We start from the raw sequence: 72089 nt of genomic DNA on the forward strand, positions 1-72089 counted from the left end.
TTCAGGACTTTGGACACAAATTTTTCCACACCTTCAAATCTTTTGTCTTTCTTCCTACTTACAAATCTTGTTGATTCTCGAATGAGGCTTTGAGAAGTCATGGAATGAGTTTAGGATGGATGATAAGAGGAGGCTGGGTGTCCCATGAGAATGAAATTCTGCATCTTCTCTAGTTAAAAAGAACCTGGGAACCAACAGATGGGCCAATCCTGTGTCTTCCTCTCTGTTCAGAAGCTGCAAGGAAATCAAGCAAAATGTCACTGGAGCCCAAGGTGAGTGATTAAGCATTTAAAGAGCATACTATAATCCTTACACTTGGAAGCCTAAGGAAGAGAATTGAAAGCTCCAAGACAGCCTGGGGAGACTCTGTCTCAAAAACACAAATAACCCACTTAGGAAATCAGGCTTTAGTTCTCCAGAACAGGTGTTCTTTTTTCATATTGAGAATGTGTTTAAATGTACACAATGCATAAAAAGTGCCACTTACCCTATCTGAAGTATTTTCAGAGTCAAGAAGGACTTACACATTGGTATGGATCACCACTATCTATCTCCAGAAAGTTTTCATTCCTTAAAGAGAAAGTTCGTAGCCACAAAGTAACAAATTTGTGTATTCCCTGTGAACTGTTATTCAGTTTCATACTTCTGTGAATCTGTCAATTCTTGTTACCACATATAAGTAATCTGTCTTATTTCATTAGGATACTGGAAGGCTCATATGTGTTATAGAACAGCTAATTTACTTTTTAAAATTATTATTATTATTATTATTATTACACAGATGTACATCTCTGTGTTTGGTAATGTGTACATGTATGTGCAGGCATGCAGGTAAATTAGAGTCCAGAAGATGCCATCTAGTCTTCTTGAGCTGGAGTGACAGGCACTTGTACACTAACAAGTGTGAGTGCTGGAACCTGACTCAAGTCCTCTGCTAGAGCAGTGCTTGCTCTTAACCACAGACCCATTTTTCCAGCTCACTTCATTCTTTTTGATCTATTGGAAAAATAGGAGTGTATATGATATATATTATACATACTAGACAGCACAGTGTATTGCTTATTCCTTATAGGGAAATACTTGTCTTGTTTCTGCCTTCCAGGTCTTGTGACCAGAGCTGTAATGAACATGAATGTACATATCTGAGTCCCTGTTTCCAGTTCTTTGGTTATCTAATGAGTGGAGCTGTTAAGTCCTTTGACAGTACTATGTTTAACTTTAGAAAAAAAATTATTGTCACTTTGGGTAATTCTGTGCTCAGCCTCAGTCACAGAAGGTTGGCTTTCTGAAATCAGGAAGATCCAAATATCCCCAGGGACACCTGTAATAGGACACTCAGGATATGAGGCATTAGCCATATTTGTAGTTCCTACAGTCATTCTGCTTCTGGAGCAGAGATGGACAATGAGCCTGCACACAGGACTGTGGACTGGTTCTCTCTACAGATGGCCTCTATTTCCTCTGCACGGAGAATGGTGTCATCTACCAGACCTTCTGTGACATGACCACCGCAGGTGGTGGCTGGACCCTGGTGGCCAGTGTGCATGAGAACAACATGGGTGGGAAGTGCACGGTGGGTGATCGCTGGTCCAGTCAGCAAGGCAACAGAATCGACTACCCAGAGGGGGATGGCAACTGGGCCAACTACAACACCTTTGGGTCTGCGGATGTGGCCACGAGTGATGACTACAAGGTTGGTACACTCTGTAGCCCCTTGGGAAAGGGTGAGAATGTGAGTGTAGCTCAAGCATGCCTGGGAGAAGGTTGGAATGATGCCTTTCAACATAGAGCTGAAGAATTAAAAAAAAAACACTTATCTTGAATCTTAACATCCTACCAAGTAGACTTTTAGATTAAGTAGGTGGTTGGACCATTGTCTTTGTAAATTAGAGTATCTGAGTATGGCTGGTCATCTGTCCACCTGGAGCCCAGAGATATCAGCTCTGCTAACAACTGTGAATGTAGGTCTTTGCTTGATGAAATCTTCTTGTTTGGTCAGGCTCAGTGTTGGTTGCTTTCCAGAACCCTGGCTACTTCGACATCCAGGCTGAGAACCTGGGTATCTGGCATGTGCCCAACAATAGCCCCCTGCAAAATTGGAGGACCAGCTCCCTGCTGAGGTACCATACATACTGTGGCTTCCTGCAGCGTATGGGCCATAATCTGTTTGGACTGTACCAGGTAATCAAGACTGCTGACTGAGGCTGGTTTTCATGGGTATGGAGAAAGGCAGGTGTTTGAGGTTGGGTGGGTTGTATTCCTTGTTTCCCTTATTCTAAAGTGTAGTGAGTCAAGGAAGGAAAAGGGTAGTAGTATGTGGAAAATAGAGGAGAGGAGAGAAGTAGAGAGGGGGAGAGAAAAAGGAGAAAAAGGAGGAAGTGTCTAGGGTTTCAGAGAGACACAGACAAAGGAAAGGATTCTCTCTTTTCTGACTCGTTTGGAAACAATCTCAGTTACAGGACACATGTTGTGCTTCTCCACTCAGGACAGTGTTCCTGTGAGTGCCAGTGCTGCCATCCTTACCCAGCGACTTCTTTTGCTTCTTGTAGAAGTACCCGGTGAAATATGGAGAAGGGAAGTGTTGGACTGACAATGGCCCAGCTTTCCCTGTAGTCTACGACTTCGGTGATGCTCAGAAGACAGCTTCTTATTACTCACCCCTTGGCCAGAGTGAGTTTTTAATGCTTCTCTGAACACTCTGCAGGACACTTGATAAATCAGTTATTGTAACTGTCATTTACCAAGCATTACAGCCTGCTTCTCGTCTATGAAAGTTTGTGTTTTGTTTCACTTCATTCACTTGCTTGCCCTTGGATTATCAACTATTCTTAGCCCATTTTACAGATTAGAAGACTGGAGCACTGAAGGTCCAGGAACTTGCCTGAGAGCACAAGGCATAAACAGGAAAGTTGACATGTGCACTGGGGATACAAGGTTCCAGAATCTACTCTTAACAACTCTTTTATAACTCAGATGTTTCTCAGGAACAGATATCATGTGCATGTGGCTGAACAAAAAGAAAAAAAATGGAGTTTTTTCTGTTGTGAGGGGTGACTGTTATGCTGTTTAATATAAATCTAAATGTAGCATCTACCTTTTATAAATGCTAAGCTTGTGCTGTATAATTCAAAGTTCTAATTTATAGTTGGTATGTAAGGCTTGAAAGAAAAGTTTCCAAGGTAAATGTAAACGGGAGCAGAATGGATGTACTTGCTAACTGCTGTGACAAGACCTTGGAGAGATTCAGTAGAGACCTTCCTATATCATAAATTTCTCCATTCAAGCTCTGGCAAATGAGGACGTTTTACAAGCACTGGTCCTTGGGGTCTGTGGATGGGAATAGGTGAGGCTCCCCCATTGGGTCTGATATTTTAGACTGTATATCCTGAACCTGGCACCACCAAACTCTGGGTTGACAACTATTTGTGGTATTTTCCTTGAATGCTGTTTTCTGTCTCTTGTTTTCAGGTGAATTCACTGCAGGATACATCCAATTCAGAGTGTTTAACAATGAGGGAGCAGCCAACGCCTTGTGTGCTGGGATGAAGGTCACTGGATGTAACACTGAGTTTGTGAGTCTGTGTAGTGACCAAAGATGCTCAGGACTAAGACTGAGGTTTCCAGTGTGTATCTGTGTATATTGAGTGTGGGAGACTGTCCTCTTAGTATGTGTACATGTATGAGAGTGTGACCTTTCCCTGTTCCTTGCTTGGTCGCAGGAATGAGAATTTCTGTCTAGATAAAGATATCCTGTCTTGTTGAAGACCATAGTCAACATGTCAAACATGTAATTGCACTGTTGGTGTTTGCTTAGACTTTAGAATGTAATACTTAGTTGCCTGGAATGAGGGTGACATTTGTATTCAGAGAGTCCTGTGAAAGCCTTTGGGGGCTGAGATTGTTAGAGAGTCACTCCCCACCCAGGATTTGGCTTTTAGAGTTAAACAGATACTGCCCATCATTTTCCAGGACTTGTATAGATTTTCGTTGTGTCAAGGGGTTCCTAGGAGAGTCTTGGACATCTGGTAGACCTCACCCAGACCATTCGCCTCCCTATCACAAGGAATTTCTCTTGTTGGATGTTGGCATCTCAATGAACTGCCAAGGCAGGTGTACTCAGCGCTATGCAGCAACCTGATGTCCCCCTGAGCATGGGATCATTAGACTCATACTGTTTTGTTTTGTTTTGCTTTTTAATAATTTGTGGCCAAAGGCAGGTTGAGTATGAAGCCCTTTTATTGCCACAGTGAAGGTTGTGTTAGCATGTTCTGGCCAAGCATGGTTGTTCACATCTTTAATCCCAGCACTTGCATGGCAGAGACAAGCAGATCTCTCTAAGTTTGAGGACATTCTGATCTACATAATGAGTTTCAGGTCAAGCAGAGCTACATAATAAGACCCTGTCTCAAAAGACAAAAGCAAGTTCCTTTGGAATTCAGCCCTCCCTAAAGTAACAGTCTAAAAAAAAAAGGTCATCAGCTCCTGGCAGATGATCCTGAAGATCTCAGTGTTCATTTATTCCTCAGTCATTAGCTTGCCCTTCACGTGGTCAAGATGAGATAGCTTTACTGTCAAGGAGGATCTTGGGACTGTGATGTGGAATGATGAAATGAGGAGAGCATGTAGTGTTGAGGGAGTAACAAGCTATTTTCAATTTTGGTATGTAAGGTGGATGTGGGATATAGAAAGGGTTCATTTTGGAAATGTTAACATGGACTAGATCAGGAAACAACTTCTATATCACACCAATGGTTGTTGGACTGTACATGTGATGAGCACCATTGCAATGTTTTAATGGGCATATAAGATTGATGTGAGCATTCTTTGTTTTTTTTCAAAGATGACACTGGTGGCCTAGAGGTTACAGATTCTAATGAAGGAAAGACTAAGCACAAGGAAATAAGTATTGAAATGGTTTCCATGATCCAAATGGGAGTGATGCAGTGTGATGAAAATTTTGGGATAGGATGAGCACTAATGAGTTTCAAAGACTTTAAATATATTAATAGTTGAATACAGAGAGAGGGAAGAGAAGACATTTTGAATAATTTCATAGTTTTCATTTGAGTAGGTGAATATCAAATAGTAAGCCAAGATGTCTGGATGCTGAATATGTTTGGGATCTCAGAGGGATATGCAGTCATAGGATGCTGGATTTAAAACATTTATTTGACTTCATTTGTATGTGTGCACATGTGAATTTAAGTAATCACAGAGGTCAAAAGGAGACATTGGATCCCTGGGAATTAGAGTTCAAGTCTTTTGATTGGGTGCTGGGATCCAGTATGGCTCCTGGAATCTGAACTTTGTTTCTATGATAATGTAGTAAGATATCTTAACCTTGGGGCCATCTCTCCAGCCCCCATGCTACTAGCTTGTTTGAATGGGATTTTAATTTGTCTTACTTCAGATTTATTTATTTAATTTTATATGTGTGAGTGTTTTGCCTGCACATATGTATGTGTATTGCTTGAATTTCTGGTGCCCTTTAGCTGGAAGAGGGCATTCTACGCCCTGGGACTGTAGTTGCAACAGTTGTGAGGCCCATATGGGTTCTAGGACCCAAACCTGGTCCTCTGCAAGAACAACAAGTGCTCTTAACCACAGAGATATCTCTCCATCCCCAATGTTACATGCTTTAATCTATGTTGGACTTGGTATATAATGGTGGTCCCAGATGATTTGTATAACTTACTAACATCATAGTCATTCTAGCTTATATAAGTACAATCTATGTTGTTCACAGTGAAAAAATTTTCACTGAATTTCCCCAAATAAATCTCCACTTTTAAGTTATATGTGACTGTAAGTAACTGTGTTTTTATTTTGTTTGTTTGTTTGTTGTTATGTGGAGTGTAAAGTCTCTGAGTAGTGATTTTAAGTGGCAGTCCAATCTTTAAGTCTTAAACTTAAGAAATATCTGGATTTGAGATATATATTTTAAGCCATCAGTGAATTGTTCATAATTAAAGCTAAAGGGGTAACACAAAGTATAAGAAAGTTGTAAGTGTATCTCTTCTGGGAAGCAGCACTTAAGAAATTTATTGAGGAAAAGTCTAGCCAAGGAACCTGAGAATGAAGGTTGAGAGAAGTTGAAGGAAAGGAAGGAAGAGACAGTGATGCCACTAAAGCCAATGGAGGGGGTTTTATGGAACAAACAGAATGATACCTCCAATAGAGAGACTGATGAGGGATGAAGAGTCCACTGAACTTGGCTATTGAGGTGTCTCTGGGTTCATCAGCTGTATATAGTCAGTATTTTGCCTCTGTGATAAATACCTTCAAGAAACAATATATGGAAAGAAGGATGTGCTGGCTAGTTTTATGACAACTTGACACAAGCTACAGTCATCTGAGATGAGGGACCCTTATTTGAGAAAATTCTTTATAAGATCAGGCTATAGTCAAGCCTGTAGAGCATTCCCTTAACTCCTTGTTGATGAACGAGGTCCCAGCCCATTGTGGGTTGTGCCACCACTGGACTGGTCATCTTGAGTTCTGAAAGAAAACAGACTGAGTAAACCATGAGAAACATGCCTTCTCCGTGGCTTCTGCATCAGTTCCTGCCTCCAGGTTCCTGCCTCTAGATTCCTGTTCTGATATGACAACATAAACTAAATAAACCCTTTTCTCCCCAAAGTGCTTGGGTCATGATGTTTCATCACAGCAATAGTAACCCTGACTAAGACAAAGGGCTTTGTTAGTTTGATGGTTTCCAAGATTTTTACCCCTGGTTACTTGGCTTTATTGCTTTTAAATCCATAGTGGAGTATGATAAATATCATGCAGGAAAGTCATACCAGAGCAGTTTGGCTTGTTATATAGTGGCAAGGAGGAAAGAAAGACCAGGAAAGGTCAGGGAAAGATAACCTTCAAAACACGCCACTCACACCTTCAGTGATATATTTTCTATAAGTAACCCCACCACCACCACTTCATAGCTCCACCACCTCCCAACAGTCAGTTCAAAATGGTGACACATGACAACATTAGTGATTAACTAACTGATGAAGGCAGGGTCCTCAAATTTAATCCCTTTACCAAATCTCTGCCTCAGAATATTACTCATACTGGAGATCAGGTCTTCAGTACACAACACCTTTTGAGAGGGAACTTCCTATCCAAACCATAACACCTCTCATTGCTACATGCTCCCCTTGTTTTTCAGCACTGCATCGGTGGAGGAGGATACTTCCCAAAATCTGACCCCCTGCAGTGTGGCGACTTCTCTGCATTTGATTGGAATGGATATGGAACTCACAATGGGTACAGCAGTAGCCAGAATATAACTGAAGCAGCTGTCCTTCTGTTCTATCGTTGAGAACCTTGTGGTGTGGGACCCAGATTTCTGCTCCAGTTGTGGACTCACATGCATGGAGAAAAACTTACCTAGTAACTAGAATGCTAATGACATAGGAAAGGAGAATAAACCATGTTCACCGCAGGCTTGGTGTCTTTATGAATCCTTTTTGTGCAAGGATGGGAGATTTCAAAAGAGTTTCTGCTGGCGTGTTTGCTAATCTTGTGATATCAGTACTGGAGAATCCTGATATAGCAATATACTTTTTTTAATTTATTCTTCTCTCATATATTACATCCTGACAGCAGCCTCCCCTCCTTCTCTCTTCCCAATCCCTACTGCATTGTCCTCTCCTCCAGATCCACTCCTCCTCCATTTCCCTTCAGAAAAGAGCAGGCTTCCCAGGGCTATCAACCAAACATGGTATAACAAGTTACAATGAGACCAGGAATATCTCCTCCTATTAAGGATGGACAAGGCAACCCAGTAGCAGGAAAATGTTCTGGAATATTCCTTTACACTGTGTGAATTTATGTTACTGTGATTGGCTTAATAAAAATCCAAATGGCCAATAGCTAGGCAGGAAATATAGCAGGAACTTCTGGACAGAGAGAGCTCTGGGAAGATGAAAGGCAGAATCACCATCCATACGCAGAGGAAGACAGACATGAAGGAGAAGAGGTAAAAGTCATAAGCCATGCAACAGCACATAGATTAATAGAAATGGGTTAATTTAAGTTATAAAAACTAGTTAGGAACAAGCCTAAGCTAAGGCTGAGCTTTTATTATTAATAATAAGTCTCTGTATCACATTTTGTGAGCTGGCAGCACAAAGAAAAATCCCTTTAAATAATGGTGTCCATAGGTGAGTCATGTATTTCCATATAAGACCTGAATAAAACTCGTAAACAGTGTTTCTCTGTTCCACCCTGTCCTGAAGCCAATTCCAAATAATCACTCAGAGGCTTATATTAATCATAAATGTTTGGCTGGTAGCACAGGCTTATTGCTAACTAGCTCTTACACTTAAATTAACCCATAATTCTTATCTATGTTTAGCCACACAGCCTGGTACTTTTTTTCAGTCCAACATTCTCATCTTGCTGCCTCTGCATCTGGCTGGCAACTCTTGACTCCACCCTTCCTCTTTCCAGTATTCTTAGTTTGGTTGCCCTACCTATACTTCCTGACTAGCTACTGGCCAATTAGTGTTTTACTGAACCAATCTGAGTGACAAATATTTACAGTGTACAAGAGGATTGTTCCACAGCATTTCCCCACTTTTATCTAATTAAAAAGGACAGTTTTAACTTTAATATAATAAGATTATATACAAAAAAATAATTTCTCAGTAAGAATTACAGTAACACTATCTAATCCATTTGCATTTGGTGAAATCACAGGAAACACTTAATTATCTGTCTTATCTTGGTGAGTCTAAAGTTTTGCATCTAATTTACTTCCTATTTAACTAAGGAAAACTATCATTATAACTATTTAGTCTTCAACTCCATCAAAGACCCCACAAGGGTGAAATGTTACCTAATAACAGGGACATCAGGATGTCTGGACAGTCACCAAGAGTTCCCCTGTAACACTGGGGCATCCAACTCTGGCCTACAGGCCTATCATACCTGACAGACTTTTTAGTGAATCAGAAAGTTTGAAGGACTGTCTGCCTATATTGGCAAATTCTGTCAGTCACTTTCCTCTGGGTCCTTCAGAATATCTGGCAGTTTCTTCTGTGAAGTAGGATTTTTGAAGGACTGTCCTGCCTTGTCTTGGCAAGATTCAGTAGTCACTTTCTTTTGTGTCCTGCTTGTCCAGTTTAGACAGCATAGTGTCAGTGGTCGAGGCAAGGGTACTTTCTTGCCCAATGACTAACTTTTGCCACAAAGAAAACAAACTCCATATAGAGTTTCTCCAATGGCCATCATCTTTGCTGAAGTAATTAGTGCTTGCAGGAGCAGATGTATCTCATTGTCATAAAAAAAGAATCTTATGTTATTTAAAACATCTTAAATGCCACATTCTTTAGGTCTCTAAAGTGTTTGTAGACTACCTGTCTATCTAAAATATATCTCTGTTTGACCTTGAAAACATACCTAACATGACTACAAGTTTGATTGTAACAGGACACTCACTACTAATCTGCATTTTTTATTATCCTAAATAATTTATAATAACAACTTTCAAAGACTATAAATTTACATTAAATTGTTAAATGAGCTGTATAGGTACAGTCCCTTCAACAAGAGTAGTAGAAATGGATGTACAGTATGTTTTAACAAAAATAACCTTAAATTTGTATCAATATAATAAAATCAGTATCAATGTAAAATATTTAAAACTAGTAGCTACTTTTTTTGGTCTAAACATAGATTTAAAAATCTACCTTTTATCCTATCACTTCCATAACATATATGCAGTATAACAAAAATAACCTCAAATTTGTATCAATATACAAAAAATCCAAGCCAATGTGAAATATTTAAAACTAACAGTTCCTCTTTTGGTCTAAAAGTAGATTTAATAATCTACTTTTTATCCATTGTCCCCTTTTTTCTTTTTTGAACAAGATCCCTGAATCTAATCTCCTTTGTTCATCTTTTTTCTATCCATTACCAATAACAACTTGTAACCAACCCCAAAATGATGAGAAATATTCATAACACATTGAACAACAAAAAATCACCCACCCTACCTCTTGGGAATGTGGGCATAATGTTCCCTTTTTTTCATTTATTAAGAGATTTTTCTATTTGTTTTACATATCAACCACAGATTCTCCTGTCCTCCCTCCTCCCCCCAGCCTCCCCCTCCAAACCCCCCATTCCCACGTCTTCCAAGGCAAGGTCTCCTCTGGGAAGTCAGCAGAGCCTGGTACATTTAGTTGAGGCAGGTCCAATCCGCTCCTCCCTGCATCAAGGCTGAGTAAAGTATCTCAGCATAGGCATTAAGTTCCAAAAAGCTCAGGCTCAGGGCACCATGTTCTTAATATTACTTCCTGCTGTCTAGGGGTGACAGCATTTCTAGGAGACCCTGAAAAAAACTGTAATAATTGTCAAGTCCTGGAAGAGCCAGATGTATCATTTGTTGTCCAGTCTCTATGTAATGGGAAAGTGCAGAGCTTGTCTCAAGTCCTGGGTAGGGTAGTCTATGAGGCTGGATCATCTCAGCCAGACACCTTGAAATTGTCCTGAGCAATTTTAGTCCAAAGCCAATCTTTAGGCGGTGTTTGTCAGTTTAATGACATTATCATAGTTCAGGTGGAATCATCATTGTAGAGGCCCATCCTCTTTTTGGGGACTTCAGAGATTAATTTTCAGAAAATTTATCATTCACTGTAGAAAGTTTAATATCATTAATATGAAAATAGAAAGTTTAAATTTTAAGATAGTACTATAACTAAAGAAATTTAAAGAGTTAAAATAAATTTAAAAGGTAAGAGATTTATGACATAATAGTCCTTCGATTTCAGTTTTCTTCTGTCCCATACCAGGTGGTTCTTCTGATATGAAAGAGAGACTCTGAATTTTCTGTTAACAACATTTTTGGGTTTAGAGAAGGAAAGAGCCATGCTGCAACTCCAAAGCAAGCTTTAATTTTTAGTTGAACTGGGACTACAAAAAGACCATTTGCATTACGTGTCTGTAGAGAACAGAGGAAGCAAACATTTAGGATGATTTATGAAATTGTATACTGTTGTAAATGTGATATATCAATATGCCAATTAACTCTTTTTCTTGGAACATTTTCTCGGGATAATTTTTTCTTTTTCTTCAGATGCCTCATTTGTCCAGTGGTCTTCAGATTCCTTAGCTGGATGCCTTCATTTTCCTGAAAGACAAAAACAAAACACTGCACCAACCCTAACTTTGGGAAGTTTCCCTTTTGGCAAGTTATACCTGATCAAATGAAAAGTATTTTTTAGTCTTTATAAGTTAGTTTAGATTGAATGGTCATGCTGGTTGATAAACTTTCACCTCTTCTAATAGTGAGGTCTGTCTTATTCAAATCTAATCTTTACCAATTTTGATGCTATCCATAGCTTTTCTTCTCCTGTGGAAACAAAAGATAAACTTCTTCCCCAAAGTAACACATATCCTAATTTCCATTTTTGAGGTCAACACATCTTTAAAGTATTTAAATTCAGTAGTTTTTTCTATTATCCAATGTCTCTCTGTAGCTGTCATTCCTTTCTTGTCAGAATTTAGAAAATTTAAAGAGAATAAAAAATTATGGAATTTATCTCTGGGGGCCTTTATTACCCCCTTTCTGTTTATTAGAGTTCTGTTGTTAACTGTTTTTTATTATCTACAGTGGCTGTTCTTTAAGGGATTCTGTTTGCTCAGGCACCAAATCTTTCAAAGCTACTAGCAGAAACTTAATCTAAATCTAAAGCACTCATGATTCAAGGTTTGAGGTGAAATTCTGCTCAATCAGAGAGGCTGAATATCAAGTAGATAACCTTTCCCTTTGCTGGCAACTTCCAAAATACCCAGCATCCTTCTCTCAGCCCCCACTTAAAAAAGCCCTTGCTACACACGTTTCCTCCCTATCATTTCCTGCCAGCTACTTGCTGACTCAGCCTCCTGCTCACAGGTTAATTTTATTTAATTAAACAATCTTTGAATTGTTAACAAAAGCAGTATAAAAATGCAACACACTTTAAAATAATATTCCACAGTAGAGTTTCATTAGATCTTTCTATAACTGCTTGTCCCATAGGATTGTGTGGTATATGTAAAGTGTTTATGTTGCAAGATGCAAAAAACTGTTTCATTTTACTAGAGACATATGTTGGAGCATTGTCAGTCTTTATTTGTATGGATATTCCCATGATGGCAATGACTTCTAATAGATGTAGCATAATCAGCCTTTGCAGAACTCAAAGCAGTTGCCCATTGAAATCCTGAATATGTATCTATGATATGGTGTACATATTTTAATTTTCCATATTCTGCAAAATGAAACATATCCATTTGCTAAATTTCATTTATTTGTGTATCCTTTGGGTTACTTCCTGCAGGTAGTGGAACTTGGTTATACAAGGAAGAAGTAGGACATTTTCTTATAATTTCCTTGGCTTGTTGCCAAGTGATGGAAAAATCGTTTTTCAGACTTTTGCTATTGACATGGTGTTTTTTATGGTATTCTGTAGTGGGTAGCTATTCCAGCTTTAGTCTGGAAGTTCCAACCCCCATTGAGGCTTCAGTAACTATCACGCCTACAAGGCAGGGCCAAGAGTGGGCCCTGAAGACCCGAGATCCAGATGCGCCATCCTCTCTTGTTTCCTGGACCCTGGATGCTTGAGGTAGACCGAGCAGAGTTCTCCAGAGAACACTTCCGGACTGTGCTGCGTCTTTCCCAGACCCTGTGACCTACTTATCCCTTCATTTGTAAGTTACGCCACTAAATAAATCTTCCTTTTAACTACGTGGAGTGGCCTTAATAATTTCACCAATAGTATTTTAAGACATATAGCACATTTTCTATTAATAAATGATCAATTTCATAATTACCTTGTGTTAGAAGGCCTGGCTGACCCATATGGGATCTGATATGTGTTATGTATATAGGATGATTCCTATTCCTGACTAGTTCCTGTAATCATATAACTAATAAAGTTAATTCTGATTCATCATGAGTAAGTTCAGTGGTTTCAACGTATAAAACAATCCTTTCTACATATTGAGAGTCAGTAACTATATTAAGAGTTTCTGTAAAATCCATTAATACCATAATAATAGCATATAATTCTGACTTTTGGACAGAATTATAAGGGCTTTAAGGAACTTTAGTTAAATTTCCTGATTTATAACCTGCCTTTCCTGATTTATTTGCAACAGTATAGAATGTAGGGGTTCCAGAAATTGGTGTTCCTTGTACAATATGAGGAAGGATCCAGTTAGTTCCCTTTATAAACTGAATTCTCTTGTTTTTAGTATATTTGTTGTTAATATCTCCCAAAAAAATTATTTCAAGCTCTTTGCCAATTTTCATTTTCTGCCCATAAAGAGGAAATTTCAGCATTACTAAAAGGAACTACAATTTCTGTTGGGTTCATTCCCATCAATTGACAAAGTCTTAATTTTCCTTTTAGAATCAACTCAGAAACCTTTTCCACATATGTCTTTAATTTTTCACTCTGTTTTTGCAGTAAAAATATCCATTCTAAGATAATATCTTCCCTCTGCATTAAAATTCCTGTAGGAGAATGCATAGAAGGTAAAATAACCAGGATGCAATCAAGCTCCAGATTTAAACAATCCACATGTACATCCTGTAATTTCTTTTCCACCAAATCCAGTTCTCTCTCAGCTTCCACTAATAATTCTCTGGGACTACTTAAGTCTTTGTCACCTTTTAAGGTTTGAAACAAATTTCTCAGTTTTTGGATTGTTATTCCAATAGTGAGCCCACAAATGGGCAATGCCTCCCAGCAATTTTTGAAAACCATTAAAAGTCTGCAACTGATCTCTCCTGATTTGTACCTTTTGAAGTTGAACTTTTTTTAAGCCTATTTTATATCCTAAGTAATTAATAGAATCCTCACTTTGTATTTTTTAGGGGTAATTTGTAATCCCCAACAATGCAAATTTTTCTTTACTTCTTCAAACATTTTCTCTAAAATATCTACATTTGAACCAGCTAGTAAGATGTCATCCATATAATGGTAAATAATAGATTGAGGAAACTGAACAACAATCATTTCAAAAGGCTATTGTAGAAAATATTGGCATGGGGTGTGGCTGTTTAATATCCCTTGTGGGAGAACCTTTCATTAATATCACTTAACAGGCTAAGAATTATTATAAGTAGGCACCATGAAGGCAAATTTATCTCTATCCTTTTCTTGTGAAGCTATAGTGAAGAAACAGTCTTTTAAATCAATAACTATAATAGACAACCCTTTAGGTAATACAGAAGACAGGAGAATTCCAGGCTGTAAAGAGTCCATTGGCTGAATCATCTTATTAACACCTCTTGGATCTGTTACCATTCTCCATTATCCAGATTTCTTTTTAATAACAAATATAGGAGAATTTCAAGGACTGATTGATTCAATATGTTGAGCATTTAGCTGCTCCTGTATCAGCTATACTAAGGTCTGTAATTTTTCAGATGTCAAAGGCCATTGTGCCACCCAGACAGGTTTGTCAGTCAACCATTTTTAAAGTAGAGCTGTTGATACCTTTGAAAGATCAACAGCTATTGTGCCTTATTTTTGTACAAATTAAATGGTCGGTGACTGTTCTTTATAATATTTTTAATATTTTCCCCAGAAATGTATGTTAGTTTATGGTTTATTTCTGAGACTAGAGGAATGTTAATCAGTATTCCATTGCTGTAACAAATCACGTCCCCATAAATTCACCGTTATATTAGCCACATATGGCTTTAATTTTTCTCTCTGTTCTTCTGATCCTATTTATTTGACCCACTTCATGCTTTGTTTTACCTGAGATAAAGTTCAATCATTAAAAACTTAACACTTACCTCCTGAAGAAGCCAACTTGGATACCATGACTCAGGTGCAATTATTGTTACATCTGCCTCTGTGTCTACAAGATCTTCAATTACAATGTCATTTATTCATACCTTTAGCTTTGATCTTTGATTATTTATAGAGGTCTGCCAAAATATTTGCTTTATGGTTTCTCCTGAAATTGTTGTTTTGTCTTCTAAAGCTGTTCTATCATCCAGAACAGTGTAGTATTTTTACAATAGGCATTAGGTCCTTTAATTGCTCTGGGGAGGAGTTTCCTCCATGGTGACAGGGAATGATTGAACCAAATTTGATATGAGGGCCTGTGAGAGGCCCCCCCAAGGCATTTCCTGATGGCAAAGGGTTATCTTGTCTTTCCCTTGTTGATCTACATTCATTGGTCCAATGTTGGCCTTTGCCACACCTTCTACATACTTCAGAAGGAAGGGACCTTCTATTTTGATTATTCCTAGAAAAAAAACATTGTTTTTAAGAATGCTCTGTTTACAATTCCTTTTTAGGTGACCTTTTATGCCACAATTAAAACACCTGACGTTTTGATTTTTCTTCAAGCCTCTGGAAATCACCTCTCCAATCCAAACATCATCATGATTATGAGATTCAATGTTGATTGTATCTCAGATCCATTCTTCTATGGGTGCTGATCTTGCCTTTAAAGTCCTAATTACCCTTTTGCTTTGTGAATTAGCATCTTCAAAAGCCAAACATTCAATTATTGTTTGTCTAGCTTTTGATTTTGTTATTATTCTATTCACTGATGAAGTCAATCTTAGGAAAAATCAGTGAAGATTTCTTTTGGGCCCTGTATAACTTTAGTAAATTACTCAGCTCTCCTTCTGAATTCTTCAGTTCTGTCCTAAGCATTCAAAGCTGCTGCATGGCATAAAGAGAGTGTGTGGTCATTATATATAGACTGTCTTTGTATATCAGCATAATTAACCTCTCCAAGAAGTTGCTCTTGGGAGATTTCAATACCTCTGACTCTACTTCATTATTCAATGGTCCTAGCTTCATCTTCCTACCAGGTTCTCCACTGTAATTGAGAACCAGGTTCCAATACTGCCGTTGCCAAGTCTCTCCAGTCTTGTGGGATATTTTTGTTACTACTTAACATAAATTTAACATCTGCTTTACAAAAGGTGAATGCATACCATATGAGACTATTGCTTCCTTAAATCTCCTCACATCTAGCATTTCCACAAGAATCCAGTCAGCTCTTACACAATCTTGGGGATATCTATCATTGGCAGTTGTTCCTATAAGGTGACTGTATAAATTAATGTTAGTTGTGTGAAAACCTTCAACTGTTACTCTCTAATTTTAATAATGTAATGGTGAAGTTGATTCTCCTTTAAATTCCTCTATCTGGGTCTGAATATCTCTATGATCTGTTTTAATAAGTATTTCCAAGGTCTATATATTGGCACTCACATGAACCAACTTTTTTAAAGATTAACCAATCTTTAAATTGTCAAACTGATAAGAATTATCAAAATGAATATTAACATTATGTCAATCCCAGTTAAGTGGATTATCTCTTCATTTGATTGTTTCAGCTTTAAACCATCCATTTCTAGATGAATTTCTAAATTGTCTTATTAAATAAAAAACATGGATCCAAACATAGGGGTGAAAGCCTTAGAGAGATCAGGGAAATAGGGAAAGCCACCAGTCAACCTTACCTCACCAACTCTGCAGCTTCCAAATACGAGCTACTTCCTGTCTTACCCACGCCTTTATTGTCTTGCTGTTCTGCCCTCTCATTTGCTATCTTAGCCCAGCTACTTCACTTCCTTGTCACTATCTGTCTGTACAGACCTCCAGGTCTCTATGGTTGATACTTGGATTAAAGGAATGTGTCACCTTGCTTGGCTCTGTTCCCTAGTATGGCCTTGAACATACAGAGACCCTGCCTGATAAATGATCGGACTAAGGGTGTGTGCTACCTGACTTTTTGTTTACTTAAAATGGCTGGCCTTTCCTTCCTGATCTCCAGGCAAGATTTATTAGAGCACAAATAAAATATCACATCTATTGTGTAATTAGACAGAGACCAAACTCTCATTGTAATAGTGTTTCCCATTTTTTAAGGTGGGAAAAATCTCTCTCTCCTTTTTTTAAATTATTTTCCCCCTTTAAGAATTCCCAATTGTCTCACCAAATCTGATGATAATGACAGTGAAGATGACTGAAGTGTGAGACTAACTGCTGCTGTATAGAACAGTAGAAGCCCAAGTGGGTGTCAAGGAAGCTGCCTAATGTTGCAGCAGCCCAAGGTGGGGGTCCAGGGAAAGCCCACAACCCACTAGGAGAAAAGAAGCCAAAGAGCCAGCTGTCTGCAAGGGGAAAAGTGTGAAAGGGGCTAACTCCAGCAGTATTTGGAGCCCAAGAACCTGTGGCCTTTGCTGTAAAGAGGCTGAATCCTAAACTTGCTCAGAGGCCTTGGGGGAAAAAAAAAGAAAAACCTAGAGGGAGAGGTGGTGACTCTGGCAGAAGCTCCCATGTGCAGCTCCAATGTGTTCCAGTGGCTACAAAACCACAGGCAAGTGGCTTTTTCATAAATTCCTGCCCCAAAAGTTGGACACCAGCTATTTCTGTCATTTCTTATTTTTGGAAGTTGTTTGCTCTACACTTCCTGTTTACTCGGGTAATACTATATCCTTCTCAGATCTCTGATGGAGTTGAAGACTAGATAGTTATAGTTATACTTTACTTGTTACCAGATTCAGAAAAGAAACTCACTAAAGAGGTATAAAGTGTATATGGTTGAGAGACATAAAAAGATAGTTTGGGGTTGGTAATGCAAGTTAGGATAGAAAATGAATTAGGTAGAACACTTTGGACTCACCAAGATAGGATAGATAATGGAGTATTTTCTCTGAATTTGTCAAATGCTAATGGACTAGACATTATTATTATAATTATTGTCTGTATATATTTGTATATAGTAATTGTATTTATTTTATATAATTTTTCTATGTTAGTTAAAACCTCTTTTTATTTAGACAAAAAAGAGGGAAATGTATGATATTTTGTTTGTATTGTGACAAATAAAGCTTGCTTGGAGATCAAAGGGCAGAGCTAGCCACTAGTTAACCATAAAGGCCAGGCACTGGTGGAACACACCTTTAATCCCAGTACTTGGGAGGAGGAAGCAGGAATATCAGGAGCTCAAGGTCAACCTGGGGTTAAGATTGAACCAGTCTAAAAGAGAAACAGAGCTGAGTGGTGGTGGTGCATGCCTCTAATCCCAGCACAAGGGAGGTGAATACAGAATCTTGCCCCATTCAGTCTGAGGATTCATAGAGTTAAGAAGTCTCTAGTGGCTGCTGCTCTGCTTTCAGCTTTCACCCTCATAGCTAACTTCAGGTTTTTATTAATAAGACTAGTTAGGATCACACTTCAAAAGCTTTTTTTAAAAAAAGTTTCCAGGGCTGGAGAGATGGCTCAGAGGTTAAGAGCACCGACTGCTCTTCCAGAGGTCCTGAGTTCAGTTCCCAGCAACCACATGATGGCTCACCGCTATCTGTAATGGGATCTGGTGCCCTCTTCTGGTGTGTAGGCATACATGCAGGCAGAACAGTGCATACATAATAAATAAATCTTTAAAAAAAAATAAAAATAAAAAAGATTTAAAAAAAAATAAAATAAAATAAAAAAATAAAAAAATAAAAATAAAAAAAGTTTCCAAACACACAAAAACAGAGCCAAACACAGCTTCCTAATACCACAGTCTCTCATTTGGGCTGTATTACAGAGATGTGTCTCCTAGCAGCTGTCTGAGGGCCTGAACCACCAGCACACTATGAGATAAACTACTCAGTGGTACTAAGGTTTGACTCATGTGGTCAGAGAATGATGTGTGTGCCTAGTAAAGCAAAATCTAGACAGAAAAAGAAAGTATAGACAGTCATAGGAAAAAATAGTTTTAAAATAATAAAGTCTTTAAAGAGAAAAGTGAAGTATTAAAAAATGTAAAAATGGGAAATATTATAACACAAGGAGTTTGGACTTTATATGGTGGTCCTCTGTTAATTTTGAATTTTTTGAATACTAATGAACAGACAACAATTGCTGAGAGACATTGAATTGTGGAAGATACTGCTGAATTAAACCAACCTATATACTTTATAAATTCCTTAACTTTAAAATGGAAATGAAAAATGCGTTATGTTGGAGAAGAAGTTTTTTTATGCTTTTGTTTCCACAGAAAATGAAAGGCTGTAGATTCCTTCCAGGTTAATAAAGATCAGATTTGACCAAGGGAGAATTTCCAAGCATCTGTTCTTTAGACATGAGCGAGGAAGCCAAGAAAGACTACAGGACAGATGACATGTAAGCTGATCCCTCTACATGAGAATATCTTGGAGACAAGATGAGACATGATAACTCTTGTTGGCTACAAATTCCTCATGACTTATTATTACATTCCATCATTTCATGTGGCATGGATAGACATTTATAATACAGTTTGGTTATGCAGTCTAAACAGACTTATGAAGTTGACAGATGCCTTTTACCTACTCAAACATAGAACAAAAAATCATGTTTAACTCACTTATGCACATCACACATTCCATACTTGTGTTAATACAAATATGTATGTTATCTTTAAAAGTTTGTGTGATTTCAGAATAAGGGGACCAGACACCAATGAAAATGAGTGGCCCAGGTGATCCAGCCTCTCAGAGTGACTATGTTGCAGTTTCCTCAGAGTTCTACATCTAGAACAGCTTCAAAGCTGCTGGCTGAGCCTCACAGACTGTTCCAGCCAGACTTCAGATAAGCCCTACATTTTCCCATCACACAAAGACTAGATAACAGCTAGCTGTCCCAGGACTTGACCATTATCCCAATTTTCTAAGGGTCCCCTAGAGATACTTTTGCCCCCCCCCAGACAACTGAAAGCAGTCTAGAGAACACAACATCCACATTCTCAAGAGGTGTGGTGGGTTGTATTTGGTCATTCTATGGGATATGTATATTTATCATCATTTAGAGGGGTTGGTTACAAGTTATTAATGGTAATGGTCAGGAAAACACCTGAACAAAGGAGATTAGATTCAGGAATCTCATTCTGAAAAGAAAAAGGGGGACTATAGAAATGATAGGATAAAGTGATAGATTATTGAATCTACTTTTAAACTGAAAAAAACAACTACTAGTCTCAAATATTTCACATTGGCATATGTTTTTGTATATTGATACAAATTTAAGGTTGCTTTTGTTATACTTTATATAAGTTCCTGTTCTTGCTTAAGGTATTGTACCTATGCAGCTCATTTTAAAATGTAATATAAAGTTTTAGTTCTTGAAAGCTATTTAGGATAATAAAGAAATACAGGTTAATACTTAGTCATCTATAACAATCAAACTAATCTGAACCAAGAGTGTGGGAGGGTTCCAAGGGCAAGTGGACCTCTTACCTGTTCTTCTGATTGGATTGGACTACAGCAATACTTCTTTAAATAGAGCCTCCCAAACCTCCTGAGATTTACAGGACATGGAGGAGGCACTTTACCCCACTATTTCCTTGTTTTGTTTTTAAAGATGAAAATTTAAAAAATTATGTGTAAAAAATTATGTATGTATGGGTCTCTGTGTGGTAATGTGCATCACATTATGTGAAGGTGCCTTCTGAGTCCAGAAGGTCATTGGATTCCCTAGAACTAGAATTATAGGAGGTTGTGAGTCACCTGAAGAGAGTGTTGGTGACTGCACTTGGGTCCTCTGAAAAAAGCAATGTCCTTATAACTGCTGAACTGTCTCTCTATTCCCCTTCCATCTTCCTCCTCTTACTCCTCACCCCTTCCTTAATTTTTTCTGACTGAGTCTTATGTGTCCTAAATTGACCTCTCAGAGGATAAATTTTTTTAAAAAATTTATTAGAAAAAAGAAATATATTTTATTAAACACTCAAGAATACAATATAAAGTGACTCACTACCATGCAACAAGTTGTTACTTTAAGCCAGGTAACTTCTTAAGGCTATACATGTTATTTAATTTAATTTTTGTGAAAAACACATGGGAACTTTACTGTTATCAGTATTTTATGAATAAGGAAACTGAGATTTGGATAGATGAAAAACTTATCAAGGGTCAAGGAAAGTCAAGGAATGAGAGAGATACCATGAAGACAATGGCATATGACAGTTGTTCTTCTAGTGTATTTGAGGAGTTAAGCCAAATCACCTTCACAGTGATGTCCTCCAGGCAGCCTTCTCTGGATTAGAGGACACCTTTTAGTTTTGTAAAGATAGGATGTACCTGGCCTGATATAAGCTAGCCAAATGATAAGTGTTGGTTTGGGTTTAAAGATGTTTTGATGTAAAAATTGGGAAAAACACATTTAATATATTTATTTTTGCTGGAAGTTAACATTGGAGGATGGGAAGAACTTGTTTGGGAAAACATGCTTGTTTTTTATGTATAAATAAAGATGGCTGGAGCTATCCAGAGCTGGCCACTTGTGTGAAATTCATCTAGTAGATAGACAGTTCATTTCTTTGTGCCAATATCCCTTTCCCATTACAGGGCCTGAACCTAGGCTGTAGCAGGACTGTGGCAATACCCACACTAACAGCTACTTACATATATACTTACATACATTATAGGCTAGGACCCACATATGGGGGAGATTGGATGACCATATTTAACAGTATATTTTCTATGTCAACGTATTTTCTTGCAAATTTTGTAGTTTCATTTTCCTTTCTGATTAAAAAAATTGGCACTTATATAAAGTAAATATGATTCATCACCAAAGAAAAATTTTTTATTATACCTCTTTATTCATGTTGCACCCTCAAGTGTGCATGTGTTTATGTATTTGTGTGCTGGTATCATGACACATGAGCAGAGGCCAGAGGACAAGTCTCAGAAGTTGACTCTGTCTCTCAATCATATTGATTATGGGAACTGAACTCAGGCCATCAGGTTTGTTGGTAAGCACCTTTACCCCAGAGCCAATTCCCTGGCCCTTTAAGTAAAATTTTTTTTGAGGGGGCGGTTTCGAGGCAGGGTTTCTATGTGTAGGTTTGGTGCCTGTCCTGGATCTTGCTCTGTAGACCAGGCTGGCCTCAAATTCATAGAGATCCACTTGGCTCTGCCTCCTGAGTGTTGGGATTAAAGGCATGCGCCAACACTGCTGAGCTTAAATAAATTATTAAACACTATGAATTTGTTTTGTTTTTGTTCACCCAGGGCATTTGTTACATTTGGAGTTTGTGGCCACCAGAGAATACACTAGGCACATCTGGAAAAAAAAAACTAGCCAGGAACCCAAATAAAACAAGGAAGTAGTGGAGTAGTGTGCCTTCTCTCTGTCCTGTATCTCTTGGGATGTTTGAGGGGCTACCTGAAAGAGTATTGTTGTATCAGAATTCCCAGCCCTCATATCCCAAGAGAATCAAACAGGGCAGCAGAAACTCTTGAAATCTCTCACACCTGCACAAAAAGGATTCATGGAGACACCCAAGCCTGCAATGAATATAATTTATTCTCCTTTCTTGTGCCATTAGCATTCTAGTTACTAGGTAAGTTTTTCTTCATGCATGTGAGTCCACAGGCTGGAGCAGAAGTCTGGGTCCCACAACACAAAGTTCTCAACACGGCTGCTTCAGTTATCTCCCAGCTATTGTTGCTCCCTGTATGAGTTCCGTATCTATTCCAATCAAATGCAGAGAAGTCACTACACTGCACAGGCTTACCTTCTGGGAAGAATCCTCCTCCACCAATGCAGTGCTGGTAAACAAGGAGACAATATCAATGAAAGGTCAGTTGATGATATGGTTTGGATATGAAGTATCCTCCCCAAAGGTGATATTTACTGAAGACCCGATTCCCCTTGTAAGTAACATTCAGAATCAGGACTTTGGGGAGGAGATTGAACAGGAGGACCCTACCTTCATCAGTTAGTTAATCACTAAGGGAGTCACTATTTTGAACTGACTTTCGGGAGGTGGTAGAGCTATAGATGGGGGGGGGGTCTGGTTAGAGAAAATAGATCACTGGGAAGCAAAGTGTGGTGGGGGTGCATGTGTCTACGTGACAAAAATGTACCTATGTTATTGCTGCCCGCGGGTGGGGAGGACAGCCTCCAAGGCAGCACAGGGTTTGAAAAAAATCCACAGTGTTAGTGTAAACTAAGACTTTATTATCTGAGGGTTTTAGGGAAGGAAGAAACTCACTTTCCTGATGGATTCCTTCTTTATTCTCCCCTCATATTGTTCTCCTCATGTTGTTCTCTTTTTTTCCCTTTCCCTCCACCACTTAAATACCCCAACAGAATCTTTCAGGCAAGACAGGAATCGTAACAATCTTACATTCCATTTCTTAAGTAAATGATTATAGGTAAAGACATGATTGAAAAGAGTCATCCCGACAGTTCACATGCAATATATCTAAGTAGCCTGTCATGACCAAGCAAGGAGCATATTTTCTCAGCCAACCCTTTTGTTGACAGGCTGCAAATTGTAGTTATAAATAAAGGATCAATTATTTTATAGTCTACCTTAAGAGGAAATCTTATAAGGATTCTTTTTAAGAAATTATCAAACTAAACTGCTAAAGGGACCCAGAGAATAAGAAAATTGTGTATTTATAACCTATACTTTCTAGCATAATAGCCACTTTGACCTTATGCCCTAAATTCTCCCAGGCAGCGGAGAGGGACTTCAAACTAACTCGTGACTATGTAAACATTTTGAACTAACACCCCATAATCAGGAGTCATAAGTTTTGGGTTCTCTTTGGGTCCCATAGGTGCCCAGAGAGTTCCATGTCTCTGACAAAGAGACACTCTGAATATTGTAAATATTCTAGTTTAGGCTCAAGTCAACATTCCTGAGCTACTGTAAATTTTTTAGTATCAGCTCAGTTGTCACTTTCTAAGACTGTGTGGCACCATAACACTTAAATCATAAAATGTACTTTCTGCCCTTTGTGTGACTCTGGACACTCAATACAATCCTGCCAGTCAGAATTCCTTTCCGATGGTGCCCCTGAACTTAAGTTGTTTCTGTCTCTAGACTTACTTAAAAGAAAAACAGTCAGCTGAGATATGAATCTTCAAGGTGCATACCCATATCAGTAATTTGAGGTCTGAAATGGGTGCAAGGAATTAATCAACTTTCAACTAACAATAATTGGACTGTTTTGTATTTATGACCCTAGATGTATTCTTGAACAATATTTGAGCTGTTTTGTATTTATGATCCTAGTTATGTGTCCTTCTGAAGTATGGATTGCTTTCCAGGGAATGTTTATTTTAAAAACCATTAGCAAGGCATATGGTCTAGTTTAAAGCTATTTTGACACTTTGTTTCAGCTAATGGTTGACAAGAAACCTGTGACTGCATTTCTCAGTATTAAGATGAAAAGAATTTGAGCCAGTCTGTTTCTTGGACTCAAATGTTTTCCTAACTCATAAATCTGAGCTGTGATCTAAAGGAGCTCCTAAGTGTAACTCACAGGCCACATGGAACTCATGGGACTTAGTTATGAAACATATCTTTGTATTTGTTTTTATTCATAAATTCTGTATAGGCTATCATCATTATTAATATCAATTAGACAATACAGCTAAAGAAAGAATCATCTTCCTGACAATCCACAGATATAAATGCCCAGGAGATAGGGAGGTTTTCATGAGATAAACACACTACAAGACAGGCAGTGTGGGACTCCCCACATCCACTCACACCATGCCAGATACCAGGGAAAGATGGTAGCAGAAACCATGTAGTGGAACAACACAAGCAAAAGGCATTCTGTAGTTTATAGCCTCGTGGCCTTGTTTAACAAGGTTATACCCATCAGAGACTTTCTCTTCTGGTGTGCTGACACCTAGAACTTCAATTGTCATCTGCTGCTTGGACTTGGCTAACAGCACTATGTGAAAGCAGAAGTTAGAGGATAATCTCCACGTGTTGTTGGTCCTTGCCTTTATACCTTGTTTGAGACAGATTCTCTTCACTACTGTGTTAGCCATGTTAACTGAACTAAGAGCTTTGGGAGGGTCCCGTGTCTCCCATCCCTCTCTATGGAACATTGGAATTACATAAACCTCCACGACTATGTGCAGCTGTTGGATGGGTTCTAGAAATATGAACTCAGGTCACTAGACTTGCACTCCAAGTACTTTCACCTACTACATAATAGTCTCACCAACAAAGAAGCATGTTTTTGAAGGTGACTTGCCCTGGCTTTTCATCATGCTGTTTCTCAGCTTCCTGGCCACCATTCAGTAAGCCACGCTGCTCTGATATGCACTTCCTGTAGAATGTTTCTGTCTCACCATAGATCTAACAACAATGGAGTCAACTGACCACAGGTTAAAATCTCTGAAAGCACAAAACTAAGAAAGTCTTCCCCCTTTTAACCTGTTTCTCAATAGTCAATTTCAGTGGACTCTTCATCCCTCAACAGACTCTCTGTTGGTGGTATCACTCCATTTGATCCATAAAACCCCTTCCATTGCCTTAGTGGCATCACTGTCTCTTCATGACTTTCCTTCAACTTCTCTGAATCTTTGTTCTCAGGTTCCCCGGCTAGAATTTTCCTTCTTTAATTCCTTAAGCACCACTTCCCAGAGGGGACACATGTTCCAGTTCCTTGTAGCTTGTGTCATGCCTCTGCCTTCAGTTAACCAACTATTCACTGATGACTCAAACTGTCTATCTTCAGTCCAGATGTGTCTTTAGCTAAAGATCTTAAATCCATCTGCCACCCAAATTATTATTCAGGCATTTCAAGCTCCACATAGAAAATCAGAGTTAGTTAGAGGTGTGTGCCACTTAGTGATGGGGATTTATTATGATAAATACATTGGTTGTTCTGCCTACAGTGTGAATATCACATGGTGTCCTCAAACAATCTAGAATCACTATGATGTTTCTAGGCAGTACTACCACATGAAACCACTGTCATCTAAGCAATCTATCACTGACCAAAGCATGTAACAGCATATGAGTGTAAATCCATCCTTGGCTCCAGATCTGGTCTTCATTCAGAAGAAATTCAACTCATTGGCTTTGAACTTGGAATGTCTATGCCTTAACCTCCCAAGTAGCAGAATATGTTCTATGTTGTGGAATGTCATTCTGTATGCTGTGAATGTGTGTTGCTCTGATTGGTTGATAAATAAAATGTTGATTGGACACTAACCTGGAAGGATGTATTGGCAGGATAAGCAGACAAGGAGAAGTCTGGGAAGAAAAAGGCTGAGTCAAGAGTTGCCAGAGTTTCTAGACACAGAGGAAGCAAGATGACAAGGTAAAACTGAGAAAAGGTACCAAACCACATGGCTAAACATAAATAAGAATTATAGGTTAATTTAACTGTAAGAGCTAGTCAGTAATAAGCCTGAGCTAATTGATAAGCAGTTATAAATAATATTAAGCCTCTGTACATTTATTTTGGTCTAAGCAGCTACAGGACTAGGCGGGAGAGATTTGTCCAACCACAGGGACCAGACAGGACATAGGAAAACTTCCAACTACAGCCACACCATCTTAAAAATCAGAGAAGTAAAAGAATTGGATGGGCACTAAATTACAGTTAAATAGGAACAAGAAATACTAGTGTGCTATTACAGAGAAGATGATTATAGGCAATGATAGTATGTTGCAGAGGTCAAAAGCTACAGGAAAGCAATTGGAATGTTTCCCACACAAGGAAATGCATGTTTGAGGAGTCAGACAGGCTTAACCTGATGTAAACATTGTATAATCTATTTGTGTATTGACCCATCCTATTAATATATAATTTTATGGTATCATTAAGTAAACTTTTTACTAAGATTTTAAAAATGGTATTCACTCACCCAAGTGAAAACCATAATGTTATCCTAGACATTTCTTCCCATTCTCTGTATTTGTCTGGTCTTAAATCTTAAGTCATCAGTGTTCATTGGCCCCATACACAGGTACTGTCCTACTTCACACTTTCATTTGGCCCATGAAAAACACCTTTCTTTGTGCTTAGTCTTTCCCCCACTCAAATTTGGCATTATGTTATCAGTGTCATCTTAACACAAATATGATAAAGTTAGTCTTCCTCTTTAAAATGTGTTCATGGCTCCCATCATTTATATATAATTCAAACTCACTAGGGTAATGTAAAAGTTTCTTTCTCATCTAGTTCCTATTAACACTTCCTAAATCAGCTCTTGCCTCTACCCTACATCCATCCCTATACAAAACTAAAACACAGCTTGTTCTCCTTCAATACCACACACTATTGAAACACTGGAAAACTGGAATACACTATTCACCCAACCTAAATTGGTATGCACCATAAAATTTTACCCATCTCCCAAGACTCAACTCAAAACTACCTTTCCTATAAATTGGATGTGGTGTCACATGCCTGTCATCCTAGCACCAGGAAACTAAAGGCAAGAGGTCATTCTCACTGGATAGTGAATTTGGAACCAACCAAAGATATATGAGACCTGTCTCAAAAATATAAAACCTTTCCTACAGTCAGAGCTCAAATGTAGCCCCTAGTTAATTTTTGTTTGTTTGTTTTATGTTTTGCTTTCTTTGTTTTATGGCACTAGGAACCAAAACCTAGGGCTTTCTTATGTTAGGCAAATGTTTTACCACTAAGCCATACCCAAGCTCCTTAGTTTATATTTCTATTATACTTCAAACATATCAGATAACAATTACACATTCGTGTGAATGTCTAACCTACTAAGTGCTAGCAAGGTACATGGCATGGCATGTCTCCTGTACCATTACAGTGTAGGTGTTCAAACAAGCTACGCTAAACAATAAGAAAATAACACACTGGCACCTGTGCACACTGCATTTCATATTCTTCAGACGTGACTGAAAGGTGAATAGGAACCAGATTTTCACAAGGAGACCTTCCCTTTCATTAGCTCCATTACTCTCCACCACAATCTCCATCACAATCAAGGAGCCTCGTTGTCAGCAAAGCTTCCTGATCCTATCAGGAGAATGGACATTCTGATGACCAAGGAATGAAATATGAAAAAGGGCCACCTGTCAGGGGCTGAGGACCCTTTTCTGAGAGTGTTACTTTGAGGAGGTCTAGCTTCCAAGAGAATCTGTTATTCTTGGCAGTTCCCACCTCATTCTGCCTTTTGCCACAAACTAGAAAAATAAATAAACAGAAAAGTCTAATGATCCCAGGCTTAAGGGAGTATAGGGTTGCTGCTGTGAAAGTGAAAATACCTTACCTCACAGTTAGTCTACATGATGACCTCTAACCTGAGAAACTGCATGTAATAGGGAGGAGAACGGTCTGGGTGAGGTCTACCAGATGTCCAAAACTCTTCTAGTAATCCTTCCACATAATTAGCTCCCATACAAACCCTGGAAAGGATACATTTCACTCTGAAAGCTAAACCCTGGGTGGAGAATGACAATACCTGGGGACTCTCTGACAGTCTCAGCCTCCAAAGGCTTCCACAGACTTCCTGAATATAAGTGTCACCCTGACTCCAAGTAACTGAATGCTTTATCCTAAAAGCTAAGCAAACAGCCACAGTGCATTAGAAGTTGTAACAGTGAATTTGGTCTTCAACCAGACAAGATATTTGTATCTAGACAGAAGTTCTAATCCCAAACCAAGTACAAGGAAAGATCACACTCTCACGCGCGTGCTCACACTACCATGAGAGTCTCATATGCTCAACACACACTGAAAAACTCAGTCTTATCACAGGCCCTCTTGGTCCCTAATAAGACTCATGAGTTTGGAGTTAGAGAAATGGCTCAGCAGTTCAGAGCACTTGCTGCTTGTGCAGAATCCAAGTTCAATTCCCAAGCACCCATGTTATGCATATCAAAACCACATGTAATTCCATTTCCAGGAAATCTAACATCCTCTTCTAGCTTCCAAGGGTGCCTCCACTCACATTCATATACCTACACACAAGCACACAGGTATATACATAATTTAAATTTTAAAATATATATATTTTTTAAAAGTCTCACAGTTTCAGAATTACATCCAATGACCTTCATACCAGCACACAAAGCACTGGCTGCTCTCTCATTATTAAACACTCTGAACTGAACAAATCCTGCAGTGAATTCCTCTGAAAAGATAAGGTAGAAAATAGCATTCAAGGAAGATTCTAGAAATCCTTGTCTTGAGGTCAATGCAGAGATTGTCAACACTAGGCACAGATTCTAGGTCAATACATGAGAAACACTGAGTGGAGTCTGACACTACTGTGACCAATGGCTGAAACATCCCAACCACAAACATAGCTTACAGGAGGCTTTTACAAATCTCAGAGTCCAAGTGTGGATCTTCAAAAAGACCCCAGTCTATGGAAGGCTTGTATGAAGAAATTTAGTAACCCGGGAAGATCACACTGACAACCTCCAACAGACCATGACAGCTAGCAAGTGTATTGACTTTGATTGGTCCTATCACACTTTCCTTGTACCCTTTTATTTTAAAATTTTATGTGCCAAGAATAAAGAACAAGAGCTTTAAGTTACACAGCACAGGCTCAACCTCTACGGAGGTTATATGCCACCTTTGGAGTTATATTAAACAACAAAATAGTCACCCCTCACAACAGAAATAAAACTGATTTTTTTTCTGTTGTTCTACCCCATTTTTTTCTGTTCTATCCTTTGCACATGAACCTGGTCTGTTCCTGAGAAACCACTGGATGATATTAGGGTTGCTAGGATTTAATTCTTTATTCAAGTTTCCCCACTGCAAATACAGACTCTCCTACTGATGTCCTGTGCTCTCAGGCAAATTCCTGGCCCTTGAGTGCTCCAGCTTCCTATCTGTAAAATGGATTAGTGATAGTTCAGAGCTCAAGGGTTATCATGCAAATGAAGTGAAACAAAATGAAACCATTCATAGAAGAAAAGCAGGCTGTAGTGGATAGTAAATGACTGTTACTTATCATAGACTTCCTGAATACAAGTGTTCCCCTTATTCCAGGTAACTGAGTGTTTTATCTTAAATTCAAAACAAACAGCAATAGTGCAATTAGAAGTCTGCAATGTTGACTATGGTATTCAACAAGACAGGATTTCTGTATCTAGACAGAAGTTCTGATCCCTGTGACCAAGCAAGGTACAGGGAAAGGTCACACTCTCACACATGTACACATACTAATACAGCATTTCCCCATACTCAATATACACAGACACACTCAGTCTTATTCATGAGCCTCTCTGGTCATTACACAGACTCAAAAACTCAGTGTTACATCCAGTGACCTTCATCCCAGCACACAAGGCGTTGGCTGCTCCCTCATTGTTAACACTCTGAATTGGATGTAGCCTGCAGTGAATTCACCTGAAAACAAGAGATAGAAAACAGCATTCAATGACAATGCCACAAATAGCTGTCAATCCAGAGTTTGGTAGTGACAGTTTCAGGATATACAGTCTAAAATATCAGACCTATTGGGGGAGCCTCACCTATTGCCATCCACAGACACCAAGAGCCAGTCCTTGAGAAAAGGTCCTCATCTGCCGGAGTTTGAATGGACAAATATATGACACAGCAAGGTGTCTCTACTGAATATCTCCAAGGGCTTGTCACATCAGTTACCAAGTGCATCCATTCTGATCCTGTTCACATTTACTTTGCTAACTTTTCTTTAAAGCCTTACATCCTAAGAATAAATAAGAATAGCTTTGTATTATACAGCACAAACTTAGCATTTATAAAGGGTAGATGCCACATTTGGATTCCTATTAAAGAATACGGCAGTCACCCCTCACAACAGAAATAAAACCCCATTGTTTTTCTGTTCTTCAGCTCCATGCACATGGACCAGATCTCTTCCTAAGAAACCTCTGACTGATAACGGAGTTGCTAAGAGTAGATTCTGGAACTGTGTATCCCCAGTGCAAATGCCAACTTTGAAGAAATCTCTCCTGTGCTTCCTAGTCTTGGAGGGAGGCAGAGACCCAGATGCTGGTAAACTAAAGGGATAATCCTTCCTCATACCCTTCTGGCAAACCATAATACTGGCAGATAGCCTGGATTTGAACAATTGGATGCTCTAGCCCAGAATTCTGACTCTTGAAGTGGAGAAACGTTATGCTTTGAATATGAATATCTACTACAAGCCTGTGTGTTGAATGTTTGGTCCTCAGATGGTGTCACAGAGGCTAGAGGCATTGGATTCCCTGGAACTAGAATTTCAGGCCACAGTGAGTCATCTGACAAGAGTGCTGGGAATCAAACTTGAGTCCTCTGGAAGAGCAGTACATGCTCTTAAACACTAAGTCGTGTCTACAGTCCTCATCCTGTATCTTAAATTGCATCTATGTTTTCCATTGTTCTACAGATATTTTCTCTGAATTGAAACAATGTTTTCTGGAGGGAGGAGGGAGGCTGATAAGACTCAAAAAGTAAACATAACTTACAAGACTCAGGATGTTCATGAAATTGACTAGATTCATAAAGGCCCTCCCCCAGTGTCCTAACTCCATTTATTTTGCTGTAAGAAGATACTCTAACAAAAAGCAACTTAAGGGAGAAAAGGTTTATTTTAGCTTGCAATTCCAGGTTACAGTCCATCATTGTAAGAAGTCAAGGCAGGAAATTGAAGCAGCTAGTCACATGACATGTACAGTTGAAAGAAGAGAGAAATGAATCAATGTATGCATGCTCAGTGCTCAGCTAGCTTTCTCCCTTTTTATTCAGCCCAGGACCAAGTTCTGGGGAACAATGCTACCCACATCCAATCATGCAATCAAGGAAATTTCCATCACTGTGTTAATCACCCCACTGTTGTAATAGTGGCATGAGCATCATAAGAGTCACCAATAACTTCTGATTGCATTTAAGGCCTGCTCTACAAGATGAAAGTCATACTTGTCATCATTACTGCGGCTAATAACCTGTGGTTAGAGGAGGTCCTAAATCCTAGGGGAGATCCTACTACTATTATTCTGCTAAATAGACATAGTTTTTTCAATATCATTATTTTTAAATTTATTATTATTATTTTAAGATTACAACGGCATCATTTACCCCCCTCTCATGCTTCTCCCCTTCCTCTCAAATGCATGACTGCTTTTTTTTGTATATATATATATATATATATATATATATATATATATATATATATATATATAAATACAACCTGCTCAGTGTGTATAATGTTACTTGTACATACATTTCTTCAGGACTTTCCATTTGGTGTTGGATAACCAGTTGGAAGGCTTTTCTCTGGGAAAGACTATTTCTTCCACTCTCAGCATTCCTTAGTTGCCTGTAGTTCTTTGGGTATGGCTGAGGCCTTGTGAGCTTCTCCATTCCACATTTGCCTGAATCTCACTCTGTAGACCAGGCTGGCCTTGAACTCACAGAGATCCTCCTGGCTCTGCCTCCCAGTGCTGGGATTAAAGGTGTGTGCAACTGCTGCCCAACTTAACACTGAATTCTAATGACACAGAACAGAAAAATAAATCATATTCATTACATACTTAACTGTCTTTGTGAGTTCTTTTTGTGCAGGGGTAAGAGATTTCAAAAGAGTTTCTTCTGCCCTATTTCATTATCTTGGGATATTATGGCTAAGAATCCTGATACAGCAATACTCTTTTTTTGTTTATCCTTCGCTCATATATTACACCCTGACAGCAGCCTCCCTTTCCTCTTCTCCTTACAGTCCCTCCTTTATCCCCTCTTCTCCAGATCCACTCCTCCTCTATTTCCCTTCAAAAAGGGTAGGCTTCCCAGGGCAATCAAGTAAACATGGCATAAGAAGTTACATAAGACTAGGTACATTAGCTTATATTAAGTCTGGAGGAAGGAACTCAGTTGCAGGAAAATGTTGTGAAATATTCCTGTATACTGTGTGAAGATATGTTTCTGTGTTTGGTTTAATAAAAAGCTAAATAAGCAATAGTTAGGCAAGAAGTATAGCAGGGACTTCTGGACAGACAGAGCTCTGGGAAAAAGAAAGACAGAGTTGCCAGCCAAACACAGAGGAAGCCAGACATGAAGGAGGGGAGAGAAAAGCCATGAGCCATGCAACAGCACATAAATTAATAAAAATGGTTTTTTTAAGTTATAAAAATTAGATAGGAACAAGCCTAAGTGAAGGTCAAGCTTTTATAATCAATAATAAGTCCCTGTGTCTTTTTTATAAGTGGTGGCCCAAAGAAAAATTCATTCACATAGTGGTATCCAATTTGGGGACACATAATCCCATTAGACCTGAGAAAGCAGAAATAAAAAGTTTCCAAACACACAAAAATAGAGCCAAACACAGCTTCCTAGTCCCACAGTCTCTCATTTGGGCTGCATCACAGAAATGTGTCTCCTGGCAGCTGCCTGTGAGCTGGAGCCACCAGCATACCATGAGCTAAGCTGCGTGGAGGGTTCAAAGTTTGACTCATGTGATCAGAGAATGATGCAGGTGCCTAGTAAAGCAAAGTCCAGACAGAAAATGAAAGCATAGACACTCATATAAAAAAATAGTTTAAAATTAAGAAAGGAAAGTCTTTAAAGAGAAAAGTAAAGTAATAAAAAAGTAAGTCATGCAAGAATGGGAAATATTATAACATAGGAAGACTGGACCTTACATGACACTTGGTTAATTTTGAATTTTTTGAATGCTAATAAACAGGTAACAGCTGCTGAGAGACATTGGATCATAGAAAGTATTACTGAATTAAACCAACTTGCATACTTTAAAATGCCTTAACTTTAAAATGGGAAGTCAAAAAATATATTATGTTGGGGAAGAGGTTATGCTTTTGTTTCCACAGTAAACAAAAGACAGTGGATTCCTTCCAGGTTAATAGAGATCAGATTTGACCAGGGGAGACCTCCTGAGTATCTTGGCTACAGACATGAGAGAGGAAACCAAGAAAGACTACAGACAAGTGATGTGTACACTGATCTCTCTGCATGGGAGCATCTTGGAGATGAAATGAGACATGGTAAGTCTTGTTGGCTACAGGGTCCTCTAACTTATTATTACATGTCATCCTTTCATATGGCATGGATAGAGATTTGTATTATAGTTTGGTTATGAAGTGCAAAAAGACTTATAAAGTTGACAGACCCAATGTACTTATAAAGCTGACAGATGCCTTCTACCTGCTCAAACATAGAAGAAAAAAATCATCTTCAACTGACTTGTGCACACTATACATTCCATACTTGAGTTAATATAGATATGTATGTTACCTTTAAAAGTTTGTATGCTTTCAGAACAAGGGGACCAGACACCAATGAAAATGGCTGGCACAAGTGATCCAGCCTCTCAGAGTGCCTCCAGCAAGAAGAGAAGATTAACTAGTTGCTACTCAACCTCTCTGAGATAACTGGTTTCACCTCAGCCTTTGAATCTATCTTATTTGTGACTAGAACAATCGAGATTTAGTTAAAGCTACCTTTAGCAGCAGTAACAGAGCCTGTGCCTGTAGAAACAGAATTCCCACAAAGCTGCAGCCTGAGCAGCTGGGCCTCGGCCAGAAAAGCAGGCCAGCAACTGCAGAGTCACAGTTGCTGGCCAAAATAGCAGTAGATTAAGGCACAGCCACTGTGCCAAAGATAAAATCAACAGTCCCCTATGTGTGACCAAGGCCCGTGGTGCCAGACACTGTTGACTGGAAATGTGCAGACCAGTTACAGAACACTTTTGTCCTTCACATGTCCCCAGCACTTAGTCCAGGAACTAGATCAATAAGGACTGTGGAGCTGTGAAAAAGCAGACAGATAAGCCACCTGCTAAAGCTTCAGGTGTTTCCAGTGCAAAAGTGACAAGTTCTAGGAAAGCCTGTCTCATGGGGCTAGGGAAGCACAGATGAGACCCTCTAATCCAGAGAAGACTGCCAGGAGGACCTCACTGAGAAAGTGATTTGGTTTAACTCCTCCCCTCCCTGGAGAAACAACTGGCATATGCCATTATTTTCAGTGTGTCCCATGGGGAATTTACTTGGTGTTTAAGAGCATGTACCTCTCTTCCAGAGGACTCAAGTTTGATTCCCAGCACTCTTGTCAGGTGACTCACTGCGGCCTGTAAATCTAGTTCCAGGGAATCCAACGCCTCTAGCCTCTGTGACACCAGCTGTGGACCAAGAAATCAACACAAAGGCATGTAGTAGATATTCATATTTAAAGAATAACGTTTTGTTCCTCCACTTCAAGAGTCAGAATTCTGGTCTACAGCATCCAAGTGATCATATCCAGGCCATCTGCCAGTGTTATAGATTGCCAGAGGGTATGAGGAAGGATCATTCCTTCAGTTTCCCAGCATCTGGTTCTCTGCCTCCATTCAAGCACAGGAGAGATTTCTTCAAAGGAAGGAAGGTGTAATACTTTCCACGTGTTTGCACACATTCTCTTTTTCATCTTTTCCTTACACTCCTCACAGCACCCACTTGAGGTAGAGTTTGTTATAAATGTTTGGTGTAAATATTGAGGTTCAGAGAGATGAAACTATAGGAAAAATAAGCTATTTCCTCCAGGTGATAGAATGGTTAGACAGAAAATCTAAACTACAGCTGCAGATCAATTATCAGAATGAATGGAAGGAACGTTTTATTGGATACAAATCTAATATGAAAATCAGTTGTAACTAATTAGTACCAGACCCTGGATTTAAGCTAAGTCTCCAGGTTGGCAGAAGTTTTTTGTCCATTATAGCAACTCTCTGCTGATGTCAGAAGGAACATTTTTTATGGAATCTAAGGCAGGTTGATGTACTATGCAGGATGAATTACAAACAACAATATGCCATGAAATGAACATGAACCATCATTAGAGACAGTAAAGTGCTAACTCTAGTGTTACAGGAAGTATGCATGTTAGTTGAACAGTGGTCTTAGACCCAGATGTAGTCCTATTCCCTTTTGTCAGAGCTTAGGGAGCTGTGTAAATTTACCAAGAAAATACTGGCTTCACCCATACAGTCTGATAATAGTTTCATAGGAACTGCCGAAGGAGCCATGTAAACAAGGCAACAGCCTTGCTACTGCACTAAGATAACCCTGTGTACAGGATGAAGCAACACCTAGAAGGAAGGGCTCCAGTCCACTGAGGGAAAGTGCAAATAGCAGTGATACTCAGAGAATGGAGGGATGACATTGGGCAGGAGAGATGGAGCAGGTAACGGAGCACCAGAGGAAGTGTGTACTGATCATGTGTTGAACATGGGGTCTGGGGACCACTGGAACAGGTTCTCAGAACTTAGCACAACAGACACCATGTTAGATGTACCAATGCACCATCCTCACTTTAGAGACCATCACATAGACACCTACACCTGCCAGAATGAGAACAAAGACCTAAATCAATATCGTTCATAATTCTGGGAAAGTCCCTAAATGTGTGAACCTTGCCTTTTCGCTTTTGTAGCTCTGCTTATTGCTACTGTTTTTGATAACCGAAGTGTGTGTCGACCAGGGCATGGTTTGGTGCATAAAAAGCCAAGAACAGTAAGGCTTTTGGCTGCACAATTTGGGCTACATTATTCCCCTTGCAGTCTGCCAGCCAGTAAATAATTTCTGATTGCTTTAAGAGTCTGTGTGTTCTCTGAAGGAGTTAACTCGAAACACCACTGTCATTTGAGGATAAGTTAGTTAAACCACTCTGACTTTTTATTCACTTGTGGTGCTTCTCTTCCCAAACAGTGCCTCTCTCTCTTAGGGCTCCACTGAGCTCACTGTCTTTCTCTGTTAGAAGAACAAACAAGCACCATATTTCTTTGGGGGCATTGCTTGTCTCCTCTCCATGTGGAAGAAGATGGAGAGGGGCATTGCCCACAAACACTCAGGATTCTATGATGTCTCTTGCTGTGGTTGTGGGATAGTAGAGGCTGACAGATTTTCCAGTCTCTGCAGCCAGAGGCCTAGGCATCAGGTGTCCTGTGTAGCATGAGAGAAGTAATTCTGAGGAAGGGATTGTGACTGGTAACAGAGTATGAAGGGAAGCCTTGGGGTGAGTCTGCAGTAGGATTGATCTTTGTGTATGCTCAGTGGATTGACAGGGTCTGCTTCAATAGAAATTTTTTGTGCAAGGATTCCTTGTTATCCAGGCCCAAGGTGGTCTATAGGTCATCTGTGGATCCTCACTGGGGATTCTTGCTCCAGGAACTGCTATAGGGGTTTGAGGTCTGGGCATAAATAGGTGGGATTTAAGATAAGCTTATGATAAAATTAAGACAAACATGATAAGATCATATTGATAGATGTAGAAAGGGTGGTGTGTACAAACTAGCATTCATCCACAACAAAACATCCATTCACAGGGGCAGGAAATTAACTCATTTGGTAAAGGGCTCATTAGGTATATTGGTCCGGGATTTCTAAAGGAACAGAACTGACAGTGTGTGTGTGTGTGTGTGTGTGTGTGTGTGTGTGTGTGTGTGCATCTGTGCTAAACGGGGATTCATTATAGTAGCTTACAGGCTGTGGTCCTAGTAGTCCAACAATGGATGTCTCCTGAGTCTGCAAAGGAAAGGCCTAGGATCTAATGGTCGTTGAGTGCATGAAACTGCATTTTCAGCGGTCCCAGTCTGGTACTGGAGTCCCAGGGAAAGCCTAGAGAGCTGCCAGTCTTCAGTCTGTGTGGGAATCTCAAAGAAGTATGTTATAATACCAGCAAAGGAATGCTTCAGGAACAGGATGTATAAACTCATCAACAAGAGTGAAGACAAGCAGACAAAAAGCAAAAGCTTTCTTCTTTCATATACTTTTATATGTGCTGCCACCAGAGGTGTGGTCTAGATTTAGGGTGTATCTTCTCACTTCAAATGATCCAATCAAGAAAATCCATCACAAGCATGCCCAGCTTCTTCAGTTTTAGCTGATTCCTGATGTAATTAAGTTGACAGACAAGATTACCCATTACAGTGCTCAAGCATAAGTTTGGATCCCCAGCACACACATAAAAATTGGGTACAGCAACATGCACCTGGCTCACATCTCTGAGGAAGCAGAGACAGGTGGATTCCTGGGCTTTGCTGGACATCCAGTCTAGCTGCATGGGCAAGGTTCAGGTTCTGGGAGAGTTCCTGTCTCAAAAATTAAGTTGGACAGAGCCAATAAGATGACTCATTGGGTAAAGACACTCACCACCAAACCTGAGTTTAATGCCAAGAACCCATATGGAAGGAGGAAACTGACTTGTAGGCAGAGTTTTCCTGTCCTGCAGCTGCTCTCAAATAAACACACTGACACTTATTTTAAGGACTAAGAGATCAGCTCCCAGACCCTAACCAGGGTTCCAGAAGAGAAATGCTTCCCTAGAGCAAGAGAAATGAAAGATTTCTATACTAGTTTCATACACGTGGGCAAATGCTCTTCATTCTATGTGCTCTTTATTGTTCTATGTTCTTTTTTCTTCTATTTTTTATTCTATCCATGTTCTTTATTCTTCTACCTGTTACAAACTTCCAAGCATATATATATATATATATTCATTATCAACTTGTTAGTAATAAAAGACAGAGCAAACTCACAGGGACAAGCATTCTTTGTAGATACTTTAAGAGTCACACCTGGCAAAGATTGGTCAGTTTGACTGGAGACTGGCAACAGCTGTGGGTTGTAAAAGTTCTGGCTTATCTCTTAAAGGGATAGCTACTTGGTATACAAAGGGAAAAAAGCTAAACCAATGAGAGATTGATGGAAGAGGGAAAGAATATGTGTACTCTTATATTTCTTAAGTGTGATTAATAATATCCAGACATAGTTAATGAGTTAACAGTCTTTTTTCTGTTAATCACCCGAATCTCAGGACCTAAACATAGTCTACTGAGTCTAAATTCTTGCATTAAAAACTGGTGTAGAAATAAATACAAAATGTTAATTGCATTTTCAATCAGACCAGTGAGGTGTTGATTAGGCAGGGCCAGTAGAGGAAACTTGGGGGAACATAGGTCACTACTAATCTCTTAAAGGACTATGATATAACAAGGCTGGATATCTGCAATATTACCCTAATTCATCATATGTCTTTGAAGGACTTAGATCTAACAAGGTCACACTTCTGCAATTCCACTCTGTGAAAATTCCTCCTGTGATCTCTCCACAAGGACATTCCATCTGGCCAATGTGCCCTATCAGTCAGGCTATTGACAATGAATAGGCTTCAAAGTTCCTCACTGTAAAATGGGACAAAGATTGGACTATGAGAGCATGGTTTTTTTAAGTTTATAGTTTTTTCTTTTTAAAAATCTCTTTCCTTTTATTGAAAAATAGATTCTTTTCCACATAATATATCCTGATTATGCATCTTATATCATGAGGATGTTTTTTTCTTTATTAGGAAATTTTCTACTCACTCCCCATACCATCTACAGATCCCCCCTCCTCCCTCCCCCTCCCCCAGCCCTCTTTCCCAAGCCACCCTGCATCCCCACATCCCTCAAATCGAGGTCTCCCATGGGGAGTCAGCAGAGCCCAGCTCACTGAGCCTATTTAAGAAAATAAAGAAATGTAGGTTAGTAGTTAGTAATTTATTACAATCAAACTTGTAGTCCTGTCAGGTTGCTTTCAAAGTCAAACAGATATAGTTTAGAGAGACAAGTGGTCTTCAAACACTTTAGTGATCTACAGAATATGGCATTTAAGATGTTTTAATAACATAAGATTTTCTATGAAAATGAGACATGTCTGCTCCTGGCAGCACCAATCTGCTTCACAGAAGATGATGGGCATCAAAAAACTCCTTATAGAGTTTACTTTCTTTGCAGCTAAAATTAGCCACTGGGCAAGAAAATGCTCTTGCCTCAACTGCTGACATTATGCTGTCCAAAATGAACAAGTAGGACACAAAAGAAAGTAACTGCTGAACTTTGCCAAAACAAACTAGGACAATCCTTCAAAATTCCTGCTTCACAGAAGAGTATTTCAGATATTCTATATCTGTAGGCTGAAGATGGAGGCCCCAACATTGCAAAGGAACCTTGGGTGACTGTCAAGGCAACCAGCTGTTTCTGTCACTTCTTAGTTTGAAAAGTTGTTTGGTCTGCCCTTCCTGTTTACACAGGTAATATTGTATCCTTCTCAGGTCACTGGTGGAGTTGAAGATGAGATAGTTAGAGTTATGGTTTTCCTTATTACCAAATTCAGAAAAGAAACTCACAAAAGAGGTGTAAAGTGTGTGAGGTTGGGAGACATCAAAAAGATAATTTGGGGATGGTAATACAAGTTAGGAAAAAAAGTGAATTGGGTACAACATTTTGGATTCACCAAAACAGGATAGATAATGGAGTATTTTCTCTAAATTTGTCAAATGCAAATGGACTGGACATTGTTAATGTAATTCTTACCTGTATATATTTGTATATACTTATTGTTCTTATTGTACATAGTTTTACTATGTTAGTTAAAAATCCTCCTTTTTTTAAGACAGAAAGTAGGAAATGTGTGATATTTTGATCCTGTTCTGGCAAATAAAGCATGCTTGGAGTCAGAGGGTGGAGCTATCCACTAGCCAACCAAAATTAACCACAGAGGTTTTGGAAGACTGTAGACAGATAGAATAGGAAGTAGTAAGGCAGGGCAGAGAGGGATCTTGGCCTTTTTGGAGGGAGGAACTGAGCAGGTAGGAGAGGACTGGTGGCTTCTCTGCTTCTCTGATCCTTCATGTTCTTACCCCGATATGGGACTCCTGAATTTTTATTGACAAAGAATAATTAGAATAACACTTCATGCAGCCACTATGCTAAAGACAAAACAACAGTGTGAAGAGAGATTGGAGTCAGCCAATACTAGAAACAAGAGTTAGGATACTCAAAGTGGAAGACAAAGTCTTGCTGTATAAGTCACCAGCATCTGACTCATGGCCAGGTCATTGTCTTAAGGCAGATGTTTCACTCCCTGGCCAGTAATTACTTCAGGAATAGCTATGTATTGGGGTGAATTGTGGTAATTTCATGTGAAAGTCCTTGTCCAGTCCCTCAGATTGGGCTTATAGTTGGAGATAGGGGTTTTAATATGGTGACTAAGTGAAAACTAGATAATTAGAACAGCTCTTAATTCAATTTAAAGATGAAGAAATTTGAGCCCAGAGGGAGACATCAGGAATACATACAAATAAGAGACTATGCTAAGAAAACACAGTGAGAAAGTGGCTGCCTACAAGGTTAGTAAAGATGTCTTGGAAGAAGAGTCCTGCTGATACACTCATGGTGGATTCCTAGTCTCAAGAACTATAGGAAAATAAATGGACAATGTTTAGACCACTTAATCTTAGGGTTCCCCAAAGAAGCATTGTTGCACTACAGGACCCAATTCTGGTCAATGAGGAAAGTCATGAAAAGTGTCCAAGGATATGCTTTCTCTCTCCTGAAAAAGAACTGAAGGAAGAGAGGATCCATTCTCCCTTGTTTTGTGGTAATACATGGAACAACAGTAACTACTTTGAGCTCAGTCATAGGTGAAGCAAGACTGAGATAGGGGAAGCTTACTGCTTTGAAGACATAAACAAACTGCTATGTCAACTAAGCCTGGAGGGCCTCTCTTTCTAGTGTTCTTATTTCATGAAGTGATATATCTGCTTTTTATTTCATCTCTCTCTCTCTCTCTCTCTCTCTCTCTCTCTCTCTCTCTCTCTCTCTCTGTGTGTGTGTGTGTGTGTGTGTGTGTGTGTGTGTGTGTGTGTGTGTGTGTGCATGCACATGACTGTGGGTATCCATGAAGTTCACTGGTATTGGAGCCAGCTGACATGGGTGCTGGGAATTGAACTCAGATCCTCTGGAAGAGTGACATGCATCTTAACCACTGAACCATCTCTCCAGTCCTGATAGATTTACATTTTTTTAAATTTTAGTTGAAAATAGATTCTTTTCCCATAGACTACATCTTGACCACAGTTTTTGCTACCTCAACTCCTCACAGCTCCTCTCACCTCCTCTCTTTCAAAAATCTACTCCCCCTTCATTTCCTCTTCAGAAAAGAGCAGGCCTCCAAGAGATGACAGCAAAACAGGAAGAAACAAGATATAAAGAGACAAGGCAAAAGCCCTCATATTGAGGCTGGACAAGGAAAACCAATAAGAAAAGAGTTCCAAGAACAGGCAGAAACATGAGAGACATCTGCTACTCTCACTATTAAGAGTCCCACAAAAACACCAAGCTAACAACCATAGCATATACACAGAGAACCTGGTGCAGAACCATGAAGGCCCCTTCCTTGCACTTTTTAAAGCTACTTTGAGGTGGCATTTCTACTAGTCACCACTGAATACATCCAGACCTGAACACAGGTGTCAAGGACAGTGGGGTTAGGATGAGGCCACATGAAGAACAGATATAACAGGCAGTAGGAGCTAGACGCTGGTGGTTAGGAAGGTGATATCCCCCAAATAGCCTAGATTTTCTTAGACTATTAGGTCTAAAAAGTTGTAGGATGTTCTATGATTTATGTACCAATAAGGACTGTAGATGAATTTCTAAATTGTCTTATTAAATAAAAAACACAGAGCCAGATATAGGGATGAAAGCCTGAGAGAAATCAGAAAAATAGGGAAAGCCACAGCTAACCTTACATCACCAACTCTACAGCTTCCAAATGAGAGTTACTTCCTGTCTTCCTATGCCTACATGCCTTGCTGTTCTGCCATCTAATTGGCTCTCTGTCCAGCTACATTACTTCCTATTCCTGTTCAGCTCTGTCACTTAATGTCTGTTTGTACAGACCTCCAGACCTCCATGGTTAACTAGTGTTGGATTTTAAGGTGTGTGCCACCATGTCAGGCTCTGTTTCCAGTGTGGCCTTGAACTCACAGAGATCTAGACAGATTCCTGCCTGCCAAGTGTTAGGATTAAAGGCACATGCTACTGTTGCCTGACTTCTGTCTTTACTTATAATGGCTGTTCCTGTTCCTCTGATCTCCAGGCAAGCTTTATTTATTAAAGCACAAATAAAATATCACCACATTTCAGCACAAATATAATATCGCCACAAAGGATGAGATATATAATGACATCAAGTATGTGGAAATAAAAAAAAATTAAAAGGTCTTGTCTCCCAGGGATATCAACTGAACACAGCATAACAAGAAGGGAATGCAGGAGGAGGATCTGGAGGAGGGGTGTGGGGAGTGGGGACTGGGAGGAGTGGAAGAATGGAGGCTGCAGTTGGAATAGATAGTATAAAAGAAGAACAAATAAAAAGAAAAATGATACATCTAGTGGTGGCCATGTCAGAGGAACAACAGGTGACAACTAAACTTCAGGAGTTCGGCTCACACAGGCAAAGCATTGATGGGTGAATCTCGGATAGGCAAGGCCCTGAGGCCTTTGGCTACAGAATGTCTCTTGCTACTGCTCTGCCTTTACATGTCTGCTGCTGCTATTTTTCTCTGGCATCTGGCATGATGTGAATGGGTGTGGGGGGAATCCCCATTGCCTTTAATGTAGTATAATTATCTCATGGAAATATCCAGTTCTACTGGGCATTTTTACCCATGCATTATTATGAGAATGATTTCCTCTTAAACTGTACTGTTTAATTGAAATAATTATTTTATAGAATAATAGTATAGGTTTTAGAATTTTGATGACTAGGAGTTTTAACAAATATAATAAGGGATAATAATAAAAGATAGTTTAGTGGGAAAAATAATATAGGTAAAGGTAGGATATAGTGTTGCCCCTGCACCTGATAAAGCAGGGGTTGCAAAGGGTAAAAAAAAGGAATAAGGACGTATAGCCACATAGACTATGGTTTATGTTAATGATTAGGAAAACAAATGAGTCCCAGGAGTTAGCTCAAGTACTTTTGGATATTGGGAAATGTGTACATGGGTTTCCGTGTGGGTAACAGATAAGACAAAGCATTAAACAATTGTCTTCAGGTAACTAGAAAACAAAGAATTGGATGTTTAGTTAAGAAAATTGGACAAGACTCTAAAATACAAAAAGTGAAACAAGTAACCTGTTTTTATGGCAATTATAAAAACTACTGCCTATGTAAATGGTTAAGGATGAAAGGCTCCTGATGTGAGAAATCTAAAAGATAAATGTTTAAATAAGTGTGGGTTTCTCAGAAAATTCATAGAGATATGTTTAAGAGATGTATTTTGGTTGACTTGTTTCAGAAAAATATGTTTTTATGATGATTATGTAGTAATGGTGTACCCTTTGGGTATGCAGAAAATCCTCTTTGTAATGAACTTAGTGTGGGGAATTTAAAAGAGTGTTTAGAAAAATAAGAAAAGAGGAGATAGAAAGATGATAGATAGACCCTGAGAGAGAGAGAAAGAAAGAGAGAGAGTGTGTGTGTTTCCCTTTTTTGATGACCCCAGAGACTTAAGTTTTGATGCACTGGCCAGCCCCAGAGAATTAAATTTTTACTCCCACTGATAAAAAAGTCAGTTGAGTGATTAGTTAGACTCTCTGACTCCCTTCAATTCTTGAGCTGCTGAAGGATGGTCCTTACAGCAACAGTCTAGTATCAGTAAAATAAAATAGTACAGATATGGTCTCATGTAGCCCACAGTGGTTTCCAACTCACTATGTAGACAAAGATGGTCTTGAGTTTAGTAACTTAAAGATGTATAGGTTATCTTTGTGTGTGAGCAGTTTTGCTTTTTTTTTTCCTTTTTTGGAGACAGGGACCTTAAGTACAAGAGCCTTTGTTCTAATCTGGCTATGTAGTTAGGGAGAGGCTTGAACTTCTGATTCCTCTACTTCCACTTCCCAAGTGCAGGAATTTCAGGCATGCCCCACCATATCTAGTTTACATGATGCTAGGGATTGAATCTATAGCTCATGTATACAAGGTAAACCATCTATCAGCTGAGCTACATGCCTCTGTTTTATCTATTCTATCAACTTATCTGAGATATATTGTATAAATCAGTCATTTAAACATAAGAAGATACAAAATACAAGCTTAATTAAAAGGTGACTCCCAAAGGATTGCAATGTTGTCAGTATTGTAATAAAGCTTTGTACTGAGGATGTTTCATTGGTAAGGAAAAGGCAATTTATTCCATTATAGCCCAAAGTGGTGTCTGAGAAATGGAAAAAGACAAAAGGTGGGAATAGAGGAAGTTCAAAGCATCTTCAGAGGGGATTTATAGTGATTTAATCTAAAATGCAGTCTATTGTGAAATTTCACTAGTTTGTGGTAACTATGAGAAAATCAAAGACAAAATAGTGACAGTTATATGGAACTCAATTTATGCAGACTAGAGGTTTATATTTATTCTTAAATGATTATTTACTATTTTGTTGTTAAACTTTTCTTTTTTACAATCAAGTTTGATAGTATCTCAGCACTTGGGAAGTGGGATGAAGAGAAATTAGTTCAAGGACATCTTCACCTACACAGTGAATTTGAGGCCAGCCTGGGCTATAAGAAATATACTCTTTTATGCATTGTACCCCAACCCCCAAAAAAAGGTTTCTTCACCTATGAAATGAGGATGATGATAGATATTTGGGGTTTTAAGTACTACCTTGCAAGAAAGACACAAATAAAAAAGTCCTAATAGATGTCAAATGTTGCAAGTCTCCTCATCTATTTCCTGTTTTGAAGAATAGATCGGTGAAATTCCCAAACCTGTTGATAGTACTAGGATGTGACCTTTAATATTTGTCTTTTAGAGACTTTGAATCCCATAAGTCATCACTGTGCAAAGAACTTTCCTGGAATAAAAGTTGTCCCTCTAGTGGCATCCTACCAGAAAAGGGGGAGCCTGGCAAAGTCTGGGCTATTCCCACCAGGCTCTTCCCATAAAAGGATAAGAGCCTCACTAGAGAGAGAGAGGGGGGCTCATCTCCACTCAGCTGGCAACTCTGAGTTTCTGGCAGGGTATGGAGGGGAAGGTAGTTGCTATCAATAGAGTAAGGAAAGTGGACTCCAGCTCAGGTCTGCTTTAGTCCCAGAGATGTGAGGAGTTTAAAGGAAAATAAGGAGCCTTAAAGTTGGACTAGATATGAGCTGAGACAGGAATAAGGGGAAAAGATGGTCTGAACAGAGATTGACCTTCGTTTTGCTTTTCTCTAGATGACAATAAACCAAATCGGCTTCCTGCTGTTTATCATCCTGGCCATCAGAAGTTGCGGCGCTGGTGAGTCTTACTACAGGACCCAGATTCCTCAGGTCACCTCTAAATTTAAAGAAAGTCAGCACTAGACTGAGTTGCTTCCAGGACCTGGGTCTCTGAGGACCAGAGACATGTTTTCATTGTTGTTGGTTTTTTTTTCTTTTTTGAGACAGACTTTTTCTGTGTACCCCTGGCTGTACCGGAAATCAATTTATAGACCAAGCTGACATCAAACTCAGAGATCTGCCTGTCTCTGCTTCCTGAGTGCTGGGATAAAGACGTGGGTCACTATATCTTGGTGATCATGCATTTTTTTAAAAAGTGAAATTAAATATAATTGTATTGTTCTCCCATTTTTTTTTCTTCCTTCCATTCCCACATTCTAAAAAATAAAGGCCTAGTCCATCCTCCATAGAACCTTTGAGATGTAGATTGGGTGCTGATTGCCTCTTAAAGGAACTGGCCAGTGGCAATGAGATTGTAGAAGTATGTCCTGATCCAAATTCTGTACTTGTGTGTAGCTGTAGGGGAACTTCTGCAAGAACTGTGTACTATCCTAGTCATTCCTTAGGCTGAGGACCTTTGCTTTAGGATTTCAATACCAAGTGAATGGTCTGGTGTGTACCCAGAGAATGTTTTCTTAAATTCTGCACTCTATAGGAACTCAACATTATTTTAAAATGTGTAATTTCTCTTCGCTGCTGCTTTTAGAATAAATGCAAGTCCCTAAATGCTATCGTATTTGATCTCCACATAATAGTCTTTGTAAGCTCAGTATTAGGCAATAGGGATCTGAGGCTCAGACACAGTAAACACAATTCCAAAATACTTGACTTGTAAACATGGAGTTTCTTACACCTGAGTAGCTCTGATCCCAGAGTTCTTGTTTGTTCCCATATTTCTAGGTTCTCAGAGGACTTTGCAGAGTTGAGGCTAGTTTGCAAGGATTTTTATTCCAGAGTCTCTTGGTCAAGCCTCTGCAATGTCGACCTTACTACCCATGCTTCAGGCATATTAGGCTCCCTGCATTTCTTATACCTGCAAAGCTGGACTTCACTTTATTCTCCTATTTCAGGACTTTGAACACAAAGTTCTCCACATCTTCAAATCTCTTGTCTTTCTTCCCAGTTACAAATCTTGTTGATTCTCAGAGTGAGGCTTTGAGAAGTCATGGAATGAGTTTAGGATGGATGATAAGAGGAGGCTGGGTGTTGCATGAGAGTGAAACTTTGCATCTTCTCTAGATGAAGAAAACGTGGATACCAACAAATGGACCAATCCTGTACCTTCCTTTCTGTTCAGAAGCTGCAAGGAAATCAAGCAGGAGATGACTAGGGCACGAAGTGAGTGACGAAGTATTTAAAGACCACAATGTAACTCTAATACTTGGGGGCCCAAAGCAGAGGATTGAAAGCTCCAAGCCAGCCTGGGGAGAACCTTTCTCAAAATGCAAACAAATAACCCAGTTAGGAAATCACCTTTTTGTCCTCTGGAATAGCTTTTCTCTTTTGATATAGAAAATGTGATAGAATGTACATAGTGGATAAAAATTGCCACTTACCCAATTTTAAGGGTTTTCAAAGTCAAGAGCAACTTTCACAATGGTATGGATCATCACCATCCATGTCCAAAAGTTTTCATTTCTTAAATTGAAATTCTGAAGCCACCAAGCCATAAATTCATGTATTCACTGTGAACTTCTGTTCTGTTTTTTACTTCTATGAATCTGTCAATTTTTGATACCTCATATGAGTAATCTGCCTTATTTCATTAACATGCTCGAAGGCTCTTACATGCTGTAAAGTAGTTAATTTAGTTTAAAAAAAAAAAGATTTATTAGCCAGGAAGTGGTGGCGCATGCCTTTCATTCTAGCATGTGGGAGACAGAGGCAGGCAGATCTCTGGGAGTTCTAGGCCTGCCTGGGCTACAGAGTGAGTTCCAGGAAAGGCGCCAAAGCTACACAGAGAAACCCTGTCTCGAAAATCCAAAGAAAAATTATTATTGCATAGGTGCACATGTCTTATGTTGGAATGTGTACATGTATGTGCAGGTATGCAGGTACCTGCAGAGGCCATCTAATCCTCTGAAGCTGGAGTGACAGGCACTTGTACACTGCCAAGTGTGAGTGCTGGAACCTGACTCAAGTCCTCTGCTAGAGCAGTACTTTCTCTTAACCACGGGAGCCATTTCTCCAGCCCACTTCATTCTTTTTGATGTATTGGGTATATAGGAATGTACACAAATATATACTCTTCATACTAGACAGCACAGATTATCGCTTATTCCTTAGAAATACTTGACCTGTTTCTGCCTTCAAGTTGAGACCTGCTCTTGTAACAAAAATGAATGTACATATCTGAGTCTGTGTTACCAGTTCTTTGGGTATTTACCAGGGGGAGCTGTTAATTCCTTTGATAATACTATGTTTAACTTTAGGAGAAACATCACAATTACTCATCAGTTTGGGAAATTGTGTGTTCTGCCTCAGCCACAGAAGCTTTCTGAACTCAAGTAGATATCAGTATCCCTAGGGACACATGTGATAGGACACTGAGGATATGAGGCATTAGCCATGGTTGTAGTTCCTGGAGTCACTCTGCCTCTGGAGCAGAGATGGACAATGAGCCTGCACACATGACTGTGGACTGGTTCTCTCTACAGATGGTCTCTATTTTCTCCGCACGGAGAATGGTGTCATCTACCAGACCTTCTGTGACATGACCACTGCAGGTGGTGGCTGGACCCTGGTGGCCAGTGTGCATGAGAACAACATGGGTGGGAAGTGCACGGTGGGTGATCGCTGGTCCAGTCAGCAAGGCAACAGAATCGACTACCCAGAGGGGGATGGCAACTGGGCCAACTACAACACCTTTGGGTCTGCAGAGGGGGCCACAAGTGATGACTACAAGGTTGGTACACTCTGTAGCCCCTTGGGAAAGGGTGAGGATGTGAGTGTAGCTTAAGCATGCCAGGGAGAGGGTTGGAAGGTTGCCCTTCAACATAGGGCTGAAGAAGCGAAAAATACTCATCTTGAATCTCAACATCCTTCAAACTAGTCTTTTAGTTAAGTAGAAGGTAGCAATGGGACCACTGTCCTTGGAAATGAGGGTATCTGAGCATGGATGGTCATCTGTCCACTTGGAGCCCAGAGATATCAGCTCTGCTGAGGATTCTGCATGTGAGTCTTTTAGCTTGCTGAAATCTTCTTGTTTGGTCAGGCTCAGTGTTGGTTGCTTTCCAGAACCCTGGCTACTTCGATATCCAGGCTGAGAACCTGGGTATCTGGCATGTGCCCAACAAGAGCCCCCTGAAAAATTGGAGGGACAACTCCCTGCTGAGGTACCACACCTCCACTGGCTTCCTGCAGGACATGGGTCATAATCTGTTTGGCCTGTACCAGGTACTGAAGACTAATGGCTGAGGCTGCTTTTCAAGGTTGTAGAGAGAGAGGCAGGTATTTGAGGTTGGGTGGGTTGTATTCCATGTTTCCCTTATTCTAAAGTGTAATGAGTCAAGGAGGGCAAAGTGTAGGGGTATGTGGAAAAGAGAGGAGAGGAGAAATGTAGGGAGGTGGAGAGAAGAGAAGAGAAAAGGGGGAAGGGCCTAGGTGTCAGAGAGACACAAACAAAAGAAAGGATTCCTTCTTATCCAACTGGTTTGGAAACAACCTCAGTTACTGGATACATGGTGGACAGTGTTCCTGTGAGTGCCAATGCTACAGTCCTTACCCAGGGACTTCTTTTGCTCCTTGTAGAATTACTCGGTGAAATATGGAGGAGGAAAGTGTGGGACTGACAATGGCCCAGCAATACCTGTGGTCTATGACTTCGGTGATGCTCAGAAGACAGCCTCTTATTACTCCCCCAGTGGCCAGAGTGAGTCTCCAATGCTTCTCTGAACACTCTGCAGGACAAGTGATGAATTCAGTTTTGATAAGTAACTGTCATTTACCATCCTTTACAACCTGTTTCTCTTATATAAATGTTTGTGTTTTCTTTTACTTCAATCGATCACTTGGACTGGCAACTATTATTAACCCATTGTACAGATTAGAAATGTGGAGCACTGAAGGTCCAGGAACTTGCCTGAGAGTACAAGGCATAAGCAGAAAAGTCAGCATTTGCACTGGGGATACACAGTTCCAGCATCTACTCTTAGCAACCTTGTTATCATTCAGAGGTTTCCAAGGGACAGGCCAGGTCCATGTGCATGGGGATGAACAAGAGAAAAAAACGGAATTTTATTTCTGTTGTGAGGAGTGACTGCTATGTTGTCTAATATGAATTCAAATGTGGCATCTACCCTTTATAAATGCTGAGCCTGTGGTGCATATTTCAAATCTTCTTATTTATTCTTGGGATATAAGGCTTTAAAGAAAAGTTACAAAGGTAAATGTGAACAGGACCAAAATTAATATACCTGCTAGGGGTAATATTATAAGTCCTTTGATATATTCATTAGAGACCTTACTGTATCATAAATTTCTCCACTCAAGTTCTGACAGATGGAGACCTTTTTTCAAGGACTGTCTCTTTGGTACTGTGGATATGAATAGGTGAGGTTCCCCAATATGTCTGATATTTTAGACTGAATATCCTGAACCTGGGACAACCAAACTCTGGGCTGACAGCATTTCTACCATTTTACTTGAATGCTGTTTTCTCTCTCTTGTTTTCAGAAGAATTCATTGCAGGATACATCCAATTCAGAGTGTTTAATAATGAGAGAGCAGCCAATGCCTTGTGTCCTGGGATGAAGGTCACTGGATGTAACACTGAGCATGTGAGTCTGTGTAGTGACCATAGAGGCTCATGAATAAGTCTAAGGTTGCCAGTGTGTATCTATGTATATGGAGTATGGGAGGCTGCTATGTTAGTGTGTGTACATAGATGAGAATGTGACCTTTCCCTGTAACTTGCCTTGTCTCAGGGATCATAACTTCTGTCTAGATACAGAAATTCTGTCCTGTTGAAGACCATAGTCAACATTACAAACTTCTAATTGCACTGTTGCTGTTTGCTTAGATTTTAGGATAAAACACTCAGTTACCTGGAATGAAGGTGACACTTGTATTCAGGAAGTCCTGTGCAAGACTTTGGGGCTGAGATTGTAAGAGAGTCACCAGGTATTGTCACACTCCACCTGGGATTTAGCTTTCAGAGTGAAACATATCCTTTCCAGGGCTTGTACAGATTTTCATTGTGTCAAGGGGTTACTAAGAGAGTCTTGGACATCTGGTAGACCTCACCCAGGCCATTCTCCCTATCAGAAGGAATTTCTCTTGTAGGATGTTGGCATATAAACTAAATGACAAGGCAGGTTCACTTACCTCTACTGCAGCAACCTGATGTTACCCTGAGCCTGGCATCATTAGACACATACTGTTTAGTTTTTTAATAATTTTTGACCAAAAGGACTGTTGAGGATGGAGCCCTTTTATTGCCACAGTGAATGATGTAACAAGTTAGCATGTTCTGACCAAGGATGTTGGTGCACATCATTAATCCCAGGACTCAGGTGGTAGAGACAGGCAGATCTCTGTGGTTTGGGGGCCAGCCTGGTCTACATAGTGAGAGATGTGGGAACAGGAAGAGCTGTTTTTGAAATGTTAACATGGACCTGATCAGGCAATAACTTTTACATCACACCAGTGGTTTTTGGACTGTATAAGTGATGAGCCCCACTGCAATGTTTTAACAGGGACATAAGATTGATATGTGCCTCCTTTTTTTCCCAAAGATGACATTGGTAGTGTAGAAGTATCAGATTCTAATGGTGGAATGGAGGAAAGACTAGCATAAGGAAATAAGTATTGAAATGGGGGTTCCATGGTCCAAATGAGAGTGTGATGTTGTGTGATGGAAATTTGGAGGGAGGGTAGGCACTAATGAGTTCCAAAGACTTTAATTTTATCAATAGTTGAATACAGAGAATGGAAAGAGAAGACATTTTGAATAGTATCATGGCTTACATTTGAGTAGGTGAATATCAAATAGCAAGCCAAACGGTCTGGATGCTGAATATGTTTGGGATTTAGGAGGGTTATACAGTCATATGATGCTGGATTTATATGACATTTATTTGACTTTATTTGTATGTGTGCACATGTATATTCAAGTGATCACAGAGGTAAAAAGGAGACATTGTGATCTGTGAACTGGACCCTGTGAACTGGAGTTAAAGTCTTTTGATTGGGTGCTAGGATCTGATATGAATGCTGGGATCTGAACTTTGGTTCTCTGATAGTGTAGTAAGATGTCTTAACCTTGAGACCTTCTCTCCAGCCCCCATGCTACTAGCTTGTTTGGGTGGGATTTTATTTTGTCTTATTTCAGATGTGATTATTTTAAATGTATGACTGTTTTGTGTGCACATATGTATGCATATTGCTTGGGTTCCTGATGTCCTTGAGCTAGAAGAGGACATTCTATGCCCTGTAATTGGAGTTACAACAGTTGTGAGCTGCAGAGGGTTGGGGGACACAAACACAGGTACTCTGAAAGAACAACAAGTACTTTAACCACAGAGCTACCTCTCCAGCCACATTGTTACATGCTTTGGTCAATGATGGACTTTGAATGTGGTGGTGGTCCCAGTGGATTTGTATTGCCTGCTAAGATCATAGTCATTCTAACCTATGTAAGTACAGTTTATAATGTTCACAATGACAAAACTGTCAATGAATTTCCCTCAAATAAATGCCCATTTTTAAGTTATGTGAGGCTGTAAGTAACTGTGTTTTAATTTTCATTTGTTTGATTATTTTTTTGTTTGTTGGCATGTGGAGTGTAAAGACCCTGAGTAGTGATTCTAAATGGCAGCCTGATCTTTAAGTCTTAACTTAAATAAATATCTGGATTGGAGATAGGGATTTTAAGCCATCAGTGAATTGTTCATAACTAAATCTAAAGGGGTAACACAAAGTACAAGAGAGTTGTAAATATGTCACATCTGGAAAACAGCACATACAGAATTCATGTAGAAAAGTCTAGCCAGGGAACCTGAAAAAAATGGTTCAGAGAAGTTGAAGGAAAGGAAGGAAGAGACAATGATGCTACTAAAGCCAATGGAGGGGGATTTATGGATCAAATAGAGTGATACTGGCAACAGAGAGTCTGATGAGGGGCAAAGAGTCCACTGAACTTGGCTATTGAGGTGTCTCTGGATTCATCAGCTATATTAGCCAGTTTTTTGCCTCTGTGATAAATACCTGAGAGAAACAATATATGGAAAGAAGGATGTGCTGGCTAGTTTTATGACAACTTGACACAAGCTATAGTCATCTGAGATGAGGGAACTTCAGTTGAGAAAATGCTTCCATAAGATCAAGCTGTAGGCAAGCCTGTAGAGCATTTGCTTAATTGCTGATTGATGAAGGAGGGCCCATCCCACTGTGGGTGGTGCAGCACCACTCTATGGCTTCTGCATCACTTCCTGACGCCAGGTTACTGCCCTGTTGAGTTCCTGTCCTGTCCTTCAGTGATGAACAGTGATGTGAAATATAAGCCAAATAAACCATTTTGTCCCCAAGTTGCTTGAGTCATGATGTTTCATCACAGCAATACTTACCCAGGCTAGGACAAAGGGCTTTATTAGTTTGATGGTTTCTGAGTTTTTAATCCATGGTTGCTTGGCTCTAATACTTTTAAATCCGTAGTGGGACATGATAAATATCATGCAGAAAAGATATATAAGAGCAATTTGGCTTGCTACATAGTGTCAAGGAGCCAAGAAAAATCAGAAAAGACCAAGGCAAGATATCTTCAAAACATGCCACTCACACCTTCAGTATCTGTTTCTTCTAACCAGATACCCCTTTTCATACAACCACTACCTCCCAATAGTCAGTTCACAATGACTGACTATTAGTAATTAACTAACTAATGAAGGCAGGATCCTCATATTTAATTCCTTCCCTAAAGTTCTGCTTCTGAATGTTACTTACACTAGGGATCTAGTCCTCAGTACATAGCACCTTTTGAGAGTGAACTTCATATAAAAAATAACACCTCTCATTGCTACTTCCTTTCATTGTTTTCCAGCACTGCATTGGTGGAGGAGGATTCTTCCCAGAAGGTAACCCTGTACAATGTGGCGACTTCTCTGCATTTTATTGGAATGGATATGGAACTCACAATGCGTACAGCAATAGCCGGGAGATAACTGAAGCAACTGTCCTTCTGTTCTATCGATGAAATCTTTGTGGTGTTGGACTGACATGCCTGGAGAAAAACTTACCTAGTAACTAGAATGCTAGTGACACAGGAAAGGGAAATAAATCATGTTATTGCAGGCTTAGGTGTCTTTGTGATTCCTTTTTGTGCAGGGGTGAGAGATTTCAAAAGAGTTTCTGCTGCCCTGTTTGAGTCTCTTGGGATATTATTGCTGGGAATTCTGATACAGTAATACTATTTTTATTTTTTCTTCTCTCATATATTACATCCTGACAGCAGCCTCCCTTCCGTCCTTTCCTCCCAGATCCTCTCTTATGCCCTCTTCTCCAGATCCTCTTCTATTTCCCTTCAACAAAAGGACAGGTTTCCCAGGGCTATTGACCAAACATGGCATAAGAAGTTACATAAGACTAGATACGTTGGCTTATATTAAGTCTGAAGAAGGCAATCCAGTAGCAGGAAATTGTTGAATATTCCTATACCCTGTGTGAAGATATGTTACTGTGATTGGTTCAATAAAAAGCTAAATGGTCAATAGATAAGCAGGAAGTATAGCAGGGACTTCTGGACAGAGGGAGTTCTGGGAAAAAAGATAGACAGATGCTAGCTGGAGGCAGAGAAAGCCAGGCATGAAGGAGGAGAGGGAAAAGCCATGAGCCATGCAACAGCATGTAGATTAATAGAAATGGGTTTATTTAAGTTATAAAAACTAGGTAGGAACAAGTCTAAGATAAGGCCAAGCTTTTAAGTCTCTATGACATTTTTTGTAAGCTGGTGGCCAAAAGAAAAATTCATTCACATAATGGTATCCAATTTGGGGACACATATCTGCATAAGACCTGAGAAAGCAAAATAAAAAGTTTCTAAACACACAAACACAGAGCCAAACACAGCTTCTTCGTCCCATAGTCTCATTTGGGCTGCATTACAGAGATGTGTCTCCTGGCAGCTGCCTGTGAGCTGGAGCCACCAGCACACCATCAGCTAAGCTGTGTGGAGGGTTCAAAGTTTGACTCATGTGGTCAGAGAATGATGCAGGTGCCTAGTAAAGCAAAGTCCAGACAGAAAATGAAAGCATAGATACTTATAAAAATAGTTTAAAAATAATAAAGTCCTTAAAGAGACAAGTAAAGTAGGAAAAAATATTCCATGTAAGAATGAGAAATATAACACAAGGAGTTTGGGCCTTATATGGTACATCATTAATTTTGAATTTTTTGAATGCTAATAAACATACAGCAGATGCTGAGAAACATTGGATTGTGGAAGGTACTGCTGAATTAAACAAACCTATATACTTTAGAAATTCCTCAACTTTAAAATGGAAGTCAAAAAATGCATTAAACTGGGTATGAAGTTATGGTTTTGTTTCCAATGGAAATGTAAGGCTCTGGATTCCTTCCAGGTTAATAGAGATCAGATTTGACTAGGGGAGACCTCCTGAGGATCTTGGCTATAGACATGGTAGAGGAAACAAATAAAAACTAGAGGAGAGGTGACATATATGCTGATCCCTCTGCATGGGAACATCTCAGAGACAAGATGAGACATGATAAATCTTGTTGGCTAGCGAGTCCTCATGATTTGTTATTACATGACATCCTTTCATATGGCATGGATAGAGATTTACATTAGTGTTTGGTTAAGTAGTCCAAACAGACATATAAAGTTGACAGATGCCTTTTATCTGCTCAAACATAGAACAAAAAATCATTTTTGACTGACTTGTGCACACCACACATTCCATACTTGTGTTAATACGAATATGTATGTTACCTTTAAAAGTCTGTGTGCTTTCAGAACAAGGGGAACAGACATCAATAAAAATGGGTGGCCCAGGTGATCCAGCCTCTCAGAGTGACTCTGTTGCAGTTTCCTCAGAGTTATTCATCCAGAACAGCATCAAGACTGCTGGCTGAGATGGTCCAACTTCACAGACTACTCCAGCCGGACTTCACATAAGCCCTACATTTTCCCATCACACAGACCAGACAACAGCTAGGTCTCCCAGGACTTGACCATTACCCCAATTTTCTAAGGGTCCCTAGATATGCCATTGCCCCGAGAGAATAGAAATCAGTCTAGAGAACATGATGCCCATATTCCCAAGAGGTGGGATGGGTTGTTTTTGGTCACTCAATAGGTTATATATATTTGTCATCATTTAGGCAAGATTAGTTATAAGTTGTTATTAGTAATGGTCAGGAAAAAAGCTGAACAAAGGAGATTAGATTCAGGGATCTCATTCTTAAAAGAAAAAGGGGGTAATTTCATTAGCAATTAGGGACAGGACATTTAAATATACAATAAGATCATTTCATAAATTGTTTATAATAGGATTCTGAAAGTACTGGTTACTTGGAAATAGTTTGTTTATTAAAGGTTCAAACATCAAATATTATGTCCTGATCTATCATCTATCTCCTATCTTTCTACATAACCATACCTAAATAAAAAATACATATTAAAGAGTAAAAAAAAAGAAAAAGGGGGATATAAAATGATAGGATAAAAGGATAGATTATTGAGTCTACATTTAAACTAAAAAAACAACTACTAGTCTCAAATATTTCACATTGGTATGGATTTTTGTATTTTGATACAAATTTAAGGTGGTTTTATTACCCTTTTTATAAGTTTCTATTCTTGTTTAAGGTATTATTCCTATGCAGCTCATTTTAAAATGTAATGTAAAGTTTTAGTCCTTGAAAATTATTTAGGATAATAAAGAAATACAGTTTAATACTTAATTATCTAACAATCAAACTAACTGAACCAAGAGTGTGGGAGGGTTCCAAACGCAGGTGGGCCTCTTACTTGTTCTTCTGATTGCCTTGGCCTCCAGCCATATTTCTTTAAGTAGAGTCTCCCAAACATCAGGAGGGATACAGGGTATGGAGAAGGCACTTTACCCCACTATTTCCTTATTTTATCTTTAAAGATTAAAATAAATAACTTATGTGTAAAAGATTATGTATGTATGTGACTGTGTATTAATATGCACCACATTATGTGCAGGTGACTGATGAGTCCAGAAGAGGTCATTGAATTCCCTAGAACAGGAATTACAGGTGGTTGTGAGTTGCCTGAAGTGAGTGCTGGTAACTGCACTTGGGTCCTCTGAAAAAAACTGATGTCCTTGTAATTGCCGAGCCATCTCTCTATTACCCTTCCATCCTCCTCCTCCTCTTTCTCTTCCTTCTCTTTCTCCTCACCCTCCTTTCCTTTTTTTCTGATAGAGTCTTATGTGTCCTAAATTGACTTCAAACTGTTCTTGCAGAAGATAGAAGTTTGGTTCACAGCACCCTCATAGCTCACAACTGTCTGTAACTCCAGTTCCAGGGTATGTTATTTCTTCTTCTGGCTGCTTTGGGCAATGCCTACACACACTGTACATATACATGCAATCAAAAGTAATATAGATATTAAAATAAATGATGGGGTGGGGAAGAGTATTTATCTTGTTTGATAGATTTCTTAGAACCTGGATAAGAAATTGATTGTGGTCTCTACTCTTCCCTATTTTTTTCCATCTCCTTCTCTTTCCTTAATAAGCTGGCTTTTGCTAGCTATTCTTTCCTGATTTTTCTCTTATTTCTTGTCTTCATTCTTCATCCCAAAGATGTGAGGCCAGCATGATAGCTCATCTGATAGGTGTGCTTGCTAGTGAGCCCAATGACTTGAGTTTGATTCCCAGGATCCACATGGTAGAAGGAGAAAACTGAGTTGCAAAACTGTCCTTTGACCTCCATGGCATAATTGCTTGTGCATCATACACACACACACACACACACACACACACACACACACACACACACGGGCATGCATGTGAATGCATGAATACACAGACACATACACATGCATAAATAAATGTAAAAAAAATTAAAACTATATATATTTTCTTGGTTCCTCATTATTCTCATACACCTTTCTTCCAACTACAGAAAGCAATAGGAAACCTGAATGAGTTTTATCCATTGGCAGTCCCCTGTTGGAGGATATGGGATCATGCTGTGAACCTCAAGTTAGCATTTGAGTTAATTAAATAAATTTAACCTTGGGTCAGGAGGCTGAGTTAGCAACTAGTTGGCAGAACGAGCATAGTCATAGAGCATCAGAGGGCAACAAGAAGATTACAGAGAGGCACCAGAAGTAGTAGGGAGGGATTTTGAGTGTGCTGCTTTTCTGTTTTAGTAAAGTAGAAGCACATGCTTTTGGGGGAGACGCCAGCAGGGAGAGGAAGTCAGCTATTTGCTGCACAACCTCTCTGAGCTAGCAGGCTTCACCCCAGCCTTTGAATCTCAAGTCTTATTTATAAATAGAACAATAGAGATTTAGTTAAATGTACCTTTAGTGGCAGCAACAGGGCTGGCACCTGTGGGAACAGAATTCCCAACCAGTCTTCTGCCAGAGGGACCAGGCTGCTAACAGAGAAGCAGGCGAGTAACAGCAGAGTCACAGTTGCTGGCTGAAATAGCTTCAGATTAAGGCACAGCCATTGTGCCAAAGATAAAACAACAGTCCCTCGTGTGTGACCCAGTTCCCCTGTGCCAGGCACTGTTGACTGGGAGTGTGCAGGCCAGTTGCAGAACACTTTTGTCTTTTACATGTCCCCAGCACTTAGTCAGGAACTAGATCAATAAGGACTGTTGAACTGTGAAAAAGAAGACAGGTGAGCCCAGTTCTAAAGCTGCAGGCTTTTCCAGTGCAAAAGTGACAAGTTCTAGGAAAGCCTGTCTCATGGGGCTAGGGAAGCACAGAGGGGATCCTCTAATCCAGAGAAGGCTGCCAGGAGGACTTCACTGAGAAGGTGATTTGGCTTGACTCCTCCCCTACCCTAGAGAGATGACTGGCATATGCCATTATTTTCATGGTCTCCTGCTCACTTCTTGACTTTCCCCAACCCTTGATAAGTTTTTCATCTACCCAAGTCTCAGTTTTCTTATTTGTTAAATATTGATAACAGTAAATTTCCCATGTGTTTTTTTGTAGTTGCATGTTTTTCTCCTACCTGCCCATTCCTAAATACTCAGCAGTGGCTTCCCAAATAATTGACTCAGAGGCTTAATATTACTTGTAAATGCTCATCCAGTAGCTCAGACTTATTATTAACTACCTCTTAACCTATTCTTCTTATCTATGTTTAGTCATGTGGCTTGGTACCTTTTCTCAGTCCAACATTCTCATCTTGCTTCCCTATATCTGCTGGTGACTCTTGACTCCACCCTTTCCCTTCCCAGAATTCCCCTAGTCTGGTCAACCTGCCTATACTTCCTGCCTGGCTACTGGCCAATCAGTATTTTATTAAACCAATTTAAGTGACAAATCTTTACAATGTATAAGAGCATTATCCCACAGCATTTCACCATTTTGGTCTATTTAAAAAGGAAGGTTTTAATATTAATATAATAAAACAAAAACAGTTATTAAGTAAGAATTACAGTTTCGATATCCAATCCATTTGCATTTGACAAAATTAGAGAAAATGCTTAATTATCTATCTTATCTTGGTGAGTCTAAAGTTTTGTATCTAATTTATTTTCTATTATAATTAAGGAAAATTATAATTACAACTATTTAGTCTTGAACTATATCAAAGACCCCAGAAGGGTGAAATGTTACCTAATGACAAGGAACTTAACCTGCCTGAACAGTCACCCAAAGTACTTCTGTAACTTTGGGGCATCCATTTTTGGCCTACAGGCCTAGCATATCTGACAGACTTATCTGTGAAGTAGGATATTCTGAAAAGCTGTCCTACCTTGTCTTGGCAGTCACTTTCTTTGTCCTGCTTGTCCAATGGGGAGAGCCTACTGTCAGCAGTCGAGGTAAGGGCACTTTCTTTGCCCACATGGCTAGTTTTTGCCATAAGGAAAACAAACTCTGTGTGGAGATTCTTCAATGTCCATTATCCTCTCTGAAGTAATTGGTGCTGCCAGGAGCAGACATGTCTTACTGTTGAGAAAAATATAAGTTCTTAAAACATTTTAAATGTCATATTCTGTAGGTCTTTGAAGTGTTTGAAGATTGCCAATCTCTCTGAAATATATCTCTGTATGACCTTGAAAACATACCTAACATGACAATAAGTTTGGGATTATAGATGACCATTAATCCATATTTCTTAACTATAGATTACATTTTTAAATGAGCTGCATGAACATAATATCCTAAACAAGAGTAGAAATATACATATAGTATAAAAAATAAACTTTAAATTTGAGGAAATAAAATAAAATCCATGCTGATGTAAAATATGTTACATACTGATGTAAAAAAGATTAACAGTTATTTTCTAGATTAAAGTGGATTTGATAATCTATAATGTTTCCCATCATTTCTATATCATATCCTCCTTTCTTCTTTTAGAAAGAGATTGACTATGACCAATAACAATTTGTAACCAAACTCTCCAAACAAAGACAAACATCCATAATCCATTTTGGGGGAATGTGGGCATAGTTTTCTAGGCTACTTTCTGTTGATTGGGGGGAGGTATTAATATTATGGGGACACTGAAAAATTTAAATTATGCTCAAGTACTAACTGGAGTAGTCTGTGAGGCTAGATCATTTCAGCCAAGAGCCTTGAAGCCTTTCTGGATGCAGAACTAAGAGGAAACTGAAACAGAGTTGCTCTGAAATGTTGGATCATCTGGACCAACTGTTCCCACTGGAGTTTTTTTAGGGGTCTTTCTTGATCAAATCTGATTTTTCTTAACAAAGAATAAATCCACAGCCTCTCATTTCCTGTGGAAATGAAAGCATAACCTCTTCTCCAAAGAAACATACCTTTTGACTTCAATTTTGAAGTCAAGTTATTTTCAAAATATATAGGTTGGATTAATCCAGCAACATTTGTAATCAAATGTCTTTTAGCAACTGTTGATCCTTCCTCAGCTGTCAAACAATTCAAAGACAACATAATAACATACAGTATCCAGACTCTCTGTGTATTTAACATCTTTATATGGCTTTTTATGTTATTTTAGTCTCTTTCTAAGGATTTTCTTTTATTATTTTGAAATTATATATTTTTATGACTGTCTATACCTTCTCTTTATTCTTCCAAGCCTATAAATATTTTTAAACATATTGTAACCCATTTAGAGGTTTTTTCGGTTTTGGTTTCTTTTTTAATCTGTCTTCACTACGTGTCTTTACCTTTTTTTGACCATATGACCATTTAAGCTGCTAACTGGGCATGGCTAGGACTAAAGCAGTGGCTTTGGCAGCTGGCTCTGCCTCAATCCTTGGTTCCTTGGGAAGCTAATCTCATGGAGGAGGCACATTTACTGCCAGGTCTGAAAGCCATGTTTACTGCTCCAACTCTGAGAAGTTTGGGGTTCCACACTGCCACTAAGTAGAGTGCCACCTGCGGCTCATAAATTCCATTTAAGTGTTTAGGAGAAGGGCCTCTTAAAAGAGCCATGCAACCCAACTCTGCCCCAGTTGCTGGCCAGCAGGAAAAACTCCTGTGGGAAGCCCCCCCAACAAAATCCCCCATTGGACCCTGCAATCTACAAGTTCCAAGCCCTGCCCCAAAACCCATCTTCCTATAACCCAAGTAATTTCCTGAGGCACAGAAACCAAACCACCAGCTCTCATTGGACCAAGAGGTGAGTGACTCTTTTCACACTCAGAGAGTCCTGCCCCTAGGACCCAGGCCCTGGGATACAGCCAGTCCCCAAGAACACCCACCCAACTCTGCCCCAGTTACTGGCCAGCAGGAAAACTCCTTCAGGAAGGCTCCCCCCACCAAAACCCCCCACTGGACCCTGGAATCTACAAGTTCCATGTCCAACCCCAATACCCATCTACCTATGATGCCAGTAACTTCCTGAGGCACGAAAACCAAACTACCAGCTCTCATTAGACCAAGAGTAACTTCCTGAGACAGAGAATCTGCCAGCCTTCATTGGACCAAGAGTGGCTTTCTGAGACATAGAATCTCCCAGCTCTCATAGGACCAAGAGAGGCTACTGAGACATAGAATCTGTCAGCTCAGACTGGACCAGGAGCCATGATAAGACGAAGAGCAGCTCCATGAGTCACAGAATCAACTAGCTTGGGTTAGGCCAAGAGCAGCTCCCTGAAATACAGAACCTGCCAGCTCCAATTAGACCAAGAGCCAAGATTGGACCCAGATGAGCCCCCTGAGACACAGACACAATAAGCACAGAGTGGACAAATAGCAATTCATTCACACAGGCACCTCTTATACCTATTAGAGGAGGAGATGGGCAGACATCATTGCAAAAATGCATACAACAACATAAAGAGCAATATGACATCACCAGAACCTAGTCCTCCTCTAACAGCAAGACCTGAACATCACAATGCAGAAGAGGCAGAAGAAAGCGACCTTAAAAATAGCATCACGAAGATGCTGGAGGCCTTCCAAGAAAAAAATGAAAAATTCCCTTAAAGTGAGGAAAATACAACCAAAAAATTGTAAGAAATCAATAAAGAAATTGAGAAAAAGACAAACAAGAAATAGGAAGAAATCAAGAAAGAAACTGAGGAAAAAACAAATAAAAAAGTGGAAGAAATCAATAAATCCCTTAAAGAAAGACAAGAAAACCATGAAGAAGCAATTAAACATATGAGGGAAACAGTTCAAGACCTGAAAAGTGAAATAGAAACAATGAAGAAGACACAAACAGAGGGAATGCTGTAAATAGAAAATCTGAGTAAATGAACAGGAAACACAGGTGCAAGCAAAACCAACAGAATATAAGAGATGGAAGAGAGAGTCTCTGGTGTAGAGGATACAATAGAGCAAATAGATTTGTCACTCAAAGAAAATACCAAGGCAAAAAAGTCGTAACACAAAATGTTCAGGAAATCTGAGACACCAGGTGGTGATATTGTGTTCCCCAAAATATTGTGCACCCTAATAAACTTATCTGGGGTCAGAGACAGAACATCCACAATATTAAAGATAGAGGATAGGCAGTGGTAGCACACGCCTTTAATCCCAGCACTTGGAAGGCAGAGCTAGGCAGAAATTCATGTGTTCAGGGATACAGCCAAGCATGGTGACTCATGCCTTTAATCCCAGAAAGTGAGCCTTTAATCCCAGGGAGTGATAATAGAAGGCAGAAAGATATATAAGTCGTGAGGACCAGGAACCTGGTTAAGCATTTGGCCTGGTTAAGCATTCAGGCTTTTGAGCAGCAGTTCAGCTGAGACCCATTCTGGATGAGGACTCAGAGGCCTCCAGTCTAAGGAAACAAGATCAGCTGAGGATCCGGCAAGGTGAGGTAGCTGTGGCTTGTTCTGGTTCTCTGATCTTCCAGTTCACCCCAATAACTGGCTCTGGTTTGATTTTATTAATAAGACTCTTTTAAGATTCATGCTACAACACCATGAAAATGCCAAACCTAAGAATAATAGGGACAGAAGAAGGAGAAGAATACCAACTCAAAGGTGCAGAAAGTATACTCAACAAGATCAAAGAAGAAAACTTTCCAAACTTAAGGAAGGAAATACCTATGAAGATACAAGAAGCCTATAGAACACCAAACATATTAGACCCCCCAAAAAGTCCCCTCGCCACATAATAATTAAACCACTAAACATACAGAATAAAGAAAGAATATTAAGAGCAGCAAAGGCAAAAGGGCAAATGACTTATAAAGGCAGACCCATCAGAATAACACCTGACTTCTCAATGGAGACTTTGAAATCCAGAAGGACCTGGACAGATGTAATGCAGACACTAAGAGACCATGGATGCCAGCCTAGACTAATATACCCAGCAAAACTTTCAATCACCATAGACAGAGTGAACAAGACATTCCAGGACAAAACCAGATTTAAACAATACCTATCCACAAATCCAGCCCTACAGAAAGCACTAGAAGGAAAATTCTAACCTAAGGAAGTCAGATACACCCACAAAAATACAGGCAATAGATAACACCACAGCAGTAAATCCCAAAGAAGAGAAATATACACACACTACCACCAAAAGATAACAGGAATGAACAATCACTGGTCTTTAATATCCCTTAATATCAATGGACTTAATTCACCATAAAAAGACACAGGCTAACAGAATGGATACGAAAGCAGGACTCATCTTTCTGCTGCATACAAGAAACACACCTCAACTTCAAAGACAGACACTACCTCAGAGTAAAAGGCTGGGAAAAGTCTTTCCAATCAAAGTCTTAAGAAGCAAGCTGGTGTAGCCATCCTAATATCCAGCAAAATAGACTTCAAACTAAAATCAATCAAAAGAGATAGAGGAGGACATTACATACTCATCACAGGAAAGATCCGCAAAGATGAAGTTTCAGTTCCGAACATTTATGCCGAAAATACACAGGTACCCACCTATGTAAAAGAAACATTAGTAAAGCTTAAATCACACATCAAACCCCACACACATTAATAGTAGGAGACTTCAACACCCTACTCTCACCACTGGACAGATCTGCCAGATCGAAACTTAAGAGAGAAATAAGGGACTTAACTGGTGTTATGACTCAAATGACTTAATCAATATCTACAGAAAATTCCACCCTTAAAAAAAAAGAATATAGGCTCCCCCCCACCCCCGGCGGGGGTCCGCCCACCGGCCCCGGCGCGGGGCTCCAGGCCGGGACCCGTCGCGCCACGCCCCCGGCACGCCCTCCCGAGCCGGCCCGCATGCGGACCCCGCGCCGCACACCCTCCTGCGAGCGCACGCGGCTGGGGCTTCCCGCCAGCCGCGCTCGCCGTGGACTCGACGGAGGCGCGGGGGGAACGCTGCCTCCCGGCTCCCCTCGCCCGGCGCGAGTCTGGCCGGTCATCGGGGCCACCCCCACCCCGGTCCCCCCGGAGCCGGAGACGAGGCAGATCCACCCCCCACCACCATCACCTCCGAGCTCCTCCGGCCACGCAGCCTTTTGAACCCGGGAAAGAATGCCCAGCTCGTCTTGGGAAGGTTTCCTTAACCTGGCCGCGTGGAGCCGGAGCGCGTGCCCCGGCGGCGGGGGCTTCTCGGCCCCTACCTGAGCCGCCTCCCTTGGCCAGCTGCACCGAGAACTCTTGGCTCGCCCTCCGGTAGAAAAAGCACAGGGCTCGGAAAGAGCCTTGTAAACAACCACAGAGCTGAGATAAACCCACTCTCTGCTACACGCTGTGGTTCAGGAAATTCCAGAATTCTCAGAAACCTTATTAAAAGAAGTGAGAATTCATAACATCTACTACAAACAGCTATTTCAGATTGGTTTCGAATAATCCAGTTCGTAGTCTTGGGAAAGCACTTGCCACCCTGTTTCGTGCTCTTTACAAGATAACTGTAAAACGTGTGCTACCCGAAGAGGTCTATAATGTCCAAATGTTTCGGGTTTTGACATTCAACTCTTGGCACGTTTGCCATTTATTATCTCCCTCACTTATTTTCTCATGTGTTGCTTAACTTCGGCTAACATTTTTAAAAAGTGGGTTAATGTTTTGCTTTCAGTACTATTTAATATTAAGAATCTATTTTCTAGATACTTCGTTTTGCTTTGAAAATCAAAATGCATGACTTTTGAATATGTGTTCCTTCTGTAATAGAGACGTTTATGAGTTACTCAAAGGTGGAAATGACTGCTAATTTTATTAAGTTTCATTTACATAACTTTTAGCTGGCACTGACTAATCATGTCGATTTTCTTGACAACTTTCATCTTCTGCTTCAAACTGGAGTGAGAATGTTCATCACACACTCTGAATCGTGGGAAATCCCACCTATAATAGACAAGTTTCTTGGCAGAAAGTTACTTATTTCATAGTTTCGTTCCAATTAAAATCAACAAAATATAGTCCTATTTTAAGAGTCTGTTTTAAGATATCTAACAATATCTGGAAATCTGACATGCAGTCATGAGTTTTCTATGACTATAATCTCTGAAGCTGTTGCTGTGGCACACTGAAGAGGTGGAGGGTGATTTCTCCGTTAAGAAAGTCAGTCACACTAGGTGCTATTTATCACAGCACCACAACAGCCATGAAGATTGTCCAGTGCAGCCGTCTGCCAGTGTGTGTAAAACTGTGGGGCTTTTACACAAACAGAAAAGTATGGTATAGTTTCTATTAAACGTGTAACGGCAACGTATTTTATAGTACAGTATAGTAAAGTATTTCACTACTTTTTCACATTTCTATTAGGGCACAACATCAAAATTACAAGTAGCTAATTTTAAACTTCTTATTCTTAATTCAGTGTTTCTCAACCTGACTGTTCTTTTCTTACTCAAGGAGCCATTAAGAAATGCAAATATCTGGCTCATACTTGCAGACATTCTAATTTAGTTAGTCAGAAGTATGGCCCTTTTCCCCCCTTTTAGTTTCCAGATCATGTTTCATGTTTATGTGAAATCGGGCAGTACTGCCAGCTTTGGTACTTACTCTAACATTAGGTAAAAATGTCTGACTAATTCTTATCATGTTGGTTAATAGTGATAGGTGCTTTTGCCTGCTCATCCCAATTGCATGCATACAGCACACACAGAGAAGCCACGAGACAGTGACCAAGGTTGTTCTAAGTTTCTCATCAAGGATTCGAGGTGCCAAGTCTGACAGAGAAAGAATCTGGAAACGACTGGAACCTGAACATGACCACCAGCAGCAGCACTAGAGCCAAGGCATGCTGGGAAGCCCCAGACAGTGCTGTCCTGACTGCTGTACAGGCTGGCGGCTGAAGAAGCTAAGGGGTCATACTTGTTTGGATAGAAGTTGACAGATCGTTTTTCCTCCAATCAGCTTTAAGAAAAGTGTATATAGCAATCATCCAGACCACTTACAAATTTTTGAAAATAACAAAAGACCCAATCAGAAGGGTCCAGGGGAGAAGATATTACTAAGTGCCACTACTTTCTGTTGATTATATTTAATTCCCGAAGAGTGTCTTAGATTTCCTCTGTATTGTTGGTTTCAAACATTGGGTTTAACCTCATCTGATATCAGAGGAGACAGACTGTTGTAATCTTCCCCCAGCTGTATTTTTTCCCCTAATAGTTCCCAAAATAGCCCAAGACCTGGATTGCATAGTTTTTTATTTTATTTAAATCTATTCAAAATAACAGATTTCACAGTCATTATACTATTTTATAAAATTACATGTAAGTATTTATTTTCATTCTTGGAGTTGAACCTAATTCTTTGTGTGTATGTCAAGGTGGTGAAGAATGAACTTATTGTGAAATTGTTGTTAGTGTCTGATAATTTGCCTGTTTTCATGAACTTTGAAAGTTGGCAAACACTGTCTTCAGAATAAAGATTTGTGGTGGTTCAGCTGCTGTATTTCTTTAAGATATTGTTGGAGCACAGAGAAACCCTGTCTCGAAAAGCAAAAAAAAAAAAAAAAAAAAAAAAAAGATATTGTTGGAGGAAGAGACCTTGGGGAGGTTGGAACAGGGAAATAAAGGGTGTATATGATGTTTTTTGTTTTTTGTTTTTAAAAAAAAAAAGACTAGATAATCTGGGCCAGCAATATGGTTCAGCATGTAAAGGGACTTGTTGACAACCTGGGGACCCAAGTTCGGCCCCCAGGACACAGAGTGGAAGGAGAGAACCCATCTTGCAAGTTGTCCTCTGGCATTCACATGCATAGCTTGGCATATGCTCCAGAATGCACACACAATAGACAAATGTAATACATTTTTAAAAGAATAGATAATCTGTTAAAACCATTAACTACCAGAAATAGTGTTTGCCTGAAACCTCCAATAAAGGATATTTTTTCTTAAAAAAAAAAAAAAAAAAAAAAAGAATATACCTTCTTCTCAGCACCCCATGGAACGTTCTCTAAAGTCAACCACATACTCAGTCACAAAGCAAATCTCAACAGATACAAAAAAAAATGGAATAACCTCCTGTATTCTATCAGACAACTATGGTTTAAAGTTAGATTTCCACAACAACAAAAAACACAGAAAGCCTAAAATCTCATGGAAACTAAATAATGCTCAACTGAATCACCAATGGGTCAAGAAAAAATAAAGAAATTAAAGACTTCCTAGAATTCAATGAAAATGAATATACTACATACCCAAACTCACAGGATGCTATGAAAGCAGTGCTAAAAGGAAAATTCATAGCACTAAATGCCCACATGAAGAAATTGGAAAAATCTCACACTAGTGACTTAGCTGCACACCTGAAAGCTCTAGAACAAAAAGAAGCAAAGTCACCCAGGAGGAATAGATGCCGGGAAATAATCAAATTGAGAGCTGAAATTAATAAAATAGAAACAAAAAGAACAATACAAAGAATCAATGAAACAAAGAGTTGGTTCTTTGAGAAAATCAACAAGATAGACAAGCTTTTATCCAGACTAACCAAAAGGCAAGGAGAGAGCATCCAAATTAACAAAATCAAAAGTGAAAAGGGAGACATAATAACTGACAATGAGGAAATCCAGGGAATCATCAGGTCATACTTCAAAAACTTGTACTCCACAAAATTGGAAAATCTAAAAGAAATGGACAATTTCTGGATAGGTAATGTAGGGAAAGGGGGCTGGCTAGAGAAACACACCCTGACCCTGGAGCCCAGAATTAGGGAAGGATGGCTCAGATAAAGCCAGTGAGAGAAACACAGTTTAGCTCAGATCAGAGCCATCTCTGCCCCTGTCCAACTGACTTGTGAAATCAACCAATCACAGAGCAGGACAGCAGAATCCTGGCCCTAGGGCCCAGAACCAGGGAAAGAAACACAGCCTGTGTTTGGGACCTGGGCCACAGAAATGAACCAAGGAAACATGCACTGACTCTGAAACCAGTACCAAAGAAACACTCTTGGCCCCTAGAATCAGAGTCAGTGAAAGAAATGTGCCCTGGCCTTAGAGGTAGTGACAGAAAGCTAAGTAAGGCCAGTGAGAGAAACAGTTTAGCTCAGATCAGAGACATCTTTGCCCCTGTCCAACTGACTTGTGAAAACAACCAATCACAGAGCAGGACAGTAAAATCCTGGCCCTAGGGTCCAGGACCAGGGAAAGAAACACAACCTGTGTTTGGGACCTGAGTCAGAGAAGTGAACACTTTATCCCCAAACCCAGAACCCAGGAAATATGCCCTGACTCTGAGACTAGTACCAAAATAACACTCTTGGCCCCTAGAATCAGAGTCAGTGAAAGAAATGTGCCCTGGCCTTAGAGATAGTGTCAAAAAGCCAAGAAAGGCCAGTGAAAGAAACACAGTTTGGCCCAGGGCCATCTCTGCCCCTTACTCACAAGGCCAATCCCTGGGCAGAAAATAAACTAACCAATCACAGTTGACTCCGCCCCCTAGACATCCTATATAAACCGCCCTGCCCAGTCAGTTGTGAGCTGTTCTCTCCACCCTGGTAGAGGCAGTTACTCTCTTGGACTCCTCCTTCCCAAATAAACCTCTTTCTCAAAAGAGTATTGGGTGAGGACCTTCATTGACTGCTGAACAGAAGAGCCTTGCTGGGAAGTCCCATAGTGGACTGAGCAAGGGGGAGCTGGTAACACTGAGCCAGAGATTGTGGCTCTCCAGGAAATGAGCAGGATTGCTGTGTCCTGCGGGGAAACCATCCCCCATCATACCATCATACCCAGGTATATCCTGACCTTCCCGAAGAGTCAGGATACCCTGACTTTCCCAGAGTCAGAATACCCTTCCTTGCTGAAGCAGTTCCAGGCCTGACTCTCCCGAGAAGTCAGAAAACCTTCCTTTCCAAGGTTGGGCTGTTTCTTTGCAGTCTCAGCCATCAGAGCTGTGCTAAACAGCTCCAGGTGTCCAGGACACCTTCAGGGCAGAGCTCTTGTCCTAAGTAGCTCTGAGGTGTCCGGGATACCTCGCCCTCTAGGGTTGAACTGTCTCCTCGCAGTTTCAGCCATCCATTTACTTACATTTGGTGCTGAAACCCAGAACACCAAACCCAGAGCTTTTGCAGTTTACTTACATTTGGTGCCGAAACCTGGGACACCAAACACAGAGTTTTTGCAGTTTACTAACAGGTACAACATACCAAAATTAAATCAAGACCAGATAGACTATTTAAATAAACCAATAACCCCTAAGGAGATAGAAATAGTCATTAAAATCTGCCAACCAAAAAAAGCCCAGGACCAGATGGTTTCAACACAGAATTCTAGCAGATTTTCAAAGAAGAGTTAATACCAATACTCTTGAAATTGTTCCACACAATAGAAACAAAAGGAACGTTATCTCCTTCTATGAGGCTACAGTTACTCTGATTCCCAAGTCAAACAAAGAATTACAGACCAGTCTCCCTCATGAACATTGATGCAAAAATACTCAATAAAATACTGGCAAAAGGACTCCGAGAACACATAAAAAAATTATCCACCATGATCAAGTAGGCTTCATCCCAGAGATGCAAGGTTGGTTCAACATATAAAAGTCTGTCAATGTAATATACCATATAAACAAACTGAAAGAAAAAAACACCACACGATCATTTCATTAGATGCTGAGAAGGCCCTTGACAAAATCCAACACCCCTTCATGATAAAGGTCTTGAAGAGATCAGGAATACAGGGAACATACCTAAACATAATAAAGGCAAATTACAGTAAGCAAACAGCCAACATCAAATTAAATGGAGAGAAACTCAAAGCAATTCTTCTAAAATCAGAACAAGACAAGGCTATCCAATCTCCTCATATTTATTCAATATAGTACTTGAAGTTCTAGATAGAGCAATAAGACAACAAAAGGAGATCAAGGAGATACAAACTGGAAAGGAGGAAGTCAAACTTTCACTATTTGTAGATGATATGATAGTATACGTAAGTGACCCAAGAAAATTGACCAAGGAACTCCTACAGCTGATAAACACCTTCAGTAATGTGGCAGGATACAAGATTAACTCAAAAAAATCATTAGCCCTCCTATATACAAATGAAAAATGGGCTGAGAAAGAAATCAGAGAAACATCACCCTTTACAATAGCCACAAATAACATAAAATATCTTGGGGTAAATCTAACTAAGCAAATGAAGGACCTATATGACAAGAACTTTAAGTCTCTGAAGAAAGAAATTGAAGAAGATATGAGAAAATGGAAAATTTTTTCCATGCTCATTGATAGGCAGGATTAACATAGTAAACAAGGCAATCTTACCAAAAGCAATCTACAGATTCGATGCAATCCCCATCAAAATCCCAACACAGTTCTTCACAGACCTGGAAAGAACAATACTCAACTTCATATGGAAAAACAAAAACCCAGGATAGCTAAAAGAATCCTGTAAATTAAAGCAACCTCTAGAGGCATCACGATCCCTGACTTCAAGCTCTACTATAGAGCTACAGTAATAAAAACAGCTTGGTACTGGCATAAAAACTGATATGTGGACCAATGGAATCAAATTGAAGACCCTTACATTAATCTGCACACATATGAATACCTAATTTTTGACAAAGAAGCCAAAACTGTACAATGGAAAAAAGAAAGCATCTTTAACAAATGGTGCTGGCATAACTGGATGTCAACATGTAAAAGATTGCAAATAGATCCATATCTGTCACCGTGCACAAAACTTAAGTTCAAGTGGATCAAAGACCTCAACATAAATCCAGTTACTCTGAACTTAGTAGAAGAGAAAGTGGGAAGTAGTCTTGAACACATTGGCACTGGAGATCACTTCCTAAATATAACACCAGTAGCACAGACACTGAGAACTACAATCAATAAATGAGACCTCCTAAAACTGAGAAGATTTTATAGGGCAAAGGACACAATCAATAAGACAAAACGAGAGCCTACAGAATGGGAAAATATCTTCACCAATTCCACATCTGACAGAGGGCTGATCTCGAGAATATATAATGAACTCAAGAAACTAGACATCAAAATACCTAACAATCCAATTAAAAATGGGCTACAGAGCTAAACAGAAGAACCTCAAATGGCTGAAAGACAATTTAAGGAATTGCTCAACGTCCTTAGTCATCAGGGAAATGCAAATCAAAATGACTCTGAGATATCATCTTACACCTGTCAGAATGGCTAAGATCAAAAACACTGAAGACAGCTTATGTTGGAGAGGATGTGGAGCAAGGGGAACTTGTACAAACACTTTGGAAATCAGTATGGCAGTTTCTCAGAAAATTGGGAATCAATCTTCCTCATGACCCAGCTAT

The 72089-nt window shown here is 39.6% G+C and overlaps 2 protein-coding genes and 2 long non-coding RNA genes across 4 annotated transcripts in view; all 4 read left to right on the forward strand.

The window, feature by feature from the left end:
* Positions 1 to 9650, forward strand: part of LOC131925039 (intelectin-1a-like) — an 11122-nt gene extending 1472 nt beyond the window's left edge. The window contains exons 3-8 of the mRNA XM_059280284.1: positions 174 to 272; positions 1446 to 1693; positions 2023 to 2181; positions 2550 to 2670; positions 3469 to 3572; positions 7169 to 9650. Of these exons, the coding sequence (XP_059136267.1) occupies positions 174 to 272; positions 1446 to 1693; positions 2023 to 2181; positions 2550 to 2670; positions 3469 to 3572; positions 7169 to 7321 (884 nt within the window). The 3' untranslated portion in view covers positions 7322 to 9650. The remainder of the gene's footprint in view (positions 1 to 173; positions 273 to 1445; positions 1694 to 2022; positions 2182 to 2549; positions 2671 to 3468; positions 3573 to 7168) is intronic.
* A 35879-nt stretch (positions 9651 to 45529) lies between these two features.
* Positions 45530 to 45830, forward strand: LOC131925044 (uncharacterized). Its single transcript, XR_009383132.1, has 2 exons — positions 45530 to 45624; positions 45763 to 45830. It is a non-coding gene; the product is annotated as an uncharacterized LOC131925044 (long non-coding RNA).
* Positions 45831 to 46644: 814 nt separating this feature from the next.
* On the forward strand, positions 46645 to 49409 carry LOC131925717 (intelectin-1b-like). Its single transcript, XM_059281066.1, has 5 exons — positions 46645 to 46664; positions 46878 to 46954; positions 47047 to 47145; positions 48465 to 48712; positions 49045 to 49409. The coding sequence occupies exons 1-5, from the start codon at positions 46645 to 46647 to the stop codon at positions 49222 to 49224; spliced, it is 624 nt and encodes a 207-aa protein (XP_059137049.1). The 3' UTR covers positions 49225 to 49409.
* Positions 49410 to 50377: 968 nt separating this feature from the next.
* Positions 50378 to 54095, forward strand: LOC131925041 (uncharacterized). The gene is made up of 2 exons (XR_009383130.1): positions 50378 to 50585; positions 53846 to 54095. It is a non-coding gene; the product is annotated as an uncharacterized LOC131925041 (long non-coding RNA).
* The last annotated feature ends 17994 nt before the right edge of the window (positions 54096 to 72089 follow it).

Source organism: Peromyscus eremicus, chromosome 15 (genome assembly GCF_949786415.1).
Source record: "Peromyscus eremicus chromosome 15, PerEre_H2_v1, whole genome shotgun sequence".
NCBI lineage: Eukaryota > Metazoa > Chordata > Mammalia > Rodentia > Cricetidae > Peromyscus > Peromyscus eremicus.

Bases quoted from the DNA above. Each gene is read 5' to 3' on its own strand.
- LOC131925717 (XM_059281066.1), top strand. From the start codon at position 46,645: ATGGAGTTTCTTACACCTGA. The intron at 46,955-47,046 runs GTGAGGCTTTGA...CATCTTCTCTAG, and splicing joins AAATCTTGTTGATTCTCAGA to ATGAAGAAAACGTGGATACC. The intron at 47,146-48,464 runs GTGAGTGACGAA...TTCTCTCTACAG, and splicing joins GGAGATGACTAGGGCACGAA to ATGGTCTCTATTTTCTCCGC.